General features: G+C 38.3%; 1 pseudogene; it reads right to left on the reverse strand.

The window, feature by feature from the left end:
- Positions 1 to 47904: 47904 nt before the first annotated feature.
- On the reverse strand, positions 47905 to 49464 carry LOC149119471 (palmitoyltransferase ZDHHC2-like; annotated as a pseudogene).
- Between the last annotated feature and the right edge of the window lie 22625 nt (positions 49465 to 72089).

Raw genomic sequence — 72089 nt, forward strand, 5'->3', positions numbered from 1 at the left:
GAACATGGCAAAACTATGTACTTTGTTGCCAAAATTAATTCATCAGTGCATGAATAAAATTTCCCAATGAGAAATACATTTTAAAATTTTATTTAAGGTATGTATTTCATATACACAGATTTAGTAACATGATGATACTTCTCACCCTATCCTCCCTATGGCCCATGCTCCCACATTTTTTTCTCCTTTCTCCCCTATTTTCACTCTTAATTTTTACAAAGATCTTTTTTCAGCTTACTTTATACTAATTACATTAACCCTGCACTAAGAAAGCAGTTCAAAAAATAGCATGAATAATAAAAAACACTGTTCCTCAACAGGAAAGACAAGGACAATAATCATTGAATCCCAAAATGTCAATTTCACTCCAATACATTACATTTCAGTATTTTATTAGTTACCACAGATCAGGGAAAAATTATTTATGCATATACACTTAAGTCAGAATCAACTTGATATGAATCATTACTACTTTAGAACATTTATAACCTCCATAGACAAAATGATAATATAATCCCACAGAGACATTTGAGAAGGTGTTCAGAATGTGTCAAAAAGTAACCATAAAGGAAGCCAACAAAGGCCAGCGCTGCAGCTCACTTGGCTAATCCTCTGCCTGTGACGCTGGCACCCCAGGTTCTAGTCCCATTTGGGGTGTCTGATTCTGTCCCGGTTGCTCCTCTTCCAGCCCAGCTCTCTGCTGTGGCCTGGGAAGGCATTGGATGGCCCAAGTCCTTGTGCCCTGCACCTGCATGGGAGACGAGGAGGAAGCACCTGGCTCCTGGCTTCGGATAGGTGAGTGCACTTGCCGTGGTGGCCATTTTGGGGGGTGAACCAATGGAAGGAGACTTTTCTCTCTGTCTCTCTCTCACTGTCTAACTCTGCCTATAAAAAAAAAGGAAGCCAACAAAAGTGGGAGTAACAGAAAAAGAAAATATAAGACCTAGAGACAACACAGAACACCATGGGAAAACTAAGTAATCTAGTCCATAATTAATATTTCCCAATGAGAACATAGAATATGGATAATATTTCCCAATGAAAATCAGAGATAGCTTGAATGGATAAAAACCAACAGAGGTTAAACTATTTAGTGTCTATAAGAGATTCAAATCAGATATAAACAGGTTCTTATTTTGAAACTGAAAGGATGGGGCCGGCGCCGCGGCTCACTAGGCTAATCCTCCGCCTAGTGGCGCCGGCACACCGGGTTCTAGTCCCGGTCGGGGCGCCGGATTCTGTCCCAGTTGCCCCTCTTCCAGGCCAGCCCTCTGCTGTGGCCAGGGAGTGCAGTGGAGGATGGCCCAGGTGCTTGGGCCCTGCACCCCATGGAAGACCAGGAAAAGCACCTGGCTCCTGGCTCCTGCCATTGGATCAGCGCGGTGTGCCGGCTGCAGCGCACCGGCCGCAGCGGCCATTGGAGGGTGAACCAACGGCAAAGGAAGACCTTTCTCTCTCTCTCTCTCTCACTGTCCACTCTGCCTGTCAAAAAAAAAAAAAAAGAAACTGAAAGGATGGAGAAAAGTTATTTCATGAAAATGGCAATCAAAAGAGAGAAGAGGCTGTATCGCTATAAATAAGTAGAATTATGACAAAAATACTACAAGACACAAAGAAAGATAAAACATGACAAACTAGTGACTCCTTAAATAACTATAACTATTATAAGGCACATTCACAAATATTTCCATGCCTAAAAATTTCTAAAAGCACAGTCTATCAACAGTATGTTATGGGGGAGGCAAGATGATGGAATAGTAGCAGGTAGGTCTGCTCTAGGTTCCATGAAATTGGTGAAAAAAAAGTTGCAGGGACAACTGCAGTGGGAGGTGATGTGAAAGTACTGGAAATGGTCTGGACTTGAGTGGAAGATGCAGGCATGCAGCATGGAGCACACAACATGAACACAACAAAGAACCCAGCAGCCCACACTGGCTAGCAAGTTGAGGTAAGACTGCACTGGCCTGTTCCACTGTTGATATGGCTGGAGGGCAGCCTAGTAGACAGCACCATGTTTGAGTCTGGCCCAGAACCCTCAGGAGATCTAGATAGATTACTGCTCAAATGGGGAGTGGGGGAAGCAATGCATCTCTGTCTCCATTTCTTTCTCCTCCACACCAATGCCCTGTGGCTAACTGTGAAAAGGTTGTGCCATTTCAGACATAAACAGTAGCAGCTGCTCCAGCTCTTCTGTGTACACACAGAAGCTAGAAGGAACTGTCAGCAGGGGCAAATAGAGTAGTTTGAGAGCACTGCTGGGGTCTGCCCCCATACAGACACTGGGACAACAACCATCCACTCTGTTCACCATGCAATGGGCATGGAATGGGAGCTAGCACCACAGAAGAAAAGTGCCACCCATGGGAACTCTTGTACCTGCCCAGTATAATTGTGAAGAGTAGGGCTGTGGCTGGTGGGTAATGTGAACTCTTGTGATATATGGATTTTTACCAGGGGGAAAATGTGCATTTGGCACTGACTCTGAGTCTAGCTGGGGGAACTGAATTTGATCTGACTGGACAAAACACAAACGCGTAGCAGCTCTGGGAACCACTCATTCTCTCTGTGAACAGAACAGATTAGTGGGGCAGAGTGGACTGTCTTGCATCACTTGACTGTAGGAGCCCTGGATGCTGATACTGTGAAAACATGGTGAAGGTGTTGAGTGGTGGCAGGGTGTAGCTGGGGTTCTGAATGAGCTCTGATTGCAGAACCAAACTCTCAGAACTCCTTGTTTGCCAAGATAGTACATTGCAGCTAGAACTATGCCCACCGGGAGGGCCACACAGATCATTCACAAAGATGAGTGTTCAACACACTCAGGACTAACACCAGGACACTGTTCAGCTTGAAGAAGAGGAGGTGATGGAGTGATCACACCAACAGATGTGACCACCCCCCACTTCTGTTAATCAGAGAACTGCTACCTCCAACTTGGGTGTTACCCTGGATACTTGCTCCACCCTGGAGGACTGACTAAAGCTCTTAGGACACACCAACCATACATTTCTCAGTATTCACTGAAAGCATAGACATTCTGCTAATCCATAGAGGTACAGCTCTAACATAAAAGTCATCAGAGGGAAAAAATAAACAACTCCACTAATGCCTAAAAATAAATGGAAAAATTAAAAAAAAAAAGAATATGATCCCCCCAAAGGAACACACCAACATTTAAATGTGAAGATGAAGAGACTGATGGAATGCCTGAAATGGAATTCAAAAAAATTAATCCTAGGATTACTCAAAAGCAATTAGAAGCAAATTGACAAATTAAAAAAGAAAACAATACATGACATCAATAAAAAATTTCCCATGAAATTAAGATATGAAGAAAATGAAATACTAGAAATTAAGAACTCAATAGGTCAAATAAAAATGCAATGACAATCCTTAACAGCAGACTCAGTGAGGAAGAAGAAAGAATATCCAAATTAGAAAGTGAATCTTGGGAAATCCTACAGTCAGAACAACAACAACAACAACAACAAAAAACACAAGAAGAATATAGAAAACTTAAAACCAATGTCAGAGATTTATGGAATGCTATTGAATGACCCAACATATGGATCTCAGGAGTTCAAGAAGCTGTGGAAAAAGATGATGGACTCACAGGCCTATTTGGTGAAATTAAAGAAAACTTTCCCAGTTAGGAGAAAGAAAAGGACACCCAATAGTGGAAGCACATAGAACTCTTAACAGACATGACCAGAAAAGATCTTCACCAAGACACATATGCAGTCAAACTCTCTACAGTAAAACACAAAGAAAAGATCATAAAACTTGTGCAAAAGAAATACCAGATTACTTTCAGAGGAGCTCTAATTACACTCATGGCTGACTTCTCATAAGAAATCTTATAGGCTAGAAGGGAATGGTGAGATATACTATCAGTCTTAAAAGAAGAAAACTGTCAACCCAGAATAATGTACCATGCAAAACTATCATTTATAAATGAAGGTGAAATAAATTCTTTCCATAACAAACAGAAATTGAAAGAATTTGTCACCATGTCTCCAGCCTTAAAAAGATACTTAAGGAGGTGCTACACACAGAAACACAGAAAAATAGCCATCATTATGAAAGAATGAGAAGGCAGAAAATCCTCCAGATGTACAAAAGAACCAAAGTAAAACAGTAATATTTACAGAAAAATGTCAATGCCAAGTTGTTACTTATCAATAGCCATCTTGAATGTAAATGACCTCAACTCTCCAATTAAATCATATAGACTGGCTGAATGGATTAAACAAGACCCCTCTATTTTCTGCTTACAAGAAACACATCTCCCCAATGAATAAACAGGAATATTGAAAGTGAAAGTATGGGAAAAACATTCCATACTAACAGAATCTAAAAAAGGAGTTTTTGTTGCTATCCTAATATCAGATAAAATAGACTTTATCATAAAAACTGTTAAAAGAGACAAAGAAGGACACTATGTAATGATTAAGGGATCAACTCAACAGGAAGCTATGACTACAAGAAATGCATATGCACCTAATTACTAATTACTGGGTGTTTCTTTTCTTTTTCTCCCTGCCTTGTTTCTTTTTTTTAAAGATTTATTTATTTGAAAGTCAGAGTTACACAGAAAGAGGAGAGACAGACACAGAGAGAGGACTTCCATCTGATGGTTCACTTCCCAAATGGCTTCAACAGCCGGAGCTGCACTGATCTGAAGCCTGGAAGAAGTCAGGAGCTTCTTCTGGGTCTCCCACAGGGGTATAGGGGCCCAAGGATTTGGGCAATCTTATAACTGCTTCCCCAGGCCACAGCAGAGAGCTTGATTGGAAGTGGAGCAGCTGGGCCTTGAACTGGCACTCAGATGGGATGCTGGCACTGCAGGCCACGGCATTTACATGCTGAGCCAGTTTCAGCAAATTCAAAACAGTACCACACATCTTGGACCACAATGAAATGAAGTTGGAAATCAACTCAAAAATCTCTAGAATATATGCAAACACATGAAGGCTTAACAACATGCACCAGAAAGCACAGTGGGTTGTAGAAGAAATTAAAAGATAAATTTAAAAAATTGTGGAAACAAATGAAGATGACAATATATCATACCAAAACATATAGGGCACAGCAAAAGCAGTAATGAGAGAAGGTTATAGCAACTGGCGCCTACATGAAGAATTTGGAGAGATACCAAATAATTGAGCTATCAACACATTTAAGGACCTAAAAAACAAAAACAAACCAAACTCAATATGATTAGGAGTAAAGAAATAATTAAAATTAGAGAAGAAATAAAATTTAAACAGAAAAATATAAAAAAATCCATGAAATGATGAGCTGCTTTTTGAAAAAATAAATAACACTGATACACTATTAGCACAACAAACCAAGAAAAGGAGGGAAAGGACATAAATCAATGGAATTAGAGATGAAAAAATAAATGTAAGAATACCATGGAAAAAGAATTAACAGGATTTAAGGCAAAGAACTGTATGTCAACAAAATGGGAAACCTGGGAGAAATGGATAGATTCCTAGATACATACAATCTCTTCCAAAATTGAATCATGAAGACAGAAAACAAAAAAGACCAATAACCAAGACAGAAATTGAATCAGTAATAAAGACACTCCCAAAAAAGAGAAGCCTAGGACCAGATGGCATCTCTGCTGAATTCTACCAGATATTTAAAGAACTAATTCCATTTCTTCTCAAGCTATTCAAAACAATTGAAAGTATTGAAACCTCCCAAACTACCTCTGTGAAGCCTGCATCACCTTAATTCTGAAGCCAGAAAAAAGATCCAACAGAGAAAGAGAACTATAAACCAAAATCTTTGATCAACACAGATACAGAAATCTTCAACAAAACATTAACCAATCGAATCCAACAACATACCAGCAAGATCATTCACCTGGACCAAGTGGTATTTACCCCTTGTATTCAGGGTAGGCTTAAGATACATAAATTAATAAATGTGATACATCACATTAACAAACTGAAGAATAGATGCAGAGAAAGCATCTGATATGATACAACACCAATTCATGTTGAAAACCTTAAGCAAATTGGATATATAAGGATATTTCCTCATGCAATCAAAGCAATCTATGGCAAACTCACAGCTAGAATACTATGGAATGGAGAAAAGCTGGAAGCAGTCCACCTATGATCCAAAACCAGACAAGAATGCCCATTCTCCTCACTGCTATTTAATAGAGTTCTAGAAGTCTTAGCCAGAGCCATTAGGCAAGAAAAATAAATCTAAGGGTTACAAATTGGAACAGAAGAAATCAAACTACATTTATTCCAAAAGGATCCCAAAAACACCACTGAGAGAATGCTGGACTCATAAAATAGTTTCATAAAGTGGCAAGATATAAAACCAACACAGAAAAATAAATAGTCTTTGTATACACTGACAAGGTAATGGCTGAGAAAGATCAGTTCCATCCACAATAGTACCAAAATAATCAAATATCTTGGAGTAAATTTAACCAAGGACGTCAAAGATATCTAAGATGAAAATTACAAAATGCCAAACAAAGAAATAGAAAAAGACATAAATGGAAAAATTATCCATGTTCATGGATTGAAAGAATCAATATAATCAAAATGCCCATATTAGTAAAAGTAATTTGAAGATTCAATGTATTTCTAGTGAAAATATTAAAGACGTTCCTCACCTATCCAGAAAAAAATGATGCTAAAATTCATATGGAAACAAGAGACCCTGAATACCTAAAACAATCTTATGTAATAAGAACAAAGGCAGATGCATCACAATACCTGATTTCAGGACATACTACAAGGAAGTTATAATCAAAACAGCCTGGTACTGGCCGAAAAATAGATTGGTAGACCAATGAAACAGAATAGAAATTCCAGAAGTGAATCCATGCATACAACCAATTTATCTTTGATCATGAAGCTAAAATCTATCACGGGAGAACTGAGTCTCTTTAACAAATGGCTCTGGGGAAACTAGATCTCCATGTGCAGAAGTATGAGATTAGACCCCTACTCACACTTCACACAAAAATCCACTCAAAAATGTATCAAAGACAAAAATCTATGACCTGATACCATGAAATCTTCAAAGAACAATGGGGAAACTAGGCAAGATTTTGGCATAGGAAAAGAGTTCTTTGAGAAAACTCCAGAAGCACAGGCAATTAAATCAAAATAAGACAAATGGGATTACATAGAGCTGAGAATCTTCTTCACTGTAAAAGAACCAATCAGCATAAGTAAGAGGTAATGGACAGAATGGAAGAAATTATTTGCAAACTACAAAACTGATACAGGGTTAACATCCAGAATCTATAAAGAGTTCAAGAAACTCAACAACAACAGCAACAATAACAACAAACTAAGTTAAGAAATGGGAAAAGTAGTTGAACAGGCATTTTTCAAGAAAGGAAATTCAAGTAGCCAACAGACACTTAGAAAATGTTCAGGGTCACTAACTATTAAGGAAATGCAAATCAAAACCACAATGAGGTTTTGCCTCACACCAGTTAGAACAGTCCACATACAGAAATCAACAAACAATAAATTCTGAAGAGCATGTAGGTAAAATGGTACCCTGGTACACTGTTGGTGGAAATGTAAACTGGTACAACCACCATGGAAGACAGAGATCTCAGAGATCTGAATATAGACCTACCATACAGTGTAGCCATCAGACCATCATGCTCCTGGGAATTTACACAAAACAGAAGAAAAGAGATGAGTTATCTGAACCTCCATGTTTATTACAACACATTGACAATAGCTAAGACAGAATCAATGCTGATGCCCATCAACTGATGACTGGCTAAAGAAATTTTGTTATAGTTACACTATGCAATTCTACTCAGCTGAGAAAAAGATGAAATCCTGTCTTTTATAATGAGATGGTCACAACTGAAAACCATTATCCTAAGTGAAATAAGACAATTCTGAGATGACAGATACCATATGTGTTCCCGGACCTGGGATAACTAACATAGTATCTGAAATATAATGTAATGGAGTGAAATAGATATCTTGAGATTTAAAAAAAAGTTATAAAAACTTTAAATCAAATTATAATTAGTGAGAAAATTAATAAGAGATAGACATGAATTAATAATGAAACCCCAGAATGGAGATAAAGCTGAGGACGAATGCATTCATGGTGAATTTTAAAAAATACAAAATATTTTTTTTTAACTTTTATTTAATGAATATAAATTTCCAAAATACGGCTTATGGATTACAATGGCTTCCCCCACATACCGTCCCTCCCACCCACTACCCTCCCCTTTCCCACTCCCTCTCCCCTTCCATTCACATCAAGATTCATTTTTGATTATCTTAATATAAAGAAGATCAGCTTAGTATATACATTAAATAAGGATTTCAACAGTTTGCTCCCACACAGAAACATAAAGTGAAAAATAATAGATGATTTTTTTTAAATGATGATGAAATCAGATCAGACCTATTGTCATGTTTAATCCCAGTGAGAGTCAAGTTGGGAGTTGATAATTTCTCTTTTTTTTTTTTTTTTTTTCAGAGGATCAGTTTAGTATACATTAAGTAAAGATTTCAACAGTTTGCACCCCCATAGAAACACAAAGTGAACTATACTGTTTGAGTACTCGTTATAGCAATAAACCTCAATACACAGCGCATTAAGGACAGAGATCCTACATGAGGAGTAAGTGCACAGTGACTCCTGTTGTTGACTTTACCAATTGACACTCCTGTCTATGGCATCAGTAGTCTCACTATGCTCCAGTCATGAGTTTCCAAGGCTATGGAAGCCCTCTGAGTTCTCCGATTCTTATCTTGTTTAGACAAGGTCATAGTCTAAGTGGAGGTTCTCTCCTCCCTTCAGAGAAAGGCACCTCCTTCTTTGAAGACCTGTTCTTTCCACTGGGATCTCACTCGCAGAGATCTTTTGCCAGAGTATCTTGGCTTTCCATGCCTGAAATACTCTCATGGGCTTTTCAGCCAGATCCGAATGCCTTTAGTGCTGATTCAAAGGCCAGAGTGCTATTTAGGACATCTGCCATTCTATGAGTCTGCTGAGTATCTCACTTCCCATGTTGGATCACTCTCCCCTTTATTTATTCCATCGGTTAGTGTTAGCAGGTACTAGACTTGTTTATGTGCTCCCTTTGACTCTTAGTCCTTTCATTATGATCAATTGTGAACTGAAATTGATCACTTGGACTAGTGAGATGGCATTGGTGCATGCCACCTTGATGGGATTGAATTGGAGTCCCCTGGTATGTTTTTAACTGTACCATTTGGGGCAAGTCAGCTTGAGCATGTCCCAAATTATACATCTCTTCCCTCTCTTATTCCCACTCTTATGTTTAACAGGGATCACATTTCAGTTAAATTTTAACACTTCAGAATAACTGTGTATTAATTACAGAATTAAACCAGTCATATTGAGTAGAACAGACAAAAAAACTACTAAGAGGGATAATGTATTAAGTTGTTCATTAACAGTCAGGGCTATGCTGATCAAGTCACCGTTTCCCATAGTGTCCATTTCACTTCAACAGGTTTCCTTTTTGGTGTTCAGTCAGTTGTCACCGATCAGGGAGAACATATGGTATTTGTCCCTTTGGGACTGGCTTATTTCACTCAGCATGATGTGTTCCAGATTCCTCCATTTTGTTGCAAATGACTGGATTTCGTTGTTTCTTACTGCGGTATAGTATTCTAAAGAGTACATATCCCATAATTTCTTTATCCAGTCTACCGTTGATGGGCATTTAGGTTGGTTCCAGGTCTTAGCTATTGTGAATTGAGCTGCAATAAACATTAAGGGGCAGACCACTTTTTTGTTTGCCAATTTAAATTCCTTTTTGTAAATTCCAAGGAGTGGGATGGCTGGGTCGAATGGTAGGGTTATCTTCAGGTTTCTGAGGAATCTCCAGACTGACTTCCATAGTGGCTTGACCAGTTTACATTCCCACCAACAGTGGGTTAGTGTCCCTTTTTCCCTACATCCTCGCCAGCATCTGTTGTTGGTAGATTTCTGAATGTGAGCCATTCTAACCGGGGTGAGGTGAAACCTCATTGTGGTTTTGATTTGCATTTCCCTGATTGCTAATGACCTTGAACTTTTTTCCATGTGCCTGTTGGCCATTTGGATTTCCTCTTTTGAAAAATGTCTATTGAGGTCCTTGGCCCATCTCTTAAGTGGGTTCTTGGTTTTGTTTTTGTGGAGTTTCTTGATCTCTTTGTAGATTCTGGTTATTAACCCTTTATCTGTTGCATAGTTTGCAAATATGTTTTCCCATTCTGTCGGTTGTCTCTTCACTCTCCTGACTGTTTCTTTTGCAGTACAGAAACTTCTCAATTTGATGCAAAACAATACCAAAATAAAAGCAACTGCTTGTTTAAAAGATTTTACAGAAATGATTTTCTCTTAGAAAGCAAGGTTAGTTCAACTTATGAAAATGAATCATTGTCATTATGCCACATTATCATAATGAAGGGAAAAATATGACCATTTAAACTGATACAGAAAAAGTCACAACACCTGTTCATGATAAAGAGATTCAAAAAATTAGTACTAGAAAACTATCTCAACACAATAAATAATTAAAGAAAAAACAAAGTTACCATTAATTTTTTCTCAATGAACAGGTATAAGGTAAAATGTACACTTTCACCATTTGTAATCTACATGGCCCAGGAGACTTAATTAGACTAATTAGGCAAGAATGAAAACACATTCAAACTGAGAATTAAGATATCTTTATCTAAATATGCATGAGAACACATATTTGTATAGAGAAGCATTTCTGTTTATTAATCTGAATTATAACACAGATAACTTGAAATTCTTCAAGTCATCCAATTACTATACAAGCTGAAAGTTAGAAGTGATTAACATATGAATTGGAGTGTGCAGAGTGCTTTGGAGCCTATGTGGATGGTATAGAAAGACCTGGGTATAGGTTGTGGTGATATCCTCATGGGCTGTGAAGAGACACATCACCTGGCAGTGTGGATGTTGTTCTGGGTGGAGGAGTGTGGTGGCATGGAAGAAATCTGAATCTTCATGGGCAGTCTTCAAAGTTAGATGTGTGAGACCAATCCCCTGGACTTGCTCTCCAAGTAGGGCCATATCTGGGAGATGGTGCTCAAGGATCTGCATGCCTTGAGACCCTCTTAATGGGCTGCAGGGACCCATCAGATACTGAGGATACAATTTATGGAAGGAATGATTAAGATTATGGTCCATGTCACCATCAGGTGGAGTTTCTCTGCTTACCAACATTGGACTGGTTGGCCCCATGGTGGGAGGAATGGTCAGTCTCTAAGATCTGATATCTGAATTGTTGATTTGTTGATTTAGGAATTCTTCCACCATGAAGTTGATTGGACCTAAAGGATAAAACTCAAGAAAAGGAGGTGTATGGGCTGGAATTGTGGTTTAGTATGCTAAGTCTCTGCCTGTGGTGAGGGCATCACATATGCGTTCCAGTTTGAGGCCTGCCTGACCCATTTCCAATCCAGCTCTCTGCTAATGGCCTGGGAAACCAGTGTAACATGGCCCAAGTACCACCTGCACCCATATCGGAGACCTAGAAGAAAGTCCATGCTCCTAAATTTTGGCCCAGCTCTGGCTGTTGCAGGCATTTCAAGAGTGAACAAGTAGATAGAAAACAATTCTCTCTGCCTCCCTCACTCTCTGTAATTTTGACTCCCAAGTAAATATAAATCTTAAAAAAGAAGAGGAGGTGTCCATATAAAGATGTGCACATGGATGGAATGGGGAAGATTAAGTGTCTTAGAAAATATGGAATATATCCTTGGTAAACCAGATGGCACCAAATTCTGTTCTGATATGGGTGTAACTTCCTGCATTGGAGTTTATGCTGACATAAGCATCAGCAAGGGCTACTCACTGTCTGGGTTTGGAATAAGGAGCTGTGACATTCCATACCAATATAGACATAATCTACAGTAACTCTCTTCCTTAAGGCCCTACTGAGATATGATGCTTCCTTTGTTTTTCTTTTTTTCTTTTAATTTTGGCTAAATCACCAGTTTTGTACTTATAATATATATTCCAGATTGATGACTTAGTGGCTTAGGTATTCTTAAGGAAATAAAAATGAAGTACATAATTTCTACAAGGGCTATATTAGTAGCTTAAGCTTGTAGAAATTGTAGTTTTTTGTTCAGAAAAGAAGTTGTATATTTTTCAATCAAAATTATGGAGAGAAAAACCGAGCTATATCTTTTGTAGGTTGCTCTGCTATAGAGCTCAGTATTATTGTGACATAGTGGGCTCTTTGTTCCATTTTTTTTCCTTACTTTCATAAATTTTCCAAGGCATTTCTTACAAATACTCACTGTATTTATTTTGGATATTTCCATGTACTTCACAATTGTATTTCTCACTATTGTATTATATATTCCTTAATATATATTTTAATATCTCTGATCATTCTGTCACATAAAGTTCCTTCAACACATGTAAGAATGCAAGTTGTGAATGGACAAGGCCACCTAAAATTCCTTTATGCAGAATTTCTCTTGACAAAAATTATTTATAAAAGTACAGGTTGGAGGGGATTCAAAGATGGTTGAATAGGGAAGAGAGGTGCTGATTCTGACAAGAGGAAGTACTAGAAAAAATAGAATGTAAATTCTCAGGGGAGAGTTGGAGAGAAGCTTGCAGTGGAAATTTTACAGAAAGAATAGGAATGCTGTGGAGCAGCATGGAGAGTGCAGATACACAGCAGCAAGTGTCACACTACATGTGAATCCCACAATCCTCAAGGAGACAAAAGGTTCTAATATCAAGGTGAGGGCACACTGTGGCAACCTGTACCACTAGTGATATGGCATGAGGGAGAACCTCTCAGACTACACTGAGTTTGAATCCATCTGGAACCCGAGGGAGAGGGAGGATAAGCACCTCATCCAGTGAAGGAAAAGCACATTTCTTTCTCCTCATCCCCACACAAGGGTGCTCGCAACAGGGAGAAGGTACCATCTTGATACCAGCAGAAGCTGCGTTGGCTCTCCTGTGCATGACTGGGGGAGATTCCTAGAAGAAAAATGCTGTGTTCTCCACTGACTTTGAGTCTGGTTGGAAGGGTTGAGAGGGAGCTGTGCTCCTATTTAGGATTTAGAGGCGCCCCCAACCTCTCAACATATCACAGGCTCTGGGGCTCAAACTGCCAAGGCAGATCACCCCTAAGCAGCTGGCTCTGGAAACAACTCTGCTTTCTACATGGATGAGGCAGGCTCATGGGGCATAGGGTATCCTCTTCACCCCATGACTGTTGGAAATATGTGAATGCAAGACATGGCATGGGACCTAACTGGGTTTCTGGGCAATCACTGTGACTGGCATCAGAAGCTCAGATCTCCCTAACTGCCTGAGATAGGTCACTACAGAGGGTCCCATGCTCACTCTGAGGACTGCACAGATCCTGTTTTGCAGTTCATGCTTCAGCATGGGTGAGGTTTATACCCATCATGGGCTGATCCTGAGCATTGATCAACATGGAAGAGAGGAGTGAGGGTGTGATTATGGCAACAGGCATGATCGTACCCTCAATCCTACTGACAATACATATTCACCAGGCCCAACATGGGTGTCGCCTTGGATTCTTGTCCCACACTTGAGCCCTGACCAGAGCTGACTTGCCTTATCAAGCACCTCTGTATTCAGTGAGGGAGCAATCACTCCACTCAGCCACAGAGGCACAGGTTGAAGATAAAACATACCACTGAAAAGAGTTTAGAAGGATACTAATCACATTTTTCAAATACGAATGTACATCCTCCTCCAAATAGTTGCTGTTCATACTTGTATCTAAAGTATCACAAGTTGATTCCTTTGACTGAGGTCAGGTGCCATGCTGAAAAATGCAGAGAGTACCTCACAAAATGGTACTGGGAATGAAGGGAATGAAAACACAATACAAACAGAAATTAGAGACATCTATACTCACCTAAAATGACATGTAGTCTTCAGAACCAAAAACAAATGTATTAAAACGGCCTTACTATAAGGCACATTATATTTCCTAAAGCACAAGAACATTTCAATAATAAAAAATTGATACAACTTTTAATATGCAAAGAAGAGAATGATGTTTTCAAAAATATTGTATTTATTTTCTTAAGTAATACTTGACCATTTGTTGGCTGTGATAAAAAGATTCCTTAAAAATCTGAAAGAGAACAAGAAAAACACTGCCATAATTAAATTACCAGATTGGCGTCATTGGATCTTTGCCACTAACAACAAGAATGCTATCGAAAATAACTAAACTTAATTCTGAGGAATTCCGTATTGTAAAATTAAATCTCTGAGTATGTGATACTTCACTATCAATGAAAGGATTTTTATTGAAGATCAAATTTTCAATTCAATCATCTGCAAAAAATGAATGTTTTAAAATTGAAAATATGGTGCTGGCTCTGTGGCACAGCAGTTATAGCCATGGCCTGTGGTGCTGGCATCCCATGTGGGTACCAATTTGAACCTCAGCTGTTCTACTTCCTGGCTCACTGATGGTGTGACTGGGAAAGCAGCAGCAGATAGCCCAAGTATTTGGGCCACTGCAGCCATATGGGAAACCTGGAAGAAGCTCCAGGCTCTTGTTTCAGATTGGCCCAGCTCCAACCACTGTGGCCATTTTGAATGTGAACCTTAAAGTGGAAAACACCTCTCTCTCTCTCTCTCTCTCTCTCTCTCTCTCTCTCTCTCTCTCCCCTCCATTAACCCCCTTCACTATCTCTCTGTCTCTGCATTTCTGTAACTCTGCCTTTCAAAGAAATAAATGTCTTTAAAAATGGAATTGTGTCTTTCAATCTTAAACTATACAGAGGAAAATGAATAAAGCACAATGTAAATAAAGGAAATAATACGAATCATATAAACCAATGAAACAGAAAACAGAAACATGATATAGAAAAATGAATGATCGCCTGGGCAAGATGGCGGAATAGGAAGGGAGCACACTGATAGTCTGGGGAGAGATAGTTTAATAAAAGTGGAGATACTGCAGGTTCAAGGAAGAGTAGGGGAGGAAACAGCAGAAGAAACTCTTCCAGAACACGTGATTCACAGCGGACCTGCATGGAGAGCCTGGGAGCACACAGTTCGGGACACCAGCAGCAGACTCAACACAACAGCACTGGAACGCGAGGTGAGCTGAACCTCAATAGCCTGAGACACCGGCAGGCAAGCGGAGAGAGGAGACTAGAGGGAACTGCCCCCTGGGGTGGGGGAAGTTCACCAGGCTAACTGGAAGAGAGAGAGAGAGAGAAAAAAAAGGTGACTGGTACGGACACAGGTTTCTCTCTCTCCGCTTACCTCTCAAGGGCGAGCAAGACAAAGAGCAGGCGCAATCTTGGACATACGTCATAAGCAGAGTGACCTCAGGTCTGCATTGGCCCTGAGCCTAGCAGAAAAACCTGACTCTGGGCGGGGCGAATTAACAGGAGATTAGGACCTAGTAAATTTGTGGTGCTACTGAACTGAGACTGTGAAAAAAGAGACGGTGGGGGAGAAAACTCACGGAATTCACGTGAGCACTCTCCAGAGATGCTACAATTCCGTAACTTTGGCAACACAGTGGGAGAATGAAGGAGACTTTGAGCCCACTTAGGGCCGAACAGATTCCCTGTGTGGTCCTTGGGAAAGAGCTTCCAGTCTCTGGCTCCTGTGGGTATATTATTTGCCTGCGAACTACCTTCAACTTCATTCAGCTGTGTGAAATTATTCCCTTTTGAATCAAAAAAAGAAAGAGAGAGAGAGATTTATCACGCCTAACCTGGGAGTGTCACTTTTGGCACACCAAACAGAGCTCTCAGACCACACCCATCTCAAGCCTCTAAGGCTCCATCAAAAACAGATAGTCCACTTAATCTAGAGTCATAGTATAACAAGAAAAAGCACCACAGTGAAGAAACCAAATATCTCCAATATGCCCAATAACAAATGCAAAAACCGAGGTAATAAAAACAAGGAAGTCACCATGACGCCCTCAAATGAAAAAGACACCACAATTCAAGATTATGAAGATGATGACATAGAAGAAACGCAAGAAGCAGATCTCAAAAAATTGATAAGAACATTAAGAAGTTCTCAAAAACAAATTCTTGAACTACAGAAATCCTTAATGAAAGATAGAAAATCTCAACGTGAAAATGAAATATTAAGGAGGAATCAAAATGAAATGAAACAACTAGTACAACAGGAAACTGTGATAGTGATTGAAGTGAAGAATCCAATAGATCAAATGAAAAACACAGCAGAGAGCCTTACAAACAGAATGGGTGAAGCAGAAGAGAGAATATCGGACTTAGAAGACAGAGAACAGGAAAGGATACAGTCAGACCAAAGAAAAGAAGAGGAAATTAGAAATCTAAAACATATTGTCGGAAATCTGCAGAATACTATTAAAAAAACCAACATTTGGGTTCTAGGAGTTCCTGAAGGGATGGAGAGGGAGAAAGGATTAGAAGGCCTTTTTAGTGAGATATTAGCAGAAAATTTCCCAGGTTTGGAGAAGGACAGAGACATTCTAGTACAGGAAGCTCACAGAACCCCTAATAAACACGACCAAAAGAGATCCTCACCACGACACGTTGTAATTAAACTGTCCACAGTGAAACATAAAGAAAAGATCCTAAAATGTGCAAGAGAGAAACGTCAGATTACTCTCAGAGGGTCTCCAATCAGACTCAAGCTGACTTCTCATCAGAAACCCTACAAGCTAGTAGGGAATGGCGAAATATAGCCCAGGTACTAAGAGAGAAAAACTGCCAGCCCAGAATATTATATCCTGCAAAGCTATCATTTGTGAATGAAGGTGAAATAAAGACTTTTCATAGCAAACAGAAATTGAAAGAATTTGTTGCCACTCATCCAGCCCTGCAAAAGATGCTTAAAGATGTGTTACACACAGAAACACAGAAACACAGTCATCAATATGAAAGAAGGTAAAGGAAGGAAACCTGACAGCAAAAGATCACAGGGAATTCAAAGCATATATTAGAACTTATCTTTGGCAAATGGCAGGGCAAAGTTACCACTTTTCATTAGTCACATTGAACGTGAATGGACTGAACTGTCCAGTTAAAAGACACAGATTGGCTGATTGGGTTAAGGAACAAAACCCATCTATTTGCTGCTTACAAGAAACACATCTTTCCATCAAAGATCCATACAGACTGAAAGTGAAAGGCTGGAAAAAGATATACCATGCCAACAGAAATGAAAAAAGAGCGGGCGTAGCCATCTTAATATCGGACAACATAAACTTTACCACAAAAACTGCTAAGAGAGACAAAGAGGGGCACTATATAATGATTAAGGGATCAATACAACAAGAAGATATAACAATTATCAATGTATATGCACCTAACTACAGGGCACCAGTTTATCTAAAAGATTTGTTAATGGACTTAAAGGGAGACTTAGACCCCAATACAATAGTACTGGGGGACTTCAATACTCCACTCTCAGAAATAGACAGATCAATAGGACAGAAGATCAACAAGGATACAGTAGATTTAAACGACACTATAGCCCAAATGGATCTAACAGATATATACAGAACTTTCAATCCTACAGCTAAAGATTTTACATTCTTCTCAGCAGTACATGGAACCTTCTCTAGGATTGACCACATACTAGGCCATAAAGCAAGTCTCAGCAAATTCAAAAGAATTAGAATCATACCATGCAGCTTCTCAGACCATAAAGGAATGAAGTTGGAAATCAGCAACTCAGGAATCCCTAGAGCATACGCAAACACATGGAGATTGAACAACATGCTCCTGAATGAACAATGGGTCATAGAAGAAATTAAAAGAGAAATCAAAAATTTTCTGGAAGTAAAAGAGGATAACTGCACAACATACCAAAACTTATGGGACGCAGCAAAAGCAGTGTTAAGAGGAAAGCTTATATCAATATGTGCCTACATCAAGAAATTGGAAAGGCACCAAATAGATGAGCTTTCAATTCACCTCAAGGATCTAGAAAACCTACAGCAAACCAGACCCAAATCTAGTAGGAGAAGAGAAATAATTAAAATCAGAGAAGAAATCAACAGGATTGAATCCAAAAAAACATTCCAAAAAATCAGCCAAACGAGGAGCTGGTTTTTTGAAAGAATAAACAAAATTGACACCCCATTGGCCCAACTAACTAAAAAAAGAAGAGAAAAGACCCAAATCAATAAAATCAGAGATGAAAAAGGAAACATAACAACAGACACCACAGAAATAAAAAGAATCATCAGAAATTACTACAAGGACTTGTATGCCAGCAAACAGGGAAACCTATCAGAAATGGATAGATTCCTGGACACATGTAACCTGCCTAAATTGAACCAGGAAGACATCAAACACCTAAACAGACCCATAACTGAGACAGAAATTGAAACAGTAATAAAGGCCCTCCCAACAAAGAAAAGCCCAGGACCAGATGGATTCACTGCTGAATTCTACCAGACATTTAAAGAAGAACTGACTGCAATTTTTCTCAAAGTATTCAGAACAATTGAAGAAGAGGGAATCTTCCCAAATTCTTTCTATGAAGCCAGCATCACCTTAATTCCTAAGCCTGAAAAAGATGCAGCACTGAAAGAGAATTACAGACCAATATCCCTGATGAACATAGATGCAAAAATCCTCAATAAAATTCTCGCCAATAGAATGCAACAACACATCAGAAAGATCATCCACCCAGACCAGGTGGGATTTATCCCTGGTATGCAGGGATGGTTTAATGTGCGCAAGACAATCAATGTGAGACACCACATTAACAGACTGCAGAAGAAAAACCATATGATTCTCTCAATAGATGCCGAGAAAGCATTTGATAAAATACAACACCCATTCATGATTAAAACTCTAAGCAAACTGGGTTTGGAAGGAACATTCCTCAATACAATCAAAGCAATCTATGAAAAACCCCCAGCCAACATCCTATTGAATGGGGAATAGTTGGTAGCATTTCCACTGAGATCTGGGACCAGACAGGGATGCTCACTCTCACCACTGCTATTCAATATAGTTCTGGAAGTTCTAGCCAGAGCTATTAGGCAAGAAAAAGAAATTAAAGGGATACAAATGGGGAAGGAAGAACTCAAACTATCCCTTTTTGCAGATGACATGATTCTTTATTTAGGGGACCCAAAGAACTCTACTAAGAGACTATTGGAACTCATAGAAGAGTTTGGCAAAGTAGCAGGGTATAAAATCAATGCACAAAAATCAACAGCCTTTGTATACACAGGCAATGCCACAGCTGAGGAAGAACTTCTAAGATCAATCCCATTCACAATAGCTACAAAAACAATCAAATACCTTGTAATCTTCTTAACCAAGGACGTTAAAGATCTCTACGATGAAAATTACAAAACCTTAAAGAAAGAAATAGAAAGGATACCAAGAAATGGAAAAATCTTCCATACCCATGGATTTGGAAGAATCAACATCATCAAATGTCAATTCTCCCAAAAGCAATTTATAGATTCAATGCAATACCAATCAAGATACCGAAGACCTTCTTCTCAGATCTGGAAAAATTGGTGCTGAAATTTATATGGAGACACAAGAGACCTCGAATAGCTAAAGCAATCTTGTACAACAAAAACAAAGCCGGAGGCATCACAATACCAGATTTCAGGACATACTACAGGGCAGTTGTAATCAAAACAGCGTGGTACTGGTACAGAAACAGATGGATAGACCAATGGAACAGAATTGAAACACCAGAAATCAACCCAAACATCTACAGCCAACTTATATTTGATCAAGGATCTAAAACTAATTCCTGCAGCAAGGACAGTCTATTCAATAAATGGTGCTGGGAAAATTGGATTTCCACGTGCAGAATCATGAAGCAAGACCCCTACCTTACACCTTACACAAAAATCCACTCAACATGGATTAAAGACCTAAATCTATGACCTGACACCATCAAGTTACTAGAGAACATTGGAGAAACCCTTCAAGATATTGGCACAGGCAAAGAATTTCTGGAAAAGACCCGGGAGGCACAGGCAGTCAAAGCCAAAAGCAACTATTGGGATTGCATCAAATTGAGAAGTTTCTGTACTGCAAAAGAAACAGTCAGGAGAGTGAAGAGACAACCGACAGAATGGGAAAACATATTTGCAAACTACGCAACAGATAAAGGGTTAATAACCAGAATCTACAAAGAGATCAAGAAACTCCACAAAAACAAAACCAAGAACCCACTTAAGAGATGGGCCAAGGACCTCAATAGACATTTTTCAAAAGAGGAAATCCAAATGGCCAACAGGCACATGGAAAAATGTTCAAGGTCATTAGCAATCAGGGAAATGCAAATCAAAACCACAATGAGGTTTCACCTCACCCTGGTTAGAATGGCTCACATGCTGACATCTACCAACAACAGATGCTCGTGAGGATGTGGGGAAAAAGGGCCACTAACCCACTGTTGGTGGGAATGCAAACTGGTCAAGCCACTATGGAAGTCAGTCTGGAGATTCCTCAGAAACCTGAAGATAACCCTACCGTTCGACCCAGCCATCCCACTCCTTGGAATTTACCCAAAGGAATTTAAATTGGCAAACAAAAAAGCGGTCTGCAGCCTAATGTTTATTGCAGCTCAATTCACAATAGCTAAGACCTGGAACCAACCTAAATGCCCATCAACGGTAGACTGGATAAAGAAATTATGGGATATGTACTCTTTAGAATACTATACTGCAGTAAGAAACAACGAAATCCAGTCATTTGCAACAACATGGAGGAATCTGGAACACATCATGCTGAGTGAAATAAGCCAGTCCCAAAGGGACAAATACCATATGTTCTCCCTGATCGGTGACAACTGACTGAACACCAAAAAGGAAACCTGTTGAAGTGAAATGGACACTATGGGAAACGGTGACTTGATCAGCATAGCCCTGACTGTTAATGAACAACTTAATACATTATCCCTCTTAGTAGTTTTTTTGTCTGTTCTACTCAATATGACTGGTTTAATTCTGTAATTAATACACAGTTATTCTGAAGTGTTGAAATTTAACTGAAATGTGATCCCTGTTAAACATAAGAGTAGGAATAAGAGAGGGAAGAGATGTACAATTTGGGACATGCTCAAGCTGACTTGCCCCAAATGGTAGAGTTAGATACATACCAGGGGACTCCAATTCAATCCCATCAAGGTGGCATGTACCAATGCCATCTCACCAGTCCAAGTGATCAATTTCAGTTCACAATTGATCATAATGAAAGGACTAAGAGTCAAAGGGAGCACATAAACATGTCTAGTACCTGCTAATACTAACTGATATAATAAATAAAAGGGAGAGTGATCCAGCATGGGAAGCGAGATACTCAGCAGACTCATAGAATGGTGAATGTCCTAAACAGCACTCTGGCCTCAGAATCAGCCCTAAAGGCATTCGGATCTGGCTGAAAAGCCCATGAGAGTATTTCAGGCATGGAAAACAAAGACACTCTGGAAAAAAAAAAAAACCTAAATGAAAGATCTCTGCGAGTGAGATCCCAGTGGAAAGAACAGGTCTTCAAAGAAGGAGGTACCTTTCTCTTAAGGGAGGAGAGAACCTCCACTTTGAATATGACCTTGTCTAAACAAGATAAGAGTTTGTGAACTCAAAAGGCTTCCATAGCCTTGGAAACTCATGACTGGAACATAGTGAGATTACTGATGCCATAAACAGGAGTGTCAATTGGTAAAGTCAACAACAGGAGTCACTGTGCACTTACTCCTCATGTAGGATCTCTGTCCTTAATGTGCTGTGCATTGAGACTTAATGCTATAATGAGTACTCAAACAGTATATTTTGCTTTGTGTTTCTATGGGGGTGCAAACTGTTGAAATCTTTACTTAATGTATACTAAACTGATCTTCTGTTAAAAAAAAATAAGAAGAAATTATCAACTCCCAACTTGACTCTCACTGGGATTAAACATGACAATAGGTCTGATCTGATTTCATCATCATTTAAAAAATCATCTATTATTTTTCACTTTATGTTTGTGTGGGAGCAAACTGTTGAAATCTTTACTTAATGTATGCTAAACTGATCTTCTGTATATAAAGAGAATCAAAAATGAATCCTCATGTGAATGGAAGGGGAGAGGTAGTGGGAAAGGGGAGGGATGCAGGTCGGAGAGACGATATTGGGGGGAAGCCATTGTAATCCATAAATCGTACTTTGGAAATTTATATTCATTAAATAAAAGTTAAAAAAAAGAAAAATGAATGCTATGAAAATATGCTTTAAAGGTGATCAGTAAATTGCATCACAGTACAACAACACTTGTGAGGAGAATAGATAATTGACATAATTTAACAATAACAGGAAGTGAAAGAGATAACATCCATATAATGGGTAGATGAATAATATAAGGAAATATGATTACACATTTCTGCAAAAAATGAGAATTTACATGAGATAGATAAACTGAAGGCTGCCCAGGGACAAATGGTTCTCAGGATTAGTTGATTCTTTCTGATGGTAAAGGACTGGCTTGTGAATGCAGCTTTCTAGGCAAACTTCACAATTCATCACACAGCACCAACTGCCTTCTGTATAAGCTTTTCACATTTTAGTCTGGCATTCCTCTGCTAAATCACTCCAAAGAAAAGTGACAGAAAATCAGAGATACCCAGCTACTACACTCTAGACTTACATGGAACTAAGTCAAAGAAGCTAATCCTAAGCCTCTTTACCCTACTTACCCTTGGCATTCTCATTGATTCTCATTAAAAGCACAATAAAAACTATTTCTTGTAAAATTTTATTGAATTATACACTTTTATATGTCACAATGCAATATTTCTATGCACAAACACAGTGAGAACTGATCAAAGAAAGTAATCAACCTCTCTACCGCTCCACCACTTTCATTTAGTACCTTAGTCCTCTCCTTCAGTTCCTTATAAAACATACACCAAAATTTTTGCATGAAGACATAGAAAATTTGGATAGACCAATAAAAAAGGTTGAGATTGAGAAGTAAAGCCTTGTTACAAAACTAAGCTCAGAAATTGGTGGCTTCAATCATGCATTCTATCAAACTTTCAAGGATAAACTAACATCAATTCTTCTTAAACTATTCAAAACAATGGATAGGGAGAGAATCATTCAAAGCTTACTCTATGAGGCTGAACTTACCTTAAAGATAAAACCAAAGAAGGATACAATATTAAAGAGAACTAGGAACCATTATCCCTGATGAATGTAGCTGCAAATACATTTAAGAAAATGCAAGCAAACTGAATTCAATGACACATCCACACTGACCAAATAGAATTTATACCAGGGATTCAGGGCTGTTATAGCATACCCAGATCAATAAATGTGATACATAACGTCAATAATGTAAGGATTAAATCCATACAAGTTCTTCAGTAAATGCCAAAAAAGCATTTGATAAAATATAATATCCTTTTATGATAAAAGTCATAAAAATTGGGTTTAGAAGGAATGTACCTCAACACAATAAAGGAAATATATGTCAAGCCCACAGCCAATATCATATAGAATGGGGAAAAACTGGAACAATTTGGACAAAGATCTGCAGCTAGATAAGGCCCTCCACTGTCACCACTTTTATGCAATATAGTTCTGGAAGTTTTATTTAGAGCCATAAGGCAAGAAAAAAAAAACAAAAAGGATAAAAATTGGAAAGGTGGAAATTAAAGTATCACTATAGTTGATATGATTCTTAATATTGGGAAACAAAAAGACCCCCCCCACCAGACTATTAGAACTTATATGAGAATTCAGCAGTTTCAGGATGCAGATGCAAAGTGAACACACAAAAATCCATATCACTCATACATATCAACAATTATCTGGCTGAAGAAGGACTTATAAGAACACTTCCATTCACAAAAGTTACCAAATATTAAATAATGAAATAAATTTAACAAAAGATGTGAAAGAACTCTACAATGAAAATTGTAAAACATTAATGAAAGAAACAGAAGGTATAACAATGAAAAAAATCAATGGTTCAAGTATTGTAGGAATTAGTATTATTCCAAATGGCCACATTATTCCCTGAATTTACAGATTCAGTGCAATGCCCATCAAAATTTCAAGGACATTCCTTACAGAAAAAAAAAACTTAAAATTTATATAGAAATGTAAATGACAGTAAGTGGCCAAAGTTGTTTAAACAATAAAAATAAAGCTATACGCATCAAATATCAGATTTCAACACACTGCAGGACAATTATTATTTAAAAAGTATGGCACTGTGTGAAAATAGACATGTAACCTAAAGGGACAGAACATACAAAGCAGAAATAGCTGCACATCTACATCAATTAATACTAAACAAATGTGCTAAAAAATTTCAGGTATTGGGAAAATTGAATCTATGCATGTAGAAGTTTGAAATGAAGCCACTACATTATAATCTATACAAAAAATTCCTTTAAATGAATCAAGGATCTAACCTGAAGATCCAAAACCATCAAACTATTAGAGGAAAGCATAGCAAAAATGTTGCAACATTGGCCTAAGCAAAGATTTTTTTTTTTTGTATAGCATCCCAGAAGCACAGGGAATAAAGAAAAAAATAGAGAAATGGGATTATACCAAGCTTAAGATGCTTCTGCACTCCAAAGGAAAAAAAATGAAGAGAAAAATGACAGAATAGAAAAAATATTGGCAAACTATGCATCTGATAAATGATTCATATCCAGAACATATAAGGAGCTCAAGAAATCAACAAGACAATATGCATAAGAAACAAATGATATCCACGGATATTTTTCAAAAGAAATACAAATGACCAACAGACATATGCAAAAACACTTAGTGTCACTAGCCTTCAGGGAAATGCAAATAAAAACCACAATTAGATATCAACCTACCCCAGTTAGAATGGCTATAAAGCCAAAATCAAAATGTAAAAAATACTGACAATATTGTTGAGAAAAGAATACCTTAATATACTATTGGTGGGAAAATGAATAACTGTTATGGAAAACAGTATAGAAATAAATAAAAACTCAAGGTGGATTTACTTTATGATTCAATTGTCTGATGCAGGGGGATATATCCAAAGAAATAAAATCAATGTATAAAAACTGCTTATGGCAGCAAAATGCACAATAGAAATAATATGGAGTGAGATTAGTTGTCCATAAACTGAAGGTTGGACAAGAAAATATTATATAGCCTTTCCTCCTTTCTCTTCACCCTGGTCTCTTGCCAGTAGGGTGCTGGCTGTAGCCCTGTGCCTTCTGGGCACATGGCCTTCGGGCCAACCCGTGCTATGCTTCCTGGCCTGGATGCTCTTCCATGTGGCTGGTTCTGGTACTTGGACCTAAAAAGAGCCTGTAAAAACTGTGTAGCTCTGCATGCATTTCTATGGATTTACTTCTAAGGGTACAGTTTAAAACTTGCTATGGGATCTCAAATACCCTCAGACTAGATGGTAATGGTAACATCTTAAATTTTAAAGTGATTATATAGGTGACATTGATTATTAAAAGTGATCATGTCAATAATATTATGTGTTAACTAATAATAATAATAAAATTTTAAAAAATGGAAATACTCCAACATGGGAAGGAGTCTGTACAGCAGACTGTACAGAGTGGCAAATGCCTTAAGTAGCACTCAGTGACCTCAAATCAGCTCTAAAGGCATTGTGGTCTGGCTAAAAAGGCCCACAACAGCATTTCAGACATAGAAAGCCAGGTCCCTGTGCAAAAAGTGTCCCTATGTGGAGAACCTCCCTGGGTGAGACCCCAGTGGAAACGAATGGCCATTAAAGAAGAATGTACTTTTCTCTGGAGGGAGGAGAGAACTTACACTTTGCTTATGGCTTTTCCTGAATACTGATGGAGTTTGTGGAATTCAAAAGGCTTCCAGGGCCTAGGCAGTTCATGTCAAGAGCCTCAGGTGATCACTGACATCACACATGAGAGTGTTAATTGTTAAATTAACAAGAGTCACTGTGTACTAACTTCCCATGCAGGGCCTCTGTTCTCAAAGAGCTACAGTATTAACATTAATGGTAAAATTTGATCCCTAAGATTTACTTTATTTGCATGTGTTAAGTTCTAGTTATTTCTAAGTGTCAAACTCCATTGCCTGTATTCTTAGGTATTTCTCCAAAGTTTATTAAGTGCCTCAAATGTAAAATCTTGGATACATGTCTCTCTTTGAAATTCCTATCTCATATGTTTAAACATAGGGTCAGATATTTAAAGGCAGCCAAGGAGATTTCTGGGAATAACAAAATTCTGTGGAATTTGGATTCCAAGCTTTTGTACATAGCTTTATTTTTTTATTTTTTATTTATTTATTTTTGACAGGCAGAGATATACAGTGAAAGAGAGAGACAGAGAGGAAGGTCTTCCTTCCATTGGTTCACCCCCCAAATGGCCGCTGCAGCCAGCAAGCAGGGCCAATCCGAAGCCAGGAGCTAGGGTCCCCTCCTGGTCTCCCATGCAGGTGCAGGGCCCAAGCACCTAGGCCATCCTCCACTGCCTTCCTGGGCCACAGCAGAGAGCTGGACTGGAAGAGGAGCAACTGGGACAGAATCCAGTGCCCCAACTGGGATTAGAATCTGGTGTACCGGTGCCACAGGCAGAGGATTAGCCTAGTGATCCATGGCGCTGGCCTCTATATAGCTTTAAAGACACCCTGATGCAGACTCTGTACTGAAAGGTAGCTGCCAGTTATTCCAGATAACTAAGGAGGTTCTAACTAAAGCTCCTGTATTGAGAATTGCAGATGACAGGATTCTATACAATTTGGATTCCAAGCTTTTGTATATAGCTTTAAAGAGGCCCTGATGCAGACTCTGTATGGAAAAGGGTAGCTACAAAAGTTATTGATTCCAGTATTTGGATTCTAAGCCTTGTGTTTCCTTAAAGCCCCTGACACAGACACACTGCTGGACAGGGGAGCTACAGAAGGTGTTCCAAAGAATCAAGGAGTTTTTGACAAAAACTCCAACATTAGAAATTCCTGAGCAAGCCATTCATAAGAAGACCTCTTCAGATCAGAAACAGCTTAAATTAAAGGGACCTTACCAGGTGCTATTGAGCATGACTACCTCTATGAAATTAGGATTAACTTCTACCTCTTAAGTCTTCACAGGTGAATGTGAAAGACATGCCTAATTATTCCTATTAGCCAATCAGAAACCTTAGTACCTCTTCAAAGCAAAAAGGATATGTAAAGTTTTGCCTTTGTCACATCCAGACTGCTGCACCTTAAGGCAAACATGCTTTACCTGCCTTTCTTGATTATATCTGGGAACTGTTATTGAGGATAAAGCTACCTAATGAGTTCTATATAATTCTCCATACTCAAGCTAAAAGGGTTTATAATCTACATAAGGGTAGCCTATAACTAACCACTATCTGGAAATCTGTAAGATATGTTGTTTTCATCTTAAGGGGCACCCCACTTATAATTGGATTTGTTCCAGTTTTGCTTATAGGAATTAACAAACTTAAATGTTTCAGAACGTGACTTCAGGAAGTAACTGACCATGCAGGGGACACAGATGTTGGCAATGACCGAGACTGCTCCATCTCACAAGACAAATTTGCTAGATAGACAGAGACTTCCAGACCCTGGATAGGCAAGGCTTGCACTACACCCCTCATAAGCAGGAAGCAGTTACAAAAGAGATGATTCTACATCCTTCAACTTCCCTTAGGATTAAGGGATGGAGTCTCTGAGGGGGGAATGAAGTAGACAGACATACAGATTAAAATTGATTAGGTTTGAGGGGCCGGCGTCATGGCTCACTTGGTTAATCCTCCGCCTGCAGCACCAGCATCCCATATGGGCACCAGGCTCTAGTTCTGGTTGCTCCTCTTCCAGTCCAGCTCTCTGCTGTGGCTCGGGAAGGCAGTAGAGGATGGCCCAAGTGCTTGGGCCCCTGAACCTGCATGGGAGACCAGGAAGAAGCACCTGGCTCCTGGCTTTGAATCGGTGTAGCTCCAATCCTAGCAGCCATTTGGAGGATAAACCAATGGACAGAAGACCTTTCTGTTTCCCTCCCTCACTGTCTAACTCTATCTGTCAAATAAATAAATTTTAAAAATTTATTAGGTTTGAGAGCTGGAACATCACACCTTCACCATGCCCCTTTGTGACCTCATATCCCTACCTTGCCACACCTGAGTGCCCACTGGCCAATCAGGTTAATGAACCACTCCCCTTTGAAAGTGGATCAAAAGCCTGGGACAGGGTATGTCTGGCCCTTTCATCCTTTCTCTTCACCCTAGCCTCTTGCCAGTAGGGGGCTGGCTGTAGGCCTGTGCCTTCAGGGCATGTGGCTTTGTGCCACCCATCCCATGCTTCCTGACTTGGATGCTCCTCCATATGGATGGTTCCTGGTACCTGGTATGAACCCAGATCTATCTCCCTCCTATAGATAAAGCCCTCACTTTCCTATGCATCGTTCGTACTGAATCAAAGCTTAAAATGTAAAAAGAATAAAATATTATATATATATATATATATATATATATGTGCATATACATGATGGAATATGACAGGCACAAAACAATGAATTCCTGGCATTTGCATCAAAATGGATGTAACTGGAGATTATTATGCTTCTGTTATTTGTGGACATTAATATAGAAAGAGTATAAAAATTGCATGGATATATTATTTTTATATAGATATAAATAGTTCTTTACAGAATTAAGCCATATTCCCATATGTGAATATACCACATTTTCCCATGTTATGATTATTGCAATAAATCTATTTTGTGATATAATTGATTTGTTTTCAAAAAAGTAAACATCAACTTTATTATTATGAGCTGTAGTCATCCCAGTGTACTGTGCAACATTAAAATTTATTAATTCTATGTTTTGACACCTTATCAAACCTTTCTCTACCCTGACACCATAATGCCAACGCTTCAGTACTTATTATTCCAATTTCAGATATACTTTTACTAAACTTTCACATAACAGTGATAAAATGTTGTATTCAACTTTCTGTTGTGAAATATTGGCTGATTTCACCTAATAGCCTCCAGTTGGATCCCTTTTTTGGGTGATGGTAGAATTTCATTCTTTTTATTCTTTTTATATTCTGTTGCCTCTATGTACTGAATTTTCTTCACCTATTTATGAATCAATTGACACCTACATTGATTCCACACCTCATTACTGTGAATAAGGCCAGGCATGAGAGCACAAGTTCTCTTTGATGTATTAATTTCACTTAATTCAAACGTATGACTAGATATGGAATAGCTGCATCATTAGTCAGTTTTTTTTTTTTTAATTTTGGGGGTAACATCCACACTGGTCTCCAAAATAGCTGTACTAAAGTTCATTCTCATTAACAATTTATAAGGGCTCCTTTTTCTATACACCCTCATGAGCATTTACTTATGGCCTGAGAATAGTCACTCCAACTGTTGTTTTAATTTGCATAATTGGTTCCTAAAATTATAGAACTCCTAAACAGACCAATAACCAAGAGGGAGTTTAAACAACCTCCTAACAAAGGAAAGCCTAGTACCAGATGGCTTTACTGCTGAACTCTATCAAATTTTTAAAGAGGAACTAACTTCAATTCTCAAACCATTCAAAACATTTGCAAGGGAAGCAATCCTGCCAAACTACATCTATAAGGCCAGCATCACCTAAAGTCCTAAAGCAGAAAAGGATAGAAGAAAGATACTCATAGATGAATATTCCTGATCAACAGATATAAAGACCCAAACAAAATAACAGTTAATTTAATCCAATGACACGTCAGAAAGATCATTCACCGGGCAAGTTGAATTTATCTCTGGTTTGCAAGAATGGTTCATCATATAGAAATAAATATATATGACACACCACATTATTCATATGATTATCTCAATGAATGCTAAGAAATCAGTTGATTAAATACATCATCTAATGATAAAAGTCTTTATTCTTTAACACAGTCAAGGCAAAATATTACAAACCCACACCAAGCCTTATGTGGAGAAGTATGAAGTATTTCCACTAAGATCCAGAACCAGACATGGATGTCCATGCTCAACACTGGTATTCAACATAGTTTCCAAAGATTTATGCAGAGCCATTAGGTAGGAACAGGAAATTAAAGGGATACCAAATGGAAAGGAGAAAGTAAAATTATCCTTGTTTGCAGATGACATGTTCCTATATATAGTGAAACCAAAGGACTCCACCAAGAGACTATTGCAACTCATAACAGTGTTTGGTAAAGCTGCAAAAAATAAATTCTATACACAAAAATAAATAACATTTGTATGCACAGAAAATGTCATGACAGAGAATAAATTCGTAAGATCAGTATCATTTTCAATATTTACTAAAAATTTAAATCCCTTAAATAAACTTAACCCAGAATGTGAAAAATCTGTATAATGAAAATTACAAAACATTAAAAAAAGAAATAGATATTTTTCACTTTATGTTTCTGTGTGGGAGCAAACTGTTGAAATACTTACTTAAGGTATACTAAGCTGATCTTCTGTATATTAAGATAATTGAAAATGAATCTTGATGTGAATGGAAGGGGAGAGGGAGTGGGAAAGGGGAGGGTTGTGGGTGGGAGGGACGGTATGGGGGGGAAGCCATTGTAACACATGAGTTGTACTTTGGAAATTTATATTCATTAAATAAAAGATAAAAAAAAAAGAAATAGAAGACACACAACAAAATAGAAAACTTTTCCATGTCTGTGTATTGGAAGAATTAATACAATCAAAATACCCATATTACCCAAAGCAATTCACAAATTCAGCATAATCCCTATCAAAATATCAGCCATATTATTCTCATGTCTAGAAAAAATTTATACTAAAATTAATATGAAAACAAGAGATCTATGACAGCTAAAGCACTAGTAAAGAAATAAAACAAAACTGAGGGTATCACAATATTGGATTTCAAGACACACTATACAGGGAAGTTATAATCAAAACAACCTGGTACTGGCACAACAGACATGACAACCTACAGAACAGAATAGAAAGTCCAGAAACTAACCCACACATCTACAACCAACTAATCTTTTACAAATGAGCTAAAATCAATCCCTGGTGAAATGAGAGTCTTCAACAAATTATGTTAAAAAATTATATCCACACTTACAGAAGCATGAAACAATATGCCTACATTTCATCTTATATAACAATCAACTCAACGTGGACTAAAGGTCTAAATCTATGTCCTGATATAATCAAATTACATCCCACTCTCTTCAACTTGTCCCTTCACAAATGCCTAAAAATTCAACAATGATTTAGATATGACACCAAACACAGGTGACAAAAATGAAAATAAGGAAATAGGACTGTAAAAAACAAACAAAAAAACTACATGCTAAAGGAAAAGATAAAAACATAAACCAAATAATGGGAGAAAATTTTGGCAAACAGTATGATAAGGGAATAATACATAAGACACACAGAAATCAAAAGCAAATATAATAAAAACTGATAAATGACCTAATTAGTTTGGACAAATGATCTGACCAGTTGTTCCAGTGAAGATATGCAAACAGCCAACAGGTATCTGAAAAGGGGCTCAGCATGGATCATCAAGACTAAAATGGTTATCATTTCACATATGTAAAAATAGATATTATCAAAAAGTATGAAAAAAGGTAACAAGTATTGAACCAGGTGTGAAGAAATGGGAACATACAAATTGGTTGTAGGAATGTAAATTGGTACATCCACCATGAAAAACACTATGGAGATGCCTCTAAAAATGGAACAAATGACAAAACAATCTCATTAATTTATGTGCATCCATAAGAAATAAAATCACTATCTCAAAGGTAAACATGTTCATGGAAGCATTATTTATAAGAACAAGATATTGAAATAACCACATTGTCAACAGATCAAAAGATAGAGCATGACACTCACACAATGGAATCACATTCAACCTTAAAAAATAAATCCTGACGTTTTGTCACAACATGGATCCCCAAGTTAGAATGTGGACATTAGGCTGCTTGACATAACACAGAGAAAAATAAATGCTACTCATTTGTGGAATCTAAGAAAGTCAATCATAAGCACACAATATAATAAGGGTTGTGAGGGGCTAAGGGTGAAAGAAACTGGAAGATGTTAGATGAATGACACATTTGCAGTTAGGAGATAAATTAACATTGAGATGTATAATAGAGCACAGTAATGATATGAATACAGTATTAGATACAACAGGTTGACATCTGAAATATCTTTTAAAAACTATGTAAGGTGATGGTTAGTTAATTGTTCTAGTCATTTTATAATATAAATGGATAAGGGGACACCAAAAGGTTTTTGATAAAGGGCTTAAAATATAATGTGAATATTCCATAAGCTTTTAAAAGTTCCCCACAAAGCAAAACAACAAGTTGCAGGCCTTGCATGTATACAAATTTTTTCTGTCAATTATACTTACATAATCTTTAAAAAATCACCCTCTATCAAAATGAAAAATGAAAAAAAAAAAAAACTAACAGGAATGCAGGCTTATATCTTTGAGGTGAGAAGATAATCACGAAACATAAATAGATTTTAAAACAGATAAATATGTGACCAGCTAAAATTTGTATTTTGAAAGTTCAGAGACAGATGACAGCCTGTCCATGTAATGAGCAGGGCTAAGATGACATCCAAACATCAACGTACAGTGTCCTCCTGCCCCCCCCCACAACCTGTACAAAAACCTGAGTCAAATAAAACTGCTTTGTTTTTAATTTATCTAGTCTAGGACACTGTTATTGTGAGCAGAAAGCGGAGGCAAGATTCTTAGCATGAGCTATGCTGAGGCCCTGCTTCTCACAAAATCAGAAAACAAGGGAATGAAGTCAGTCTTGGAAAAAATAACGGAGCACTCCATGAAGGACAACTCCTCCCCTGCATGAACCCCACACACAGGGTCTGGGTTCTCCCTGGTGTCCATCGCGTGCTCACTGCACAATCTGGGAGGCCGGGGATGCCACCAACACTGGTTCTCAGAAACTGGTCCAGCCGACAACTGGCTGTGAGGAGACAGGACTCCAGGAGTCCCAGCTGCCAGCCCAACCCCAACACCGCAGACCAGAGTGGGCCGAGGGAAGGGCCGTGCCAGCAGGGAGATGCAGCCCACAGATTCCCAGAGAGGACCCTGGGGAGGCTCGCCTCAGACCAGCCTTCTCCACAACTTTCCCCAACTCCTCCTTCCCCACATCTGCATGCCAGGACTCTCACACTCACCATGACAGCTTCCGAGGGGAGAGCTGTCCTGACGCTGAGTTACACCAGAATTCAGTAAACACCTGAGGCCCCGCCCTGGACCTCTCTCCACTGTGACGCTGGAAGACTATTATGGAGTCAAGATCTCGCGTGATTACGTAGCATTCATGCCCCATGCCTGATTGGACAGCGTGGATATCCTTGAGCGTGCACAACGTTACCAAAGTCGCATCAATCAGCATCCTCCACAGTGCTGACAAACAACTTCAGATTTTGCGGGAAGGAATAATAAGAGGTGAGTCCTGTGTTCAGTTCTGAAATTGTGTCCTGCCACGGGGGTTTTCACCTCCCTGGCCCACCACCTGCTGGGCCCACTCCTGCCTCCAAGGTCTTTCCTGCAAGGATCCTACCTGGGCTCACAGTAACCTGCTTCAGATCAGTAGCAATTTAAAGGCTGTTTATTAGCTCCTGAGTACTTTTCAGTTCTTTCTTTTTTTTATATTGCTTTAAAGAACATTTAGAGACAGATAATTTAATCCTTTTGTTTCCATTTCTCTTGCAGATTTTTTTCTAGTCTGTCTATTGTCCTTTAGTATTATTTTTATTTGTTTCATACTGATTCTTTGTAATGACTGGATTTTATGATCTTTCTAGTAATCTCATTTATCAGTTATTTTTTAAGATTTTCATCAATTATCTGTATATAAGCATAATCCAAAATATTCACGTTGTATTACATAGGAATTGAGCTTTACAATTTGTTTGTTTTTTGCTGCTTACTTCCCTGACCACTCTTGCAGTAGAAAGTTGGAGAGGGAAAGTGCAGGCATTGTCTAAGTTTACTTCCAGGGAAAATACTTTCAATGATCCTGTATTAGCTGTGTAGTTTTTTATAGGTTCCTTGTGCTCTTGATCATATAAGGAGATCACTGACTTTTCTCTTGTTTTCCTAGCAGTTTTATTCTGTACTAGATGCTGAACTTTATCCAATGCTTTTCAACACATAATCTACATGATCGTATGATTTCCCTTTACTGTTTGCTTCCTGGATGCCTGGTCTGGAAATCGTAACTACTATTGCATTTTTCATTACTTCTTGCTTGCTATGGATATGTTATGTTTTTATTAAGTGAGTTCATTTATTATATTGATATTTTGCTTAAGATACTTGTAGCTGTGTTTATTGAAGGGGTACTTTAAACAAAGTAAGTTCTGGTCCATTTGCATCATCTTTAATGTAATGTTGATTTTCCAAAAGAAATTTTAAAAAAAGTTTTTTATCTGCTTATTTCCATTTTGAGTATGTATGGGAAATGTAGATTTGCAACTTCCTCTCAAACGGTATTTTTCACTTTATGTTTCTGTGTGGGAGCAAACTGTTGAAATCTTTACTTAATGTATGCTAAACTGATCTTCTGTATATAAAGAGAATCAAAAATGAATCGATTTGAATGGAAGGGGAGAGGGAGTGGGAAAGGGGAGGGTTGTGGGTGGGAAGGACGTTATTGGGGGGAAGCCATTGTAATCCATAAGCTGTACTTTGGAAATTTATATTCATTAAATAAAAGTTAAAAAAAAAAGAAAGTCTGGGGTATTCTTTAAATCTGTATCTGAAATTTAGATTTGTGAGACTTTTTTCATTATTGGTTTGTTGGAATTTTTTAAATGTGATTCAACTTACTTGGTTTATATGAGTTTTTCTAATTTGTATTTTGTTTTGGAAACTGATTTTCAAAATACAATGAATTTTGAAGTCTGTAGTCATATTTTTACCTCTAAGGTTTTCACAGCTTTCTCCTTATATCTTAGAAAATGATTACTAGCTCTAGAAAATAATGATCTTGTTTAACGTATGAAGACATTTGTTTGTGTTACTGTTCCATTTGTTTCCTTAAATGCTTTTTCTAATGGTTTGTTAACATTGCTAACATTTTTCTTAAAAAAAAACATTATATCCTTGTTTATTTGTGGTACTTTATATGGTATTTCATAGATATATGTCATTATCTTTTTCTCTTGCTTTTATTAAATATTCTTTCAATATTTTTGATTCTTGACAAAGAAGATGTAATCTTTGATTTTCAGTGTTTTAACATCATCATTTAAAGCTGTACATTATCTCTAGGCATTGATTTATCTGCATTCTCTTATTCCCTCTTATGTTGCCAAACCCTGTATATTCAGGCCCTATCTGTCTCCCAGTGTTTTGACCCCCATGGTACTGCAGCCGTCACAGGCTAAATGTGTCTCAATGTCTGCAACCCATATGTTCTGATTGGTAACAGAATCATTGCACTCCTTTTCTTTACTCTTGTGTGCCTAGTAATCTCAGCACATCAACTACTATTTCCATGTCTGGAAAAGAGCTGAGCCCTCAAAACCTATCACATCCTCATAGAGCCATGTATCTCCTGATTTCATTTAGTGAAGCAACTAAAATTTCCCAGACATCTTAGGTAGACATTCCATTATTTACTATTGACAATATCTGAATCATCTGATCTGTTCTGATCATCAGTTTTTATTTTTTTCTTTATGAGGATATTAGTTAATTGCCAAATTGTATTGATACTAATGAGATTCATATAACTGATTTTTCTATTTACTGGAGTGTCCTGAATGGCAAAACTCTACCCTCACAGAGCATATATGAAGATGGTTTTACATATTATATATGTAAAAATAGTTGTTTTTAAAGTGCTCTGGAGAAAAAATAAAATAATGGATAGGTCCTAATGCAGGGGGCAAAGATTACTTTAGCTATAACACTTTGAAAAACTCAACTATGGGCAATTATTTGAGTTTAAAACATAATGACAGGGGCCAGCGCTATGACGTAACAGGTACGGCCACTGCAGGCAGTGCTGGCATCCCATATGGGCATCAATTCAAGTCCCAGCTATTCCACTTCTGATCCAGCTCTCTGCTATGGCCTGAAAAATCAATGGAAGATGGCCCAAGTCTTTGGGCCCCTTCACCTACATGGGAAACCTGGAAGAAGCTCCTGGTACCTGGCTTTGATCTGTGCAGCAATGGCCATTGTGGCCATCTGGGGAGTGAACCAGCAGATGGAAGACCTCTTTCTCTATTTCTGCCTCTCCTTCTCTCTTTGTGTAACCCTGACTTTCAAATCAATAAATAAATATTTTAAAAAACATAATGATAGAGAGTAACTTTCAGTAAGGAAGCTAGAAAGATTGCTTTAAGTTGAAGCAAAAACATATTTAATGATCTTTATGAGAGAAAGAAAAATATGGAAGTATTGAACTGGAAGATGAAGAAAAAAGTGAATTATGGTGATTATAGTCAATGCAAAGTAATTTATTCTCCAAAATTACTGAGAAAACAGATTGAAAATGTTCTACCTCTGAAAAATGTGCAAGTTTATATGTATGATAATTCACTTTATTAAGCCATTACACAATACATACATATTTCAAAATGATATGTATAATGATACTGCAAAGAAGTTCACATAAGGTGGAATTAAATGATTTAGATTAAGAAAAACTTAAAATAGATTTATAGATAGGGATAATACAAATTTTCAATGTGTTTTTAAAGATCCTTTATATGGATTACAAATTTTCTTGCACAAAAATGAACTTGTCTTTGAATTTCATTCACCTCAAATATTTTGAAATACTCATTGTATGTAATATGTGACTATATACTGTATATGTTTTAGTTTTTATTTATTTTTTCAAGTGAATAAATAAAAATGAGAAGTTACTGGTGAACTTGAAGAATAGAGATCGTTTTTTTGTCTCTGGTGTTTTAAGAGACAACATATCCTGTAGACACTGGACAGTAAAAGGATAAGAGTAATTGGTAAGACCACATTAGGGCCGGCGCCATGGATCAATAGGCTAATCTTCCACCTGCAGCACTGGCACACTGGGGTTCTAGTCCTGTTTGGGGTGCCAGATTCTCTCCTGTTTTTGGTTAGTTGGTCCAGTGTTGTGTCAATTTTGCTTATTTTTTCAAAAAAACAGCGCTTTGTTTTGCTGCTCTTTGTTATTTTTTGGATTAAATTTTGTTGGTTCGTTCTCTAATTTTAATTATTTCTTTTCTCCTATTAAGTTTGGGTTTGGTTTGTGTAGAGTTTCTAGATCCCTGTTATTGACTGGTAGCTCATTTATTTGCTGCCTTTCCAATTTCTTGATGTAGGCACCTATTGCTATAAGCATTTATCTTTTTTAAACTTTTATTTAGTAAATATCAATTTCCAAAGTACAGTTTATGGATTACAGTGCCCCCCACTGCTTTTGCTGTATCCCATAAGTTTTGATATGTTGTGTAGTTATCTTCATTTGCTTCTAGAAAGTTTTGATTTCTCTTTTGATTTCTTCAGTGACCCCCTCTTCATTCAGGAGCATATTGTTCAGTCTCCACATGTTTGCATATGCTCTAGAGATTCCTGAGTTGCTGATTTCCAGATTCATTCCATTGTGGTCTGAGAAGATGCATGGTATGATTTTGATTGTTTTTAATTTGCCAAGACTTGCTTTATGGCCTAGTATGTGGTTAATCCTAGAGGAAGTTCCAAGCACTGCTGAAAAGAATGTATATTCAGCAACTGCAGGGTGAAAAGTCCTGTAGATATCAGTTAAGTCCATTTGGTCTAGTGTTGATTAAATCTGTTGTTTCCTTTGTTGATTTTCTGTCAGGTTGATCTTTCCATTGCTGAAATTGGAGTATTGAAGTCCTCCAATACTATTGTATTGGAGTCTAAGTCTCCTTTTAACACCCTTAACATACCTTTTAAATAGCCTTGTGCCCTGTAATTAGCTGCATATACATTTATAATAGTTACATCTTCCTGTTGAATTGATCCCTTAATCATTATATAGTGCCCCTCTTTGTCTCTCTTAACAGTTTTTGTGTTAAAGTTTATTTTGTCTGATATTAAGATGGCTATGCCAGCTCTTTTTTGATTTCTGTTGGCATGGAATATTTTTTCCAATCTTTCACTTTGTCTGCATACACCTATACTATACTTAGGTTCTCTAATGGATCTCATTGTGCCCTGCTCACTAATGCTCTCTCCCTGGATTCCTAAATGCTACCTCAGCAGCCTTGTCATTCCTCATGTAAATTTGACCACTTTACTGACCTCACAGTATAGACGCCAGCCATCATCACCCACTTGCTCTTGTCCACACATCCACAAACTTCACTTGTTGGGTAGGGATTTTTCAGGGAATTTACAACACTGTAGTTGTAAACAGATTGCAATCCTGGGTGGATCTAATATGTGCTGGCAGGATATTTGACATCTGCATCCAAGAAAAAGGACTGTGCACACTCATCATCCAGCACACAAATTTATCATCAGCAAATCACCTCTGTCTCTTATCTAAAAGCCCATAGAAACATAAAGAGACCAGAGAGAAGCTGTGTCTGGCATGGTGGACAAGGATAGCAAGAATCTCAAAACTCCAATCTTGCACCATGAACAGCTATAACCATCACAGCAAGCAGTCAAGTGAACTTATACCCACCTTCATTAGTATTCTTTGTATCAGGTGCACTACCAGATATCCAAGAGCTGAAGCTGCTCTACACAAGACCACAAGCCAGATTCACAACAATCTTTTTTTTTAACAGGCAGAGTGGACAGTGAGAAGAGAGAGACAGAGAGAAAGGTCTTCCTTTGGCATTGGTTCACCCTCCAATGGCTGCCGTGGCTGGCATGCTACGGCTGGCGCACCATGCTGATCCGATGGCAGAAGCCAGGTGCTTTTCCTGGTCTCCCATGGGGTGCAGGGCCCAAGCACTTGGGCCATCCTCCACTGCACTCCCTGGTCACAGAAGAGAGCTGGCCTGGAAGAGGGGCAACCGGGACAGAATCCGGCACCCTGACCGGGACTAGAACCTGGTATGCTGGTGTCGCAAGGCAGAGGATTAGCCTAGTGAGCCACGGTGCTGGCATAGATTCACAATCTTGACAGGATATGAAAGGCCTGGGTTATGTCTGATGCGCAATACAAGCTTTTTGTACCATTTGCCTCCACTGTCAGTTGATGTGACTAGTATTGTATATGCACCCAACTACATGGCTCCTGGCTATTTAAAAATATGTTAATGTATCTAAAGGGAGACATCGACTCCAGTAGAGTAGTAATGGGGAACTTCAACACCCAAATTTCATCCAAAGATCAAACTAGACAGGATATCAACAAAGAAATAACAGAGCTAATTGACACTATGGACAAAATGGACCTAACTGATATCTACATAACGTTTCACCACATAGTTGCAGAATACACATTCTTCTCACTAATGTATGGAACTTTCTTTAAGAAAGAACATAGGTTACGCCATGAAACAAGTCTCAGCAAATTCAAAATATGCAAAATCATATCATGCATCTTCTGTGACCACCATACAATGAAACTAGAAATCAGTAACTCAGGAATCTCTAATCACTTGCAAAAATATGGAGACTGAACAATATGCTCCTGAATTAGCAGTGGATCATACAAGGAATTAAAAAATAAATCAAAATTTTCTGGGAACAAATGAAGACAACAGTGCATCATATCAAAACTTAAGGAATACTCAACAGCACTGTTAATGAGGACGTTTATAGCAATCAGTGCCTACATGAAGAAATTGGAAATGTACCAAATAAGTGAGGTATCATTTCATCTCAAGGGTCTAGAAAAACAATAAGCAAACAAAAATTAATAGAAAAAATAATTATTATGATTATAGAATGATTAAACAAAATGGAAATCCTCCCCCAAAATAAAAAAAAAAAGATCACTGAAATGAAAAACTGTTTTTTTGAAAAAATAAAGAAAAGTGATACACCATTGACACAAATAACAAAAAATGAGGGAGAAGACCCAATTCAATAAAATCACAAATGAAAAAGTAAATGTAACAACAGATACCACAGAAATAAAAAAGGATTATCATGAATTACTACAAAGAGCTGTATGCCAACATATTGGGAAAACTAGAAGAAATGGATGGATTCCTAGAGACATGCAGTCCACAAAAATTGAGTCAGGAAGACATAAAGACATAAAAAACCTAGAGAGACAAATAACCAAGATGGAAATTAAGCCAGTAAGAAAAACCTTCTAAATAAAGAAAAGTCTAGGACAGGACAGCCTCACTGCTAAATTCTACCAAACATTTAAAGAACTAATTATAATTCTGATCAAGCTATCCAAAAAGAATTGAAGGGAAGGAATACTCCTAAACTCCTTCTGTGAATCCTGCATCACCTTAATTCCTAAACCAGAAAAAGGATGTAACAGAGAAAGAGAACTATAGACCAATATTCACGATGAAAATAGATGAAAAAAATCCTCAACAGAATATTAGCTAACCAAATCCAACAACAACGTCAGAAAAAAAAAAAATTAACCAGAACCAAATGGGATTTACCCTGGTATATAGGGATGGTTCTACATTTGCAAATCAAACAGTAATACATCATATTAACAAGTGGAAGAACAAAACCCATATGGTTATCTCAATAGAAGTAGAGAAAGCATTTGACAAAATAGAATATCCTTTCATGATGACATCATTAATTAAATTGGGTATAGGAGGAAAATTCCTCAAACAAGACAATTTATGACAGACTCATGGCAAGCATCTTCTTCAGTGGACAAAAGTGAGAAGCATTCTCCCTAAGATCCAGGACCAGACAAGGATGGCCACTCTCACCACTAATATTTAATATAGTCCTGGAATTTTTAGCCAGTTCATTAAGCAAGAAAATGAAATCAAAGGTATACAAATTGGAAAGGTAGTACCAAAAGCAATTTACAGATTCAATACAATGCCAATCAAAATACCAATGACATTCTTCACTCATCTTGCAAAAATGATGAAACTCCTATGGAAACACATGAGACCCCAAATAGCTAAAGCAATCTTACACAACAAAACATCAGAACCATCAAGACATACTACAGGGCAACAATAATCAAAGCAGCCTGGTACTGGCATAAAAACATATGATACCAATGGAACAGAATAGGAACTAAAGAAAACATCCATGCATCTACAATCAACTTATCTTTGATGTAGGAGCTGAATCAATCCCTGGAACAAGGACAGTCATTTCAATCAATGGTGCTGGGAGAACTGGTTCTTTGCATGCAGAAATATGAAGCTAGACCCCTACTTTACACCTTACATAAAACTGAGCTTAAAATGGACCACATAATTCAATCTACAAACTGATGCAATCAAATTATTAGAGAATATTGGGGAAACTCTGCAACACATTGGCATAGGAAAAGACTTCTTGGAAAAGACCTCAGAAACACAGGCAATCAAAGCCATAATTGACAAATGGGATTACATCAATCTGAGAAGCATCCGTATTACAAAAGGAATAATCAGCAAAGTGAAGAGACAACCTACTGCATATGAAAAAATGTTGGCAAAACATGCAACTGATAAAGGGTGGACATTCAGAATCTATGAAGTACTTAAGAAATTCAACAACAAAACAAACAATCCAGTTAAAAATTGGAAAAGGACTACTACAGACATTTTAAAGAGAGGAAATTCAAATGGCCAGCAAATCCTTGAAACAAAGCTTTGTATCACTAGCCATCAGACAAATGCAAATCAAAGTCACAATGAGGTTTCTTACTCCAGTTAAAATGGCTCTCATGCAGATATCAACAAACAACAAATGCTAGTGAGGATGTGGGGAAAAGGTACTCTATTCCACTCTTATGGGATGTGAACTGCTCTAGCCACTGTGAAAGACAGTATGGAGATACCTCAGAAATCCAAATATAGACCTACCATTATCCAGCCATCTTACTCATGAGAATTTACCCAAACTACAAGAAATCAGCATATGAAGGAGTTATCTCTACCCCATGTGCATTGCAGCACAATTTACAATAGCTTAGACCAGCAATCAACTCAGATGTCCATCAGTTTTTAATTAGAAAAAGAAACTATGCTATATATACACTATGCAGTATCCTGTCTTTTGCAACAAGATGGGCACTATCAGAAACCGTTTTACTAAGTGAAATAAGCCAGTCCCTAAAGGACAGATATCATATGTTTTCCTTGATCTGAGGTAACTAATAGAATACCTTAAATGCAATGTAGTGAAATAGACATTTTGAGATTTGATGATTTTACAGCCTCTGTCTCTTCCTTTAAGGAATGGTGTTTTTTGTTTCTCCTCTTCATACTATTTGTTGAATTCTTTTGTTTAGTGTAGGGTTAACTATATGATTTTTAAGTAAATTGAACATAGATCTTGGTAAAAATTAGGAGTGGGAGTGTGAGAAGGAGGAGGAGGAAGGTCTTGGGTATGGGCGGGAAATAGGGTGGGGGAAAGTATCACTATGTTCCTAAATCTGTATATAGGAAATACATGAGATTTGTATAACAAGCAAAATTTTAAAAATAAAGACATTTCATTTCCATTGGGGATATCTATCTATCTATCTATCTATCTATCTATCTATCTATCTATCTATCTATCTATCTATCTTTTTAGATCTATCTATATCTCCATCTCCAATAGTGGCACTGCTGGAACATACAGTAGTTCTTTCAGTTTATTGGGAATATTAATGCTTTTTGGGGATATACTTAATTACATTGCCATCCATTGTCTTTGCCTTTTAGGTAACAGGCAATATATTTAGAATTAAATAATAACTTATTGTAGCTTTCATTTGCATTTTCCTGGTGATTACTTATGTTCATTAACCTGTTATTCATTTCTACACTTCCTTTGAGAGATGTATGTTTAAATGTGTTGTTCATTTATAAATTGTATTATTTGTTTGTTTGCTATTAAACTGAGTTTCTCATATGTATTAGTTATTAACACATTTTCATATATATTGAATATAAATATTTTCTCCCATTTTTAAAATTTATCTTTTTATTTTTATAAATTGTTGCTTCATTTCTTAAAATTTCATTTGTTATAGAAGTTTCATGTATTTTATATATAAAATTTTAATAACATAGTAATACACCCACCCTACCCTCCTTCCTGCCCATGCTCCAACCATTCTTCCGCTTCACTCTCCCATTCCCACTCTCAATTTTTACTAAGATATATTTTCCATTTACTTAATGATCATAAAGTTAACCCTACATTAAGTGAAGGAGTTCAACAAATGGTATGAAGAAAAAAGATGCTGTACCTCAGCAGAAGAGACAAGGCTGTAAACAATCATCAAATCTCAAAATGTCCATTTCACTATAACATGTTATATTTTAGATACACTATTAGTTTAGCACTGATCAGGGGAAATATATGATATCTGTCATTTTGGGTGTGGATTATTTCACTTATTATTTTTAAGTGAAATTTTAAGCCAAGTGCAGAAAGACAAGCATTGTGCGATTTCACTCATGTGGAATCTAAACAGTTGATCTAATGTAAATTAGGTATATAATGATGGTTACTAGAGTCTGGGGAGAGTAGGGGGGAAGTGTAGGATGGAGAAAAAATGATGAACAGATACTAAGCCATAGCTAGATAGGAAAAAGAATTTCTGATGTTCTATTGTACAGTTGATTGACTATAGATAATGAGAATGTATTATACATTATTCTAAAATAAACTGGGTGAAGGGCTTTTCAGTATTTTATCCATAAAGAAATGATGTTTGAGGAGGCAGATATATTAGCCCTGATTATACATTAAATTATAAATGTATACAGATATCAAGTCATAACATGATATTCCATAAATACGTATAAATTTTTGTGCTCATTCACAAGAAATTTTAAAAGTACTACAGAGGAAGAAGGAAGGAGAGGGAGAGAGAAGTGCAGGGGAAGAGGGGAGAAGGGAAAAAGGAGAGGGAGGGGAGAATCAGGGGAGGGGAAAAGGAAAGTGATGGAGGAGGGCCAGGTGGAAGGAATTAAAGAAGGCAAGCAAAGCCAAATATTAAGATTAAAAAGGCCTGCACCGCGGCTCACTAGGCTAATCCTCCACCTTGCGGCGCTGGCACACCGGGTTCTAGTCCCGGTCAGGGCACCGGATTCTGTCCCCCTTGCCCCTCTTCCAGGCCAGCTCTCTGCTGGGAGTGCAGTGGAGGATGGCCCAAGTCCTTGGGCCCTGCACCCCATGGGAGACCAGGATAAGTACCTGGCTCCTGCCATCAGAGCAGCTTGTGTGCTGCCTGCAGTGCGCTGGACGCAGCAGCCATTGGAGGGTGAACCATGGGAAAGGAAGACCTGTCTCTCTGTCTCTCTCTCACTGTCCACTCTGCCTGTCAAAAAAAAAAAAGATTAAAAAGAAATGTTGAACAAGAAAATATTTTTACCAGCTTTGCGCAAACAAAATGGAAATATATAAATTCATGCAAATAGAGATAAAATATTAAAATACAGCTATTCTTTTCAACATTCATTGATTCATTAATTCATTTATTAATTTTATTAAATTATACAATTTGTATTACTTATGCCAAAAATTGGGAGAGAGTAAAAAAGACACTGTTATTTCAAACCAGATAATGTCACTGAGAATATTACATTTCTTTTTTTAAAGATTTATTTTATTTATTTGAAAGGTAGAGTTACAGACAGAGAAAAGGAGAGAGAGAATGAGAGATCTTTCACCCACTGGTTCACTACTCAAATGATTGCAATGACTAGGCCTGGGTCACTCTGAAGCCAGGAGATTCATCTGAGTCTTCCATGTGGATGCAAGGGCCCAAGGACTTTGGCCATCTTCTGCTGCTATCCCAGGTGCAATATCAGAGAGCTGAATCAAGAGAGAAGCAGTCAGGGCTCAAACTAGTGAGACTACAAAGCAACAGCTTTTCCTGCTAAGCCACAATGCTGTCCCTCTTGATATCTTCAAAATCATCTTTACTATATTTTCAGTAGCAGGTAAACAATTGATTGTTTTGAAATAAACTGTCACTACACTGGTTGGTTGCTTGCAAAAAATAAAAGAAAAATTTCTCTTAATAAAGATAGGATCATTCAGAACCTCAAATTATGTCTCATTGTTTTCATACAGAGTATCTAACATACAACTTAAATTTAATAGACATGCTGGGAAGAAAGATATATGAACAGAATGACTGGAGATCTAGATATTGGAGTTATCCAGACTAGAATAGAGATAACTGACACATATTCAAGATTCATGATAAGACAGTTTTCACAGAGAAATAAAAATTAGTATAAAAATCACATAGAAATACTTTAACACAAAAATAGAAAAACTAAAATAAGAAGTCAGTGAATGAAATTAATAACAGCTTAGAAAAAACTAAAGTGAAAGTTAGAGAAGTGGAATATTTGCTGGCCTTCAGAATTCATGGAGGATTGGCTCCAATGCCACTCACAGATATCCAAATCCATGGATTCCTAAATCTCTTATATAAAATGGCATAGTATTTATACATAACATAGTCACATCTTCTGGCACACCTTAAATCATCTGGATTTACTTAAGTACTTACTAAAATGTAAATGCTATGAAAATAATTATTGTATTATTGAAGGAATAATGACAAGAAATCTTTGAATGTACAGTTAAATCTATACATGTAGATTTCTTTTTTTTTTTGAAAAATTTTTATTTTAATTTTTTTTTACTTTTCCAAATGCAATTTTTAGGTATATTCACTTAGGTGTTTAAGTGAATACATAAAAGACTCAGAGGGGGAAGTTACCAGTACTATGGCAGGGTAAAGGGTACAAATTCCTCTTTTTCCCCTGGCTTCCACTTTGCAAGAGGGAACACCTAACAGAATCCAGTCCAGGATATCACTATACTAGTCCTGTGCTTTGAAAAAATATCTGGCTACATATGATTCTGAATACATCAAATGCTGCTCTTGCCCTTAAGACTTCTAACAGTAGTTATGAATTATCCTGAAAAAACGTTAAGGTAAAAGCCAGAATATATCATGTCTTCCCAGATTTTTTGAAGCAGATTGTCAAATTCTTCAGCTTAAAAAAAAGTCTGAAAAAGACTGCTGCTATATTGTTCAAAGAATTGCATTACTGCATTCCTATAAAATGGACTTGGCCTATGTAGCTCATTCCATAAACACATTTAATATAAAACTTTTTGTATTTTTAGCAAGGATAAGTAATAGCAAAGAGCTTTTATTCCATTGTCCTCTGGTATTTTAGTTTATCTGTATTGAATATTTTTCTAACAAACATTTTGAAAAGTTTATTATCATTTTCTCTTTGATTACATACCAGTTACTTAACTATGTGGTTTTAAAAGATAATCTGCTTTAAATTCTCAGTCAATACTAAAAAAAGTATACAGCTTATCCTAATTGTTAACATTTACAAAACTTATAGTTCATTCAAATAAAAAATAATGCTCTTTTTGTAAATAGTGCATACAAAGCACAAGAGCTTCTTAGTATATTTAATGAAGCCAACACCTTAGCATCAACAGAAACATCTTTTTATCTTAAACTAAATTTTCAAGCAGCATGCCATTTAATTCATACTGAACTAAATTTCCAAAACAATATGATTTTTGCTTAATGATTTGCATAATTTAATCTTGATAGGTACTTCAGGAAACATATAGTTTTACTGTCATAATTTTGATGAGAAGACAAAAATAATATAGATACCGCTGGAGGATTAACAGGACAAATAATAGAGATATTACTGGAGGGCAAATCCATTGACCCAAAAGGAATTCTTAACAGAAGTTCAATACTTTTACTAAGCTCAGTAGGAGAAATGACCAAAAAAGATGTTTGTAAAAACCTAAGCCCACAAAAATGTATCAGAAGTCAATAATGTTACAGATTTTCCTACAATTACAAAAATCAGAAAAGAAGAAAGGTGTTTCTGATTTAGAATTATTTTCTAAGAACATTGGATTCATTCTCAGAAATGTGTTCTAGCCATTTGATCAGAAAGCTCCAGCTTCAATGTTCATACTTGTTTTCTAATGGGGAGCAAAGTCTAGAAGTAGATTAAAGTCTGATAAAAATGGATGGTGATCTTCAAGTACAGGCCATTTGGACTTTGTAATGAAGTCATAGTTATGATGGGTCACTAAGTCTCAGGCTCATTTCCTATCAGAAGTAAAAAGTAAAAGAAGTCTGGTTTATTTCCTCTACCTTCTTAATAGTAACTAACATTTTACAAATCAAGCACCTTATAATGTGACATAAAATCCTTTAATTCTGAAACAATATCTTAAGTCTCAATTTTTGAAATAAAAAAAATCAGATAATCAATGAAGTTTTTTTTTTTTTTTTTTTTTTTGACAGGCAGAGTGGACAGTGAGAGAGACAGAGAGAAAGGTCTTCCTTTGCCGTTGGATCACCCTCCAATGGCCGCCGCTGCAGCCGGCGCACCGCGCTGATCCGATGGCAGGAGCCAGGATCCAGGTGCTTTTCCTGGTCTCCCATGGGGTGCAGGGCCCAAGCACCTGGGCCATCCTCCACTGCACTCCCTGGCCATAGCAGAGAGCTGGCCTGGAAGAGGGGCAACCGGGACAGAATCCGGCGCCCCAACCGGGACTAGAACCCGGTGTGCCGGCGCCGCAAGGTGGAGGATTAACCTATTGAGCCACGGCGCCGGCTATCAATGAAGTTTTTAAGTAATAAACTGTGCTACCCACATTATTTAGGTGAAAACTGGCCCATGAATTTAGGCCAAGTTTTTGATGGAAGATATTTCTTCTTTGATTCATAAACCATAAAAATTTTAATATGTAATAAGAATCTTTGTTACTTATAACATTCTGTATATTGGATCAAAAGTGTGTTATGTTTTAAGTAACAACTTGCAATCAACTCATATTCTGCATATCCAAATGGTGCCTTCATATGGGAGCCTTTCATCCATGTACAGCATCGATACTTTAATAAAGCATGAATTTACTTTGCTTGAGGATTAAGTCTCATTCTCCATGGTTAATGCAGGATTGTTCATACCAGCTTTGCCTCTTCCAAGGTTTATGTTGTTTTCTGTCCAAGACTGAGAGTCAATAAGAAGGTGGCTCTGGGATTCTCTCTATGGCTTTGCAGGAAACTGATGGTTTTCAGGATTTTTAGCTGTTGAATTCAGCCCTGCAGGGTAGATGGTTGTTCAGGATCCTGGTTAACAAGTCAGCACTCAGACTTGAGAAAATGGTTACCAACCAGTACTTCTCATCACCAAAAACTTATCTCATTATTTTTTACTGAGACCTGACTTGAATCCATTTTTATCAGTTCCATGTTGAAATACTGGAGTCCTCACTGTGCACTTACTCCTCATGTAGGATCTCTGTCCTTAGTGTGCTGTACATTGAGATTTAATGCTATAACTAGTACTCAGTATTTTTCACTTTATGTTTCTGTGTGGGAGTAAACTGTTGAAATCTTTACTTAATGTATGCTAAACTGATCTTCTGTATATAAAGAGAATCAAAAATGAATCTTGATGTGAATGGGAGAAGGAGTGGGAAAGGGGAGGGTTGTGGGTGGGAAGGAAGTTATGGGGGGAAGCCATTGTAATCCATAAGCTGTACTTTGGAAATTTATATTCATTAAATAAAAGTTAAAAATAAAAAAAAAATTAAAAAAGAAATACTGGACTCCTGGATGCCTCTAATGTAAATTTGTTTTTGCTGATTAGCCAACAGTGATAGCCAAACAGAGAAGATGAGCTGACAGAAAACTAGCTGCAGCAAAGAATTGAAACCTCATATGGAACTTGGCTTGAGTATTTGGTAGACCACTTATCCAAAATTTGACAAAATACTGTAAGTCTGTAGCAGCCATTAAAATACAGTACATCAGAGAACAAGCCATGAAAAGAAGGAAGAATTTATAATCTGAAATTCCCACACAATTTTTCACCCATGGGCAATGATGATCCATCTTCAAAATACATTTATTGCAGATGGAACAGGGATGGCAGTGATCTGGTTTTATAAGTTGGCATCTGTCACAGTAGCGGATGGCTCCAGTCATGGCCGTGGTATAAATGGGAAGATCCCTGGCTGCTCACCTAAGAATTTCCTGCTGGGGTTGTCCTCTTGGCTCTCTCTCCAACAATTCTTTCTCTGCATAAAAGAGATGACATTCTTTTGAAGGATCCATTGGTAATGTAAAGATAGTTTTCCAGTAGGACCAAACATCATGAAAAGTAGGTGATAAGATATCAAGTACACAACTTGTTCACCAATGTTTTCCATGGAAATTAGTCAGAGCTGGATGGCGAAGGCATAGTATGACCAGCCCAACAGGAAGCTGATAAACTCTGCTGGGATCCAGGACAGCACCCACCGGCACCACCACCTGATGCTGAGTGGGCCTGAGAGCACCATCTTCCAGCCGCATCCACCTGCCCAGCTCTGGCCTTGGGGTGGGCTGGCCGCACCTGGCGCTCCTGGGGGTGGAAGCTGGTTGCACTGCAGCTACTGCCGCTGCCGTGGCACTAAGTCCCCAGCCTGCAGACTGGAGCCAGCGCTGTGGACTCCTGGCTCCTCAGCCTGGCAGAGGTGGCAGCTGCAGGAGGAGGCAGCTCTACATGTAGATTTAAAAATGCCTCTTCTTTCTGTTTTTTTTTTTTTTGTTTTTGTTGTTCAACACATGCACGCATAATCTCTGTTTATAGAAAGCCAAATCAAAGTGAGAGTAAAATATCCAGTCTTAAAATGGGTAGAAAATAAAAGATGAAAAATGACAATGATGCAGGAATTAAATAAGTCACAGAGAAACTGCTGACATATTTGAATTGTAGGCCCAAGTGGAAAGGATTAAAAAGGAGAAACAACAAAGAGAAACAATGTTGGAGAAGAAAATCACTGAAAATTTTGCAAATCTTTCAAAAGTCAACAATCACCAAGTCATAGATCCATTAAATGCTGCAAAACATTTTCTTTCTTTTCTTCTTCTTCTTCTTCTTCTTCTTTTTTTTTTTTTTTTTGACAGGCAGAGTGGACAGTGACAGAGAGAGACAGAGAGAAAGGTCTTCCTTTTCCGTTGGTTCACCCCACAATGGCTGCCATGGCCAGTGTACCGCGCTGATCCGAAGGCAGGAGCCAGGTGCTTCTCCTGGTTTCCCATGGGGTGCAGGGCCCAAAGACTTGGGCCATCCTCCACTGCACTCCTGGGCCATAGCAGAGAGCTGGCCTTGAAGAGGGGCAACTGGGACAGCATCCAGCACCCCAACCAGGACTGGAACCCAGTGTGCCGGTGCCGCAAGGCAGAGGATTAGCCTATTCAGCTGCGGCGCCAGCCACTGCAAACCATTTTCAAGGTAAACCATACTTAGCCACTTCGTAGCTTCACTTTTTGAAACTAAAGACAAACAAGACAGCAAAATATATAATCTCCAAAGGATCCAATGTGAGACAATAGCTGACTTATCCATGTCTGGCTTCACTGTATTAGTTGAGGAATCTGAATTTTGTACTGCTGTCAGTATATGTGTATCATCAGTGTTCATTGACACCTATAAACATCATGTGAAAGTGTATTTATATATATATATAAGTATATATGCAATTTCAAATTAAAATTGAAATGTTACTCAAATATTGAAGCAAACATTCTGACTGGAGAAAAATGATCTCAGAAGAACAATAGGAAAGAAATTAATGAATCTTGACTTGAACCTTTTTTATGATCGTGTGTATTCCATAGTTTTGTTTTTTTTTTTGTCTTCTATAGTTTCTATCCCTTATAATAAAGAAAAGGTAAGGAACAAGAGATGCTAAACAGGTAAAAATGCTGAGTTTAACTGAGCAAGCCTGAGAATCTAAAAGCATTGTCCTGATGTCTTCACTAATCAGTAGAAGTGATAACTAGACAGAAGCCTTAGAATTCTCTCCTTAGCTCATCTCTGTGTGAGATTACCACAGTAAATTACAGAATTATGCTTTGCCCATAATATAAATTGTATCAAAAATTAAAAAGTGGTTTTTGTTCCAGAGAACAAAACTAGGCAGACTATTCATATCAATCATCTCCAGGAGTGGAAGAGTGGGAGAGGGCCTAGGTGGAGGAAGAGGCTCCCACAGAGTAGGGAGGGATTGCATTTCACACACAAGCAATTATGCAAACCCGCACCCACCATGCCAAGAAAAAGAGAAAAGGACACTGAACAGGAGAGCAGGGGACCTGCTGGAGGACTCCCTAAAGTTTCAAAGAGGCAGAAGACCTCAAAGTGGAAAAGGCCACAGCCACCATACAGGGGAGTGGCCTGTCCCCATAGAGGTGGAGAACAGCACCCCCTCCAACACAGGCCCCTGGTATGCCTCAGGATCCAGGATCCAGCATGGGATGCCTCAGAAGGAAGAGAAGTGGGAGGAAGGCTTCCAAGGAAAAGATTGAGCCCCCCAGCATCAGAGATCATAAGAGACTGTAGCCACCAATATTTCAAGAGGGGCCTCCTCCACATTCCTGCCACTGGCTGGGTGTTACTGGGGATTTTGGCCATAGCCTGCAAACTGGGAACCTGCTCTCCTCCCCCACTCATTTTCCTCACTCCAAGTCCAGCCCCTGAAGATTGATCTGGGCTAGGTAGTCCATCTGGCCCTTCCTTGCAGGTCCCCCCACACTTGAGATCAGTCAGGGCCATATTTACGCTCTGGATGAGATCACTCCTCAGTGTGCCATCTTAATTAGAGCTGTTTCCCAGGGCTTCTGTTTGGACTTGGGCCAGCTCCTTCCACCTCATGACATCCCTCTCGCCTCCCCCCAGTCATTCTGGAACACTGGGTTTTGGTCAGGAATAGGGAGTGAAATGGACAGAGCATAAACAGGGTGTGCTGCTGAGGCCTTGGAGAAGCAATCCTCAAATGGGGGTGAGTGCATTTTGTTGAGTTCCCGTTTCCTCCTCCCACACCTATTTTACCAGTGACCTAAATCCAGGGAAAATAGGAGAGCTTATGTGGGATGGGTGCCCTTCCATAAATCTTTGATGACTGATAACATCCATCCCTCCTTTTGCTGAGCCCAGGACTTCGGAGTGTTGTAATGTATATGGGAGTTGGAGGCAAGATGGCAGAATAGGAAGGGAGCACACTGATAGTCTGGGGAGAGATAGTTTAATAAAAGTGGAGATACTGCAGGTTCAAGGAAGAGTAGGGGAGGAAACAGCAGAAGAAACTCTTCCAGAATGCATGATTCACAGCGGACCTGCGTGGAGAGCGTGGGAGCCCACAGTTCAGGACACCAGCGGCAGACTCAACACACCAGTGCTGGAATGCGAGGTGAGCCAAACCTCAATAGCCTGAGACACCGGCAAGCAAGCGGAGAGAGGAGACTAGAGGGAATGACCCCTGGGTGGGGGGGAGTTCACCAGGCTAACTGGAAGAGAGAGAGAGAGAGAAAAGAAAAAGGTGACTTGGCCGGCGCCACAGCTCACTAGGCTAATCCTCCGCCTAGTGGCGCCGGCACAACGGGTTCTAGAACCAGTCGGGGAGCCAGATTCTGTCCCAGATGCCCCTCTTCCAGGCCAGCCCTCTGCTGTGGCCAGGAAGTGCAGTGGAGGATGGCCCAGGTGCTTGGGCCCTGCACCCCATGGGAGACCAGGATAAGCACCTGGCTCCTGGCTCCTGCCATCGGATCAGTGCGGTGCGCCGGCCACAGCGCGCTGGCCGTGGCGGCCATTGGAGGGTGAACCAACGGCAAAGGAAGACCTTTCTCTCTGTCTCTCTCTCTCACTGTCCACTCTGCCTGTCAAAAAAAAAAAAAAAGAAAAGAAAAAGGTGACTGGTACGGACACGGGTTTCTCTCTCTCCGCTCACCTCTCAAGGGTGAGCAAGACAAAGTGCAGGTGCCATCTTGGACATACGTCATAAGCAGAGCGACCTCAGGTCTGCACCGGCCCTGAGCCTAGCAGAAAAACCTGACTGTGGCAGGGGCGAATTAACAGCAGATTAGGACCTAGTAAATTTGTGGTGCTACTGAACTGAGACTGTGAAAAAAGAGATGATGGGGGAGAGAACTCAGAATTTACATGAGCACTCTCCAGAGATGCTACAATTCTGTAACTTTGGCAACCCAATGGGAGACTGAAGGAGAATCTGAGCCCACTCTGAGGGCCGAACAGATTCCCTGTTTGTTCCTTGGGAAAGAACTTCTGATCTCTGGCTCCTGTGGGTATATCATTTGCCTGCTAACTACATCCAACTTCATTCAGCTGTGTGGAATTACTTCCCTTTTGAATCAAAAAAAGAAAGAGAGAGAGAGAGAGAGAGAGAGAGATCTACCACGCCTAACCTGAGGGTGTCATCTTTGGCACACCAAACAGAGCTCTCAGGCCACACCCATCTCAAGCCCTAAGGCTCCATCAAAAACAGATAGTCCACTTAATCTAGAGTCATAGTATAACAAGAAAAAGCACCACAGTGAAGAAACCAAATATCTCCAATATGCCAAATAACAAACGCAAAAACCAAGGTAATAAAAACAAGGAAGTCACCATGACGCCCTCAAATGAAAAAGACACCACAATTCAAGATTATGAAGATGATGAGATAGAAGAAATGCAAGAAGCAGATCTCCAAAAATTGATAAGAACATTAAGAAGTTCTCAAAAACAAATTCTTGAACTACAGAAATCCTTAATGGACAAGATAGAAAATCCCTCTCATGAAAATGAAATATTAAGGAGGAATCAAAATGAAATGAAACAACTAGTACAACAGGAAACTGTGATAGTGACTGAAGTGAAGAATCCAATAGATCAAATGAAAAACACAGCAGAGAGCCTTACAAACAGAATGGGTGAAGCAGAAGAGAGAATTTTGGACTTAGAAGACAGAGAACAGGAAAGGATACAGTCAGACCAAAGAAAAGAAGAGGAAATTAGAAATCTAAAACATATTGTCGGGAATCTGCAGGGTACTATTAAAAAACCCAACATTCGGGTTCTAGGAGTTCCTGAAGGCATGGAGAGGGAGAAAGGATTAGAAGGCCTTTTTAGTGAGATATTAGCAGAAAATTTCCCAGGTTTGGAGAAGGACAGAGACATTCTAGTACAGGAAGCTCACAGAACCCCTAATAAACACGACCAAAAGAGATCCTCACCACGACACGTTGTAATTAAACTCTCCACAGTGAAACATAAAGAAAAGATCCTAAAATGTGCAAGAGAGAAACGTCAGATTACTCTCAGAGGATCTCCAATCAGACTCACAGCTGACTTCTCATCAGAAACTCTACAAGCTAGGAGGGAATGGCAAGATATAGCCCAGGTACTAAGAGAGAACAACTGCCAGCCCAGAATATTATATCCTGCAAAGCTATCATTTGTGAATGAAGGTGAAATAAAGACTTTTCATAGCAAATAGAAATTGAAAGAATTTGTCGCCACTCGTCCAGCCCTGCAACAGATGCTAAAGATGTGTTGATCACAGAAACACAGAAACATGGTCATCAATATGAAAGAAGGTAAAGGAAGGAAACCTGACAGCAAAAGATCACAGGGAATTCAAAGCATATATTAGAACTAATCTTTGGCAAATGGCAGGGCAAAGTAACCACTTTTCATTAGTCACATTGAACGTGAATGGACTGAACTGTCCAGTTAAAAGACACAGATTGGCTGATTGGGTAAAGGAACAAAACCTATCTATTTGCTGCTTACAAGAAACACATCTTTCCAACAAAGATCCATACAGACTGAAAGTGAAAGGCTGGAAAAAGATATACCATGCCAACAGAAATGAAAAAAGAGCGGGCGTGGCCATCTTAATATCAAACAACATAAACTTTACCACAAAAACTGTTAAGAGAGACAAAGAGGGGCACTATATAATGATTAAGGGATCAATTCAACAGGAAGACATAACAATTATTAATGTATATGCACCTAACTACAGGGCACCAGTTTATCTAAAAGATTTGTTAACGGACTTAAAGAGAGACTTAGACCCCAATACAATAGTACTGGGGGACTTCACTACTCCACTCTCAGAAATAGACAGATCAATAGGACAGAAGATCAACAAGGATACAGTAGATTTGAACGACACTATAGCACAAATGGATCTAACAGATATATACAGAACTTTCAATCCTACAGCTAAAGATTTTACATTCTTCTCAGCAGTACATGAAATCTTCTCTAGGATTGATCACATACTAGGCCATAAAGCAAGTCTCAGCAAATTCAAAAGAACTAGAATCATACCATGCAGCTTCTCAGACCATAAAGGAATGAAGTTGGAAATCAGCAACTCAGGAATCCCTAGAGCATATGCAAACACATGGAGATTGAACAACATGCTCCTGAATGAACAATGGGTCATAGAAGAAATCAAAAGAGAAATCAAAAATTTTCTGGAAGTAAATGAGGATAACAGCACAACATACCAAAACCTATGGGGCGCAGCAAAAGCAGTGTTAAGAGGAAAGCTTATATCAATAGGTGCCTACATCAAGAAATTGGAAAGGCACCAAATAGATGAGCTTTCAATTCACCTCAAGGATCTAGAAAACCTACAGCAAACCAGACCCATATCTAGTAGGAGAAGAGAAATAATTAAAATCAGAGAAGAAATCAACAGGATCGAATCAAAAATAACATTCCAAAAAATCAGCAACAACACATCAGAAAGATCATCCACCCAGACCAAGTGGGATTTATCCCTGGTATGCAGGGATGGTTTAATGTGCGCAAAACAATCAATGTGATTCACCACATTAACAGACTGCAGAAGAAAAACCATATGATTATCTCAATTGATGCAGAGAAAGCATTTGATAAAATACAACACCCGTTCATGATGAAAACTCTAAGCAAACTGGGTTTGGAAGGAACATTCCTCAATACAATCAAAGCAATCTATGAAAAACCCCCAGCCAACATCCTATTGAATGGGGAAAAGTTGGACGCATTTCCACTGAGATCTGGTACCAGACAGGGATGCCCACTCTCACCACTGCTATCCAATATAGTTCTGGAAGTTCTAGCCAGAGCTATTAGGCAAGAAAAAGAAATTAAAGGGATACAAATTGGGAAGGAAGAACTCAAACTATCCCTCTTTGCCGATGACATGATTCTTTATTTAGGGGACCCAAAGAACTCTACTAAGAGACTGTTGGAACTCATAAAAGAGTTTGGCAAAGTAGCAGGGTATAAAATCAATGCACAAAAATCAACAGCCTTTGTATACACAGACAATGCCATGGCTGAGGAAGAACTTCTAAGATCAATCCCATTCACAATAGCTACAAAAACAATCAAATACCTTGCAATAAACTTAACAAAGGACGCTAAAGATCTCTACAATGAGAATTACAAAACCTTAAAGAAAGAAATAGAAAGGATACCAAGAAATGGAAAAATCTTCCATGCTCATGGATTGGAAGAATCAATATCATCAAAATGTCCATTCTCCCAAAAGTAATTTATAGATTCAATGCAATACCAATCAAGATACCAAAGACCTTCTTCTCAGATCTGGAAAAATTGGTGCTGAAATTTATATGGAGGCACAAGAGAACTCGAATAGCTAAAGCAATCTTGTACAACAAAAACAAAGCCGGAGGCATCAGAATACCAGATTTCGGGACATACTACAGGACACTTGTAATCAAAACAGCATGGTACTGGTACAGAAACAGATGGATAGACCAATGGAACAGAATTGAAACACCAGAAATCAATCCAAACATCTACAGCCAACTTATATTTGATCAAGGATCTAAAACTAATAACTGGAGCAAGGACAGTCTATTCAATAAATGGTGCTGGGAAAATTGGATTTCCACATGCAGAATCATGAAGCAAGACCCCTACCTTACACCTTACACAAAAATCCACTCAACATGGATTAAAGACATAAATCTATGACCTGACACCATCAAGTTACTAGAGAACATTGGAGAAACCCTTCAAGATATTGGCACAGGCAAAGAGTTTCTGGAAAAGGCTCGGGAGGCACAGGCAGTCAAAGCCAAAATCAACTATTGGGATTGCATCAAATTGAGAAGTTTCTGTACTGCAAAAGAAACAGTCAGGAGAGTGAAGAGACAACCGACAGAATGGGAAAAAATATTTGCAAACTACCCAACAGATAAAGGGTTAATAACCAGAATCTACAAAGAGATCAAGAAACTCCACAAAAACAAAACCAAGAACCCACTTAAGAGATGGGCCAAGGACCTCAATAGACATTTTTCAAAAGAGGAAATCCAAATGGCCAACAGGCATATGAAAAAATGTTCAAGGTCATTAGCAATCAGGGAAATGCAAATCAAAACCACAATGAGGTTTCACCTCACCTCGGTTAGAATGGCTCACATACAGAAATCTACCAACAACAGATGCTGGCGAGGATGTAGGGAAAAAGGGACACTAACCCACTGTTGGTGGGAATGCAAACTGGTCAAGCCACTATGGAAGTCAGTCTGGAGATTCCTCAGAAATCTGAAGACAACCTTACCGTTCGACCCAGCCATCCCACTCCTTGGAATTTACCCAAAGGAATTTAAATTGGCAAACAAAAAAGCGGTCTGCAGCCTAATGTTTATTGCAGCTCAATTCACAATAGCTAAGACCTGGAACCAACCTAAATGCCCATCAACGGTAGACTGGATAAAGAAATTATGGGATATGTACTCTTTAGAATACTATACCGCAGTAAGAAACAACGAAATCCAGTCATTTGCAACAAAATGGAGGAATCTGGAACACATCATGCTGAGTGAAATAAGCCAGTCCCAAAGGGACAAATACCATATGTGTGCCCTGATCGGTGACAACTGACTGGACACCAAAAAGGAAACCTGTTGAAGTGAAATGGACACTATGGGAAACGGTGACTTGATCAGCATAGCCCTGACTGTTAATGAACATCTTAATACATTATCCCTCTTAGTAGTTTTCTTGTCTGTTCTACTCAATGTGACTGGTTTAATTCTGTAATTAATACACAGTTATTCTGAAGTGTTGAAATTTAACTGAAATATGATCCCTGTTAAACATAAGAGTAGGAATAAGAGAGGGAAGAGATGTACAATTTGGGACATGCTCAAGCTGACTTGCCCCAAATGGTAGAGTTAGAAACATACCAGGGGACTCCAATTTAATCCCATCAAGGTGGCATGTACCAATGCCATCTCACCAGTCCAAGTGATCAATTTCAGTTCACAATTGATCATAATGAAAGGACTAAGAGTCAAAGGGAGCACATAAACAAGTCTAGTACCTGCTAATACTAACTGATAGAATAAATAAAGGGGAGAGTTATCCAACATGGGAAGTGAGATACTCAGCAGACTCATAGAATGGCGGATGTCCTAAACAGCACTCTGGCCACAGAATCAGTCCTAAAGGCATTCGGATCTGGCTGAAAAGCCCATGAGAGTATTTCAGGCATGGAAAGCCAAGACACTCTGGCAAAAAAAAAAAAAAAAAAACTAAACCCTAAATGAAAGATCTCTGCGAGTGAGATCCCAGTGGGAAGAACAGGTCTTCAAAGAAGGAGGTACCTTTCTCTGAAGGGAGGAGAGAACCTCCACTTTGACTATGACCGTGTCTAAACAAGATAAGAGTCGGTGAACTCAAAAGGAAGGCTTCCATAGCCTTGGAAACTGATGACTGGTGCATAGGGGGATTACTGATGCCATAGACAGGAGTGTCAATTGGTAAAGTCAACAACAGGAGTCACTGTGCACTTACTCCTCATGTAGGATCTCTGTCCTTAATGTGCTGTACATTGAGACTTAATGCTATAATGAGTACTCAAACAGTATATTTCACTTTGTGTTTCTATGGGGGTGCAAACTGTTGAAATCTTTACTTAATGTATGCTAAACTGATCTTCTGTAAAAAAAAAAAAAAAGAAGAAATTATTAATTCCCAACTTGACTTTCGCTGGGATTAAACATGACCATAGGTCTGATCTGATTTCATCATCATTTAAAAAATCATCTATTATTTTTCACTTTATGTTTCTGTGTGGGAGCTAACTGTTTAAATCTTTACTTAATGTATGCTAAACTGATCTTCTGTATATAAAGAGAATCGAAAATGAATCCTCATGTGAATGGAAGGGGAGAGGGAGTGGGAAAGGGGAGGGATGCGGGTGGGAGAGATGTTATGGGGGGGAAGCCATTGTAATCCATAAGCCGTACTTTGGAAATTTATATTCATTAAATAAAAGTTTAAAAAAAATGTATATGGCAGTTGTAATTAATTTTATCACATTTGGGACTTCCAAGTTGTTTGGGCGAACGAACTGAGATCTGAAGAGTTGGTTTCAACAATTTGGGGGATGTTGAGCATCTGTCTCCCTTTAAGTCTCTGGGATCAGAAATGAGATTCCCTGGGGAGTCTCCTAGCTGATTTTCCCTCCCCACAGTGCTCAAGACCTGCTTGTGTCAAGTATCACAAGAGTAACACACTCCAGCCTTAAACAATAATAAAAAAGAAAGAAATAGAAAAATTTGTTTATCAATAGTAGATGTTAGCTACAGGAAGCCAGAGCTTTCATTACCTCAATTTTATTGCTCAAAATGTAGATATTTTCTCACATGTCTGGCTAATCTGAAATGATGGGAAAGATAACAGAATATTTAGAAATGTTCTTGGCATTTGGTAACTAAATTCAATGTTCCATTAAAAAAAGTATTATTCTGACAAAAACAGTCTTTTGAGAATAAGTAGTAAGTTCTATTTACCAAAATAAAGCCTACCCCATGTGATGGATACCTGGCACTAAATACCAAAATCAGAACAAGCCCATAAACCACATTTCTCCAGATGAAGGACCCCAAAGCAATCCAATACAGACTTTAAATTTTATTAATTCAGTTCTCTCCCCAGATGATTGACATGGCCAGGGCTAGGCCAGGCTGAATCCAGGAACCAGGAAATTCATCTGGGTCTTTCACCTGGATACAGGGGCCTAAGGACTTGGGCTATCTTCTGCTGTTTTCCCAAGAACATTAGTAGGGAGCTGGGATTCTGGCACTGCTGGCAGTGGCTTAACTCATTTTGCCACTATTGGAGATGAAGATAGGTGATAGATAGATAAATAGATAGATAGATAGATAGATAGATAGATAGATAGATAGATAGATAGATAGATATCCCCAATGGAAATGAAATAAGTCTTTATTTTTTAAATTGTGCTTGTTATACAAACCTCATGTATTTCCTATATACAGATTTAGGAACATAGTGATACTTTCCCCCACCCTATTTCCTGCCCATACCCCAAACCTTCCTCCTCCTCCTTCTCACACTCCCACTCCTAATTTTTACCAAGATCTATGTTCAATTTACTTAAAAATCATATAGTTAACCCTACACTAAACAAAAGAATTCAACAAATAGTATGAAGAGGAAAAACAAAAAACACTGTTCCTTAATGGAAGAGACAGAGGCTGTAAAATCATCAAATCTCAAAATGTCTATTTCACTACATTGCATTTAAGGTATTCTATTAGTTACCTCAGATCAAGGAAAACATATGATATCTGTCCTTTAGGGACTGGCTTATTTCACTTAGTAAAATGGTATCTGATAGTGCCCATCTTGTTGCAAAAGACAGGATACTGCATAGTGTATATATAGCATAGTTTCTTTTTCTAATCAAAAACTGATGGACATCTGAGATGATTGCTGGTCTTAGCTATTGTAAATTGTGCTGCAATGCACATGGGGTAGAGATAACTCCTTCATATGCTGATTTCTTGTAGTTTGGGTAAATTCTCATGAGTAAGATGGCTGGATAATGGTAGGTCTATATTTGGATTTCTGAGGTATCTCCATACTGTCTTTCACAGTGGCTAGAGCAGTTCACATCCCATAAGAGTGGAATAGAGTACCTTTTCCCCACATCCTCACTAGCATTTGTTGTTTGTTGATATCCACATGAGAGCCATTTTAACTGGAGTGAGAGGAAACCTCATTGTGATTTGATTTGCATTTGTCTGATGGCTAGTGATACAAAGCTTTGTTTCAAGGATTTGCTGGCCATTTGAATTTCCTCTCTTTAAAACGTCTGTACTAGTCATTTTTCCATTTTTAACTGGATTGTTTGTTTTGTTGTTGAATTTCTTAAGTACTTCATAGATTCTGATTGTTCACCCTTTATCAGTTGCATGTTTTGCCAATATTTTTTCATGTGCAGTAGGTTGTCTCTTCACTTTGCTGATTATTCCTTTGCAATACAGAGGCTTCTCAGATAGATGAAATCCCATTTGTTAATTGTTGCTTTGATTGCCTGTGTTTCTGAGTTCTTTTCCAAGAAGTCTTTTCTTATGCCAATGCCTTGCAGAGTTTCCCCAATATTCTCTAATAATTTGATTGCATCAGTTTGTAGATTGAATTATGTGGTCCATTTTAAGCTCAGTTTTATGTAAGGTGTAAAGTAGGGGTCTAGCTTCATATTTCTGCATGCAAAGAACCAGTTCTCCCAGCACCATTGATTGAAATGACTGTCCTTGTTCCAGGGATTGATTCAGCTCCTACATCAAAGATAAGTTGATTGTAGATGCATGGATACTTTCTTTAGTTTCTATTCTGTTCCATTGGTATCATATATTTTTATGCCAGTACCAGACTGTTTTGATTATTGCTGCCCTGCAGTATGTCTTGATGGTTCTGATTTTTTGTTGTGTAAGATTGCTTTAGCTATTTGGGGTCTCATGTGTTTCCATAGGAGTTTCATCATTTTTGCAAGATGAGTGAAGAATGTCATTGGTATTTTGATTGGCATTGTATTGAATCTGTAAATTGCTTTTGGTACTACCTTTCCAATTTGTATACCTTTGATTTCATTTTCTTGCTTAATGAACTGGCTAAAAATTCCAGGACTATATTAAATATTAGTGGTGAGAGTGGCCATCCTTGTCTGGTCCTGGATCTTAGGGAGAATGCTTCTCACTTTGTGCACTCAAGAAGATGCTTGCCATGGATTTGTCATAAATTGTCTTGTTTGAGGAATTTTCCTCCTATACCCAATTTAATTAATGATGTCATCATGAAAGGATATTCTATTTTGTCAAATGCTTTCTCTACTTCTATTGAGATAACCATATGGGTTTTGTTCTTCCATTTTTTAATATGATGTATCACTTTGTTTGATTTGCAAATGTAGAACCATCTCTGTATACCAGGGTAAATCCCATTTGGTTCTGGTTAATGTTTTTTTTTTTTTTTCTGATGTTGTTGTTGGATTTGGTTAGCTAATATTCTGTTGAGGATTTTTTCATCTATTTTCATCGTGAATATTGGTCTATAGTTCTCTTTCTCTGTTACATCCTTTTTCTGGTTTAGGAATTAAGGTGATGCAGGATTCACAGAAGGAGTTTAGGAGTATTCCTTCCCTTTCAATTCTTTTTGAATAGCTTGAGCAGAATTATAATTAGTTCTTTAAATGTTTGGTAGAATTTAGCAGTGAGGCTGTCCTGTCCTAGACTTTTCTTTGTTTAGAAGGTTTTTCTTACTGGCTTAATTTCCATCTTGGTTATTTGTCTCTCTAGGTTTTTTATGTCTTTATGTCTTCCTGACTCAATTTTTGTGGACTGCATGTCTCTAGGAATCCATACATTTCTTCTAGTTTTCCCAATATGTTGGCATACAGCTCTTTGTAGTAATTCATGATAATCCTTTTTTATTTCTGTGGTATCTGTTGTTACATTTACTTTTTCATTTGTGATTTTATTGAATTGGGTCTTCTCCCTCATTTTTTGTTATTTGTGTCAATGGTGTATCACTTTTCTTTATTTTTTCAAAAAACCAGTTTTTCATTTCAGTGATCTTTTTTTTTTTATTTTGGGGGAGGATTTCCATTTTGTTTAATCATTCTATAATCATAATAATTATTTTTTCTATTAATTTTTGTTTGCTTATTGTTTTTCTAGACCCTTGAGATGAAATGATACCTCACTTATTTGGTACATTTCCAATTTCTTCATGTAGGCACTGATTGCTATAAACGTCCTCATTAACAGTGCTGTTGAGTATTCCTTAAGTTTTGATATGATGCACTGTTGTCTTCATTTGTTCCCAGAAAATTTTGATTTATTTTTTAATTCCTTGTATGATCCACTGCTAATTCAGGAGCATATTGTTCAGTCTCCATATTTTTGCAAGTGATTAGAGATTCCTGAGTTACTGATTTCTAGTTTCATTGTATGGTGGTCACAGAAGATGCATGATATGATTTTGCATATTTTGAATTTGCTGAGACTTGTTTCATGGCGTAACCTATGTTCTTTCTTAAAGAAAGTTCCATACATTAGTGAGAAGAATGTGTATTCTGCAACTATGTGGTGAAACGTTATGTAGATATCAGTTAGGTCCATTTTGTCCATAGTGTCAATTAGCTCTGTTATTTCTTTGTTGATATCCTGTCTAGTTTGATCTTTGGATGAAATTTGGGTGTTGAAGTTCCCCATTACTACTCTACTGGAGTCGATGTCTCCCTTTAGATACATTAACATATTTTTAAATAGCCAGGAGCCATGTAGTTGGGTGCATATACAATACTAGTCACATCAACTGACAGTGGAGGCAAATGGTACAAAAAGCTTGTATTGCGCATCAGACATAACCCAGGCCTTTCATATCCTGTCAAGATTGTGAATCTATGCCAGCACCGTGGCTCACTAGGCTAATCCTCTGCCTTGCGACACCAGCATACCAGGTTCTAGTCCCGGTCAGGGTGCCGGATTCTGTCCCGGTTGCCCCTCTTCCAGGCCAGCTCTCTTCTGTGACCAGGGAGTGCAGTGGAGGATGGCCCAAGTGCTTGGGCCCTGCACCCCATGGGAGACCAGGAAAAGCACCTGGCTTCTGCCATCGGATCAGCATGGTGCGCCAGCCGTAGCATGCCAGCCACGGCAGCCATTGGAGGGTGAACCAATGCCAAAGGAAGACCTTTCTCTCTGTCTCTCTCTTCTCACTGTCCACTCTGCCTGTTAAAAAAAAAGATTGTTGTGAATCTGGCTTGTGGTCTTGTGTAGAGCAGCTTCAGCTCTTGGATATCTGGTAGTGCACCTGATACAAAGAATACTAATGAAGGTGGGTATAAGTTCACTTGACTGCTTGCTGTGATGGTTATAGCTGTTCATGGTGCAAGATTGGAGTTTTGAGATTCTTGCTATCCTTGTCCACCATGCCAGACACAGCTTCTCTCTGGTCTCTTTATGTTTCTATGGGCTTTTAGATAAGAGACAGAGGTGATTTGCTGATGATAAATTTGTGTGCTGGATGATGAGTGTGCACAGTCCTTTTTCTTGGATGCAGATGTCAAATATCCTGCCAGCACATATTAGATCCACCCAGGATTGCAATCTGTTTACAACTACAGTGTTGTAAATTCCCTGAAAAATCCCTACCCAACAAGTGAAGTTTGTGGATGTGTGGACAAGAGCAAGTGGGTGATGATGGCTGGCATCTATACTGTGAGGTCAGTAAAGTGGTCAAATTTACATGAGGAATGACAAGGCTGCTGAGGTAGCATTTAGGAATCCAGGGAGAGAGCATTAGTGAGCAGGGCACAATGAGATCCATTAGAGAACCTAAGTATAGTATAGGTGTATGCAAAGTGAAAGATTGGAAAAAATATTCCATGCCAACAGAAATCAAAAAAGAGCTGGCATAGCCATCTTAATATCAGACAAAATAAACTTTAACACAAAAACTGTTAAGAGAGACAAAGAGGGGCACTATATAATGATTAAGGGATCAATTCAACAGGAAGATGTAACTATTATAAATGTATATGCAGCTAATTACAGGGCACAAGGCTATTTAAAAGGTATGTTAAGGGTGTTAAAAGGAGACTTAGACTCCAATACAATAGTATTGGAGGACTTCAATACTCCAATTTCAGCAATGGAAAGATCAACCTGACAGAAAATCAACAAAGGAAACAACAGATTTAATCAACACTAGACCAAATGGACTTAACTGATATCTACAGGACTTTTCACCCTACAGTTGCTGAATATACATTCTTTTCAGCAGTGCTTGGAACTTCCTCTAGGATTAACCACATACTAGGCCATAAAGCAAGTCTTGGCAAATCAAAAACAATCAAAATCATACCATGCATCTTCTCAGACCACAATGGAATGAATCTGGAAATCAGCAACTCTCTAGAGCATATGCAAACATGTGGAGACTGAACAATATGCTCCTGAATGAAGAGGGGGTCACTGAAGAAATCAAAAGAGAAATCAAAACTTTCTAGAAGCAAATGAAGATAACTACACAACATATCAAAACTTATGGGATACAGCAAAAGCAGTGGGGGGCACTGTAATCCATAAACTGTACTTTGGAAATTGATATTTACTAAATAAAAGTTTAAAAAAGATAAATGCTTATAGCAATAGGTGCCTACATCAAGAAATTGGAAAGGCAGCAAATAAATGAGCTACCAGTCAATAACAGGGATCTAGAAACTCTACACAAACCAAACCCAAACTTAATAGGAGAAAAGAAATAATTAAAATTAGAGAACGAACCAACAAAATTTAATCCAAAAAATAACAAAGAGCAGCAAAACAAAGCGCTGTTTTTTTGAAAAAATAAGCAAAATTGACACAACACTGGACCAACTAACCAAAAACAGGAGAGAGAAAACCAAAATCATTAAAATTGGAGATTTGAAAGGGAATGTAACAACAGACACCACAGAACTAAAGAGTCATCAGAAATAACTACAAAGAGTTGTATGCCAACAAACTGGAAAATCTAGCAGAAATGGATAGATTCCTGGACACATACAACCTACCTAAATTGAACCAGGAAGACATAGAAAACCTAAACAGACCCATAACCAAGACAGAAACTGGATCAGTAATAAAGGCCCTCCCAACAAAGAAAGCCCAGGACTGGATGGATTCACTGCTGAATTCTACCAGACACTTAAAGAACTAACTCCCATTATTCTTAAGCTATTCAAAACAATTGAAAGAGAGGGAACCCTCCCAAATGATTTCTACGAGGCCAGCATTACCTGAAAAAGAGGCAGCAGAGAAAGAAAATTAAAGACCAATTTACCTCATGAACATAGACACAAAAAACATCAATAAAATTCTAGCCAATAGAATTCAACAAAACATCAGAAAGATAATCCACCCTGACCAAGTGGGATTTATCCCTGGTATGAAAGGATGGTTTAACATTTGCATTTCAATCAAAGTGATACACCACATTAACAAAGTGCAGAAGAAAAAACATAAGATTATCTCAATAGATGCAGAAAAAGCATTCAGTAAAATACAACACCCTTTCATGATGAAAACTCTAAGCAAATTATGTGTAGAAAGAACACTCCTCAACACAATCAAGGTGATTCATGACAAATCCATGGCCAGCATCATATTGAATTGGAAAAAGTTGGAAGCATTTCCACTGAGATCTGGTACCAGACAGGGATTCCCACTCTAACCATTGCTATTCAATATAATACTGGAAGTTTTAGCCAGAGCTATTGTACAATAAAAAGAAATCAAAGGGATACAAATTGGGAAGGAAGAAGCCAAACTATCCCTCTTTGCAGATGATATGATTCTTTATTTAGGGCATCCTAAGAACTCTACTAAGAGACTATTGGAATTATAGAACAGCTTGGTAAAGTAGCAGGATACAAAGTCAATAACAAAAATCAACCACCCTTATATATACAGACAATGCCATGGCTGAGAAAGGACTTCTAAGATCAATCCCATTCACAATAGCTACAAAAAAGTACCTTGGAATAAACTTAACAAAGGATGTCAAAGATCTCTACGATGAGAATTACAAAACTTTAAAGAAAGAAATTGAAGAAGATACCAAAAAAATGAAAAAAATCTTTCATGTTCATGGATTGGAAGAATCAATATAATCTAAATGTCCATTCTTCCAAAAGCAATTTACAGATTCAATGTGATAACAATCAAAATACCAAGGATATTCTTCACAAATCTGGAAAAAATGATGCTGAAATTCATATAGATCCACAGGAGACATCAAATAGATAAAGCAATCTTAGACAACAAAATCAGAGCCGGACCCATAACAAAACCAGATTTAAAGACATACTGCAGGGCAGTTATCGAAAGTGCATGGTACTGGCACAGAAACAGATGAACAGACCAACAGAATAGCATATAAACACCATAAATCAATTCAAATAGTTATAACAAACTTATATTTGATCAAGAGCCTAAAACCAATTCCTGGAGCAAGGGCAGTCTATTCAACAAATGGTGCTGGGAAAACTGGATTTCCATATGCAGAAGTATGAAGAAAGAAGCCTACCTTGCACCTTTCAAAAAATCCACTCAACATAAAGATCTAAATCTATGACCTGACATGATCAAATTATTAGAGAACATTGGAGAAACCTTGCAAGATACTGACACTGGCAGAGTTCTTGGGAAAGAATGCAGAGGCACTGGCAGCCAAAACAAAAATTAACAACTGGGATTCCATCAAATTGAGAAGTTTCTGTGCTGCACAATAAAGAGTCAGGAAAGTGAAGAGGCAACTGACAGAATGGGAGAAAATATTTGCAAATTATGCAACTGATAAATGATTAATAACCAGAATCTACAAAGAGATCAAGAGACTCCACAACAAACAAACAACCCACTTAAGGGATGGGCCAAGGACCTAACAGACATTTTTCAAAAGAAGAAATTCAAACAGTCAACAGACACATGAAAAAGTGTTCAGGATCACTAGGCATCAGGGAATGCAAATCAAAACCAAAATGAGATTTCACTTCACCCTGATTAGAATGGCTTTTATACAGAAATCAACAACAGATGCTGGTCAGGATGTGGGGGAAAAGGCACACTACTCCACTTTTAGTGGGAATGCAAACTTGTAAAACCACTATGGATGACAGTTTGGAGATACCTCAGAAATCTGAATATAGCCCTACCATATGACCCAGCTATCCCACTCCTCACTATTTACCCAAGCGAAATTAAATTGGCAAATAAAAGAACTATCTGCACCTCAATGTTTATTGCAGCTCAGTTCACAATAGCTAAGATAGGGAATCAACCTAAATGGCCATCAACAAAAGACTGGATAAAGAAATTATGGGATATGTACTCTATAGAATACTACATAGACATAAAAAATGAAATCCAGTCATTTGCAACAAAATGGAGGAATCTGGAAAACATCATGCTGTGTGAAATAAGCCAGTCCCAAAGGTACAAATAGTATATGTTTTCCCTGATCTGTGACAACTAACTGAGCCTCTAAAAGGAAACCTGTAGAAGTGAAACTGACATTATGAGAAGCAATGACTTATTGATCACTGCAAAGAATATGGAATTTGCTATTTTAATCCAGTCAATTAATGTAAAGCAAATCATTCTGAAGAATATTACAGTATCCACAATTTCTGCAACATATGCCTTACAATACTAAGTATAAAATTCAAAATCACTATACTTGGGGGAAAAATGAAAATTTGACTTATACTCAAGGGAAAAAAAAAACTAGAAAGAAACTTAAGTTAGGTGTTGAAAGTAGTAGGCCAGATACCTTAACAATTTCCAAGTATCTTTCAGTATTTACAAATCACATAAAGTAAGATAAAGACTGATAAACTATTTAAATTCTATAGAAGTAACAGTTATTACAGTGAAAATCTATTTGTAGGAAAGGGATAAAATAGCATAATGGAAGTTTAATCCCCAAAGTAAAAGTTGCCATCATAAAGAATACCGCAACACCAATTTTAAAAGACTTCTATTTCTTTCTCTTACCATGTGATGTTATCTGCTTCTTTCTACTTCTACTTCTACTTCTACTTCTTTCTCTTACCATGTGATGTCTCTCTTACCATGTGATATAGGAAAATGGTCCTTTCTAGATTGGCCTCTTGACTTTATACCTTCTGGCTCCCAGACTAAAAGAAATAACTGTTTTTTGAGGCAGGTCTTCTGGCACAGCAGGTTATGTCATCACTGGTGAAGCTCTCACCTCATAGAGTCTGATATGAGTCCTGGCTACTCAACTTTCCATTCAGCTTCCTGCTAAAGCATGTAAGAAGGCAATGTATAATTGCCCAAGTACTTGGGTTCCTGACAGAAATGCAGAGACTCAGATGGATGTTCTGCCTCCTGGCATCGACCTTGCCTGGTCCTGGCTGTTGTAGCTCCTATTGTGAGTGAAACCGGTGAGAGAATCTCCCTCTTTCTCTCTCTCTCTCTCTCTCTCTCTCTCTCTCTCTCTTTTATTAACAGAAAGAGAAAGTATATCCATTTTGAAAAAGTATTTTAAAGTAAATACATTTTAGCAAAAATGTTTCTTTCTAAATAACCTACTATGTGACATTCTTATAAAAATTAACTTAGATGGACATAGATCAAACAACATTTTTTATTTAAAGACTTTATGTATTCATTTGAGAGGTAGAGTTACAGTCACTTTCCAGATGGCTCAGCCAGAGATAAGTCAATCAGAAGCCAGGAGTTCCCTCCAGGTCTCCCACATGGGTACAGAGAACCACTTGGGCTAACTTATGCTGCCTCCCCAGGCCATAAGCAGAGAGCTGGATTGGAAGAGGAGCAGCTGGGACACAAACTGGTACCAATGTGGAATGCTGGCACCACAAAGGCTTAGCCCACCATCTCACAGTGTCAGCCCCCAAAAACCTTTTTTTTAATTAATGAAAGAGCCTAGACAAATATGCAAAGTTTTAGAAGTCCAGGAACTATATAGAAATTAATCTAACATTTAAAAAGAATTTTAAAAATGTTCTCTTTGGTTAAAAAAACCAAGTCTAGAAATACACAATTTTATAACCTTTATGCATTGTGGGTTTTTTTTTTTATTTATTTAACAGGTAGATACATAAATAGTGAGAGACAGAGAGAATGGTCTTCCTTTTGCCATTGGTTCACCCCATAAATGGCCACTACAGCCGGCACTGTGCTGATCCAAAGCCAGGAGCTAGGTGCTTCTTCCTGGTCTCCCATGAGGGTGCAGGGGCCCAAGCACTTGGACCATCTTCCACTGCCCTCCCGGGCCACAGCAGAGAGCTGCACTGGAAGAGAAGCAACTGGGACTAGAACCCAGAACTCATATAGGATGTCAGTGCCACAGGCAGAGGATTAACCAAATGAGCCACAACTAATATCATGGGGGCCGGCGCTGTGGTGCAGCAGGTTAAAGCCCTGGCCTGAAGCACTGGCATCCCATATAGGTGTTGGTTCTATTCCTGGTTGCTCCTCTTCTGATACAGCTCTCTGCTATGGCAGTACAAGATGGCCCAAGTCCTTGGGTCCATGCACCCATGTGGAGACTTAGAAGAAGCTCCTGGCTCCTGGCTTCAGACTGGTGCAGTTATGATGTTGTGACCATCTGGAGAGTGACAGAGAGACCCCTCTCTCTATCTCTACCTCTCTCTGTAAATTTTTCAAAGAAATAAATCTTTTAATAAAAAAAGCTAATGCTATGGTTAAGAAGCAATTTTATTTTCAGGATGAATGTTTAAACAAATTTCAGTATACCATAGAAAGAAACATCATTTTATTACTTAAATCTACACTACAGAAAAAAAAAATACTTGGGTGGTATTAACTACTTTTCTATTACTACAGATATACTGCACAGAAATCCACATACTGAAAATTCTATAGAATTTAGGCATTTAGCAACCTGAGTATTTTTGCCCACAACTGCACTGTAAAAATGGATATAACACATATTCATTGTACTATACCTTCCTAGTAATTATCCCAAATAACACACCTCCCAACACACAAGCCTTCAAATAATCTTCATCATGATCCTTGACATTACCATTTTTCTTGCTTTGCCCAATTTGAAATCAGTAAATATGACATTGACACACTTTGAAAAGTACTTGCTTATTGGAGTTTACCTTACCTTATGAAAAAGTCTGGGAATTGTTTATTGGAGATACAGGGTTTGGGCAAGATCCAGAGCAAACCACCAGATTGAGAGGGTTGTATATTGTGATGCAGGTTAGACTACTGCTTGGGACATATAACATCCCATAAGCAAATTTGTGGTTTTCATCCTGGTTATTCCATACTTAAAATAAAACACCCTGCTGTTGTACCTGGGAGGCAGCAGATGATGGATAAGTACTTGGGTTCCTGTTACCCTCAAAAGAGATGCAGGTAAGATTATTGCCTTCTGGCTTCAGCCTGACATAGCCCTGGCTGTTAGGATAATTAGAGAGTGAATCAAGCAGCAGATGCACAGTCTCTCTCTCCCCCTCTTCCTTTGTCCCTACCTCCTCTCCCCTTTCTCTGATGCTCTGCCTTTTAAAAAAATAATTGCAAAGAAAACCACAACATAATTTTTTTGATTTGTTATATATCAAATGCTGATATACTCTTGGTGAGTAGGGAGGAATTTAATTGCATGCCAAATACAATCAAGAGAATTTCACACAGACATGTTCATGAGCATGATTCATGCCAACCCTGTCAGCAAGGCTGCTGCCACACAAACTACCTGGATAACATAACAATGCATTGAGGGGTCAGTGCTGTGGATCAGTGGGTTAACACCCTGGCCTGAAGCACCGGCATCCCCTATGGGTGCCAGTTTGAGACCTGGCTGCTCCACTTCCAGTCCAGCTCTCTGCTATGGCTTGGGAAAGCAGTGGAGGATTGTGGGGAGCAACCCTGACTAGACTAAGTTACTGGAATTAAGACTTATTCTATGCATCTGCTCTCCCACAATATGGCACTGGGAGAGGAGGAAACAGCTTCTACACAGCTGCCTCCAGTTCAACCAATAAACAGCAGGACCTGCTTCTGATTGGAGGAGAGCAGCGTACTCGGCATGTGGGTAGCAGAGTTGGGATTGGTGGAAGAGGACTATAAAGGAGGAGAGAGACAACATGCACCAGGAGCATCTAAGAGGAACACCTGCGCAGCCCCTGAGAGAGCCGGCCGGCAGTGTGCCACTCTCCCGTGGAAGTGGGGAAAGTGGCAGGGGGAACCGCCCTTCCACAGAGGTAGAAGGGACGGTAGCCAACCC

This window comes from Oryctolagus cuniculus, chromosome Y, assembly GCF_051225735.1.
Source record: "Oryctolagus cuniculus isolate XC-2025 breed Fujian yellow rabbit chromosome Y, ASM5122573v1, whole genome shotgun sequence".
NCBI classification, from domain to species: Eukaryota; Metazoa; Chordata; class Mammalia; order Lagomorpha; family Leporidae; genus Oryctolagus; species Oryctolagus cuniculus.